This window comes from Oryctolagus cuniculus, chromosome 9 (assembly GCF_964237555.1).
Source record: "Oryctolagus cuniculus chromosome 9, mOryCun1.1, whole genome shotgun sequence".
NCBI lineage: Eukaryota > Metazoa > Chordata > Mammalia > Lagomorpha > Leporidae > Oryctolagus > Oryctolagus cuniculus.
Window position 1 is genome coordinate 102,334,458 of NC_091440.1, and position 70,922 is coordinate 102,405,379.

The 70,922-nt window shown below is 49.3% G+C and overlaps 1 protein-coding gene across 12 annotated transcripts; it reads right to left on the reverse strand.

The window, feature by feature from the left end:
- Positions 1-20,730: 20,730 nt before the first annotated feature.
- PEX5 (peroxisomal biogenesis factor 5) lies at positions 20,731-42,676 on the reverse strand. Of its 12 annotated transcripts, XM_070049302.1 has the most exons (17): positions 41,687-41,822; positions 40,938-41,097; positions 40,646-40,681; positions 40,239-40,371; positions 39,963-40,094; positions 31,717-31,822; positions 31,128-31,218; positions 30,647-30,757; positions 30,299-30,391; positions 29,841-29,960; positions 24,045-24,188; positions 23,831-23,901; positions 23,272-23,484; positions 22,803-22,968; positions 22,310-22,467; positions 21,923-22,143; positions 20,731-20,988 (listed from the first exon to the last, which is right to left on the reverse strand). In XM_070049302.1, the coding sequence occupies exons 2-16, from the start codon at positions 41,079-41,081 to the stop codon at positions 21,942-21,944; spliced, it is 1,920 nt and encodes a 639-aa protein (XP_069905403.1). In that variant the 5' UTR covers positions 41,082-41,097; positions 41,687-41,822; the 3' UTR covers positions 20,731-20,988; positions 21,923-21,941. The 12 variants fall into 12 exon arrangements, with proteins under 12 accessions (XP_069905403.1, XP_069905404.1, XP_008257997.2 ...); XM_070049303.1 differs by having other exon boundaries at positions 20,731-22,143; positions 29,841-29,936; XM_008259775.4 differs by having other exon boundaries at positions 20,731-22,143.
- Between the last annotated feature and the right edge of the window lie 28,246 nt (positions 42,677-70,922).

A 70,922-nucleotide genomic window follows, 5' to 3' on the forward strand; every position in this document is an offset into this window, starting at 1 on the left:
AACGTCACCCTGTCGTTAATGATTACGGGGTCATGCGAGGTAGGGGCAAAGGAGACACAGCATCTCAGTGATCGCCCTTGGCATGGACTCAGCGGAGGAGAGGAGTTAGAGACCCTTCCAGTAAAAGGCGAAGAGGTAAGTTGGATGTGGTTCAGACCACATTCAGTTTCTGCACGAATCTGCACCTCAGACGTCTCTCCAAGACTGCATTGGAGGATGTGGCATTGATGGTAACACTCATCAAATATTTATTTTCCTTTTCTTCAAACTTCAAACACTTGTTCTGACCAATGAAATGCAAGTGGCTGTCTCCTGTGTTACTTGCAGGTGGAGGCAGAGGAACGCAAGCATGATTCTCTCGGCTCCCTTTCCTCCTGCCCTACATGGGGCATCTACAAGGTGGTGGAGACCCCCTGGATCCCATGACCCACAGCAGAATAGTATGGTGATAAATAAGCTGCGTGTGTGTGAGCTACAGAGCTGGATGGGTTAACTTGTTCCTATCCTGTTCTGAATGATATAAAGAGAAACAAAACTTAAAAAGAAGATGGAATCTTCCATATTAGGAAGATTTTTTTCCTCAGTAGTTTCCCTTCTTGTTTTCTTTTTCCTTGTTTTTAAAGATTTATTTATCTCTTTGAAAAGCAGAGTTACAGAGAGGCAGAGGCAGAGGGACAGAGACAGAGAGGTCTTCCATCTGCTGGTTCACTCCCCAGATGGCCACAATGACTAGGGCTGGGTCAGGCCAAAGCCAGGAGCTTCTTCTTGGTCTCCCATGCAGGTGCAGGGGCCTAAGGACCAGGGCCATCTTCTACTGCTTTTCCAGTCCAAGCAGAGAGCTGGATTGGAAGAGTCGCAGCCAGGACTTGAACCAGTGTCCACATGGGATGCTGGAAAAGCAGAAGATGGCCCAAGTCATTGGGCCCCTGCACCCGCATGGGAGACCCAGAGGAAGCACCTGGCTCCTGGCTTCAGGTCAGTCCAGCTCCAGCGCTTGTGGCCATTTGGGAAGTGAGCCCAATAGATATAAAATCTCTCTCTCTCTCTCTCTCTCTCTCTCTCTCTCTCTGTAACTCTGGCTTTCAAATAAATAAATAAATCTTAAAAAAAAAAAAAAGTCCTGGCTGTGGCCCCTCTGCTTCCCATCCAGCTTCCAGCAAATGCATGCTGGGAGTCAGCAGAGGATTGCTCAAGTGCTCGGGCCCCACCACCCGTACAGAAGACCAAGAGGGGGTCCTGGGCTCCTGGCTCAACTCAGCCTGTCCAGCCCTGGCCCTTGCAGGCATTTGGGGAATGAGCCAGCAGATGGGAGCTAGCTTGCACTCTGTGTGTGGGTGGGTGGGTGGGTGTGGGGTGTGTGTGTGTGTGTGTGTGTCATTTTGACTTTCATGGAAATAAGTAAATAAACATTTTTAAGTAGCTGACTTTTGCAAAGTTTTCAAAACCACAAGTGCTTGTGAATGCAGTCCTAGGACCCCTTCTGGGGTCTTGGAACCATCTGGTACAATGAGAGGCTAAGAAGGTGAAGGTTCCCTATCTTCGTGATTAAGTCACCACCAGTCAGAAGCGTCTTGTTTCTGTGCAAACTTCAGAAATGTACAGAAGGTGCCAGCATTGTGGCGTAGCAGGTAAAGCTTCCGCCTGCAGTTGCCAGCATCCCATATGGGCACCGGTTCAAGTCCCGACTGCTCCACTTCTGACGCAGCTCTCTGCTGTGGCCTGGGATAGCAGTAGAAGATGGCCCAAGTCTTGGGCCCCTGCACCCACGTGGGAGACTCAGAAGAAGCTCCTTGCTCCTGACTTCAGATCAGCACAACTCCAGGCGTTGCAGCCATCTGGGGAGTGAACCAGTGGATGGAAGACCTGTGTGTGTGTGTGTGTGTGTGTGTGTGTGTGTAACTCTGACTTTCAAATAAAATAAATAAATCTTTAAAAAAAAAAAAAAAGAAATGTAGACACAAACCGCAGGAGAAGTCTCGTGCCGCTGTATTTCACACACCTAAGGCTGCTTCTCAGCACAGCCCAGGCAGCTTGTGTTCAGAGTGAGCACCTGAGCACCTGAGGACGGGAGGTGAACGGCCTCGCTCCCTCACTCCTGTCAAACTCCTCTGCTCCCATCTTTAAGCACAAGCAGAGCCTTCACCTGACCCGCCACCTGCTGGCCGCTCAGCTCCTCCGCCACGGCCACCGCGAACTCAAAGCTGCTCTCCGGACCGCGGCTGGTGAGAATCAGGCCACGCCTCTCCGCGCGGCTCAAGGAGTAGCTGTCCACGACTCCCATGCATCATTTCGTCTGTAACGAGTGCGTGTGTGATAGCTTTGCTTCCAAAACCTATCTGTGAGCCAATAGTGCCCTTGGACCTGCGCAGACGGCTGCTCTGAGGCCCTTCCTGTCTGCTCGTTCCGCCAGCACCTCCTGCACGGCGGCACGCTCAGGTAAATTCTGTGCGCACAGATTACTCCTGGGAGGAGGCCGCATCATCCGGGCCCTCCCTGCAGCTTCCAGACCGGCATCAGCACACATGACGGTATCACAGCTGCACTGTACAGGGTCCTTCCCAGCCAGTCCCGGCTACCCCACTTCCCATCCGGCTCCCTGCTAAGGGCCTGGGAAAGCAGCAGAAGATGGTCCAAGCGCTTGGGCCCTGCACCCACAGGGGAGACCCGGAGGAAGCTCTTGGCTCCTGGCTTCAGCCTGGCTCAGCTCTGGCCATTGTGGCCATTGGGGAGTGAACCAGCAAATGTAAGATCTCTCTCTCCCTCTCTCCCTCTCTCCCTCTCTCCCTCTCTCCCTCTCCCTCTCTCCCACCCTCTCTCTCTCTCTAGCTCTTTCAAGTAAATAAATCTTTTTTTTTTAATTATACTAACAAGTTCATCTCCTTAGTGAATATCTCCATAAGATAAGAGAAAAAAGAAGACTTTCTGTCCACGAAGTCTCCTAACTTAGAATAGTTTCTCCTTTCGCTCCTCAGTCCTCCCTTTGCAGTAAAACCCCAGTGCTCCCGCGCTCCTGGCTCGCCGGTCATCCGCTTCCCATCTCTCACTCTCCTTCTAGGCTTCTAGGATTCTTCTTCTTTGAGAACTCACGCACTCACGTGTGAGGACCCTACACCCCACCGTGTCATACTCATGTGTGAGGACCCTGCACCCACCGTGTCTGATACGTGTGAGGACCCCACGCCCCACCATGTCTGAGACGCTCACGTGTGAGGACCCTACACCCCGCCATGTCTGATACTCGTGTGAGGACCCTACACCCCACTGTGTCTGAGATGCTCACGTGTGAGGACCCTACCCCCACCCTGTCTGAGACGCTCACGTTGAGGACCCTGCACCCCACCCTGTCTGAGACGCTCACGTGTGAGGACCCTGCACCCCACCCTGTCTGAGACGCTCACGTTGAGGACCCTGCACCCCACCGTGTCTGAGACGCTCACGTGTGAGGACCCTACCCCCACCCTGTCTGAGACGCTCCAATCTGCTCTTTGTGTATCACTCCTGCAGGCTGCCCCTGGCCGCTAGGATTCAGAAATCCACTCCTGTCTGCAGTTACGTCCACAGCCCTTTGTATTTCTCCCCATCTCGCTGCTATTTGCTTAGTGTTTCCTAGATTATGAACTCAAAGGACCAAAGATTAGGTCTTTCCTCTTTGCCATTTTCTTGCCTTCAAATAAGGGGCATTTAGGGAGTGAACCAGCAGATGGAAGATCTCTCTCTCTCTCTCTCTCTCTCTTTCTCTCTCTAACTTTCTAATTGATGAAAATAAACAAACATTTTTTAAATTGGCCAATTTTAAAATTCTTAAAAAGTCTCCAAAACATGATACATATAGAACTTACATATTTTGTCTTAATTTACAATATATGTACATACAAATTTTATATGCTTATGTTGGACACATATTTGCATACTTCAAACTGAGGTAAACGGAGTTTAAAAATAAGTTAATTTTGGTGCAAAAATAATTTTAAAATCTGTATGTAAAAGAAATCTCCAAAAAGTTCATGAAAAATGCTTATAAAAAGTATGCACAGATAATCGTTTTCACCAAAATAACATTTTTTAAAGATTTTTTATTTATTTGAGAGAGTCTAGTCACTCCCCAAATGGCTGCAACAGCCAGAGCTGAGCTGAGCTGAAGCCAGGAGCCAGGAACCAGGAGCTTCTTTCAGTTCTCCCACACAGGTGCAGGGGCCCAAGCACTTGGGGCATCTTCTACTGCTTTCCCAGGCCACAGCAGAGAGCTGGACTGGAAGAGGAGCAGCCGGGACTCAAACCGGCACCCACATGGGATGCCAGCACTGTTTAACCCACTGCACCACAGCACCAGCCTCATCACCAAAACAAATTAATCTGTTTGGGTTTTGGTTTGTTTTTGTTTTTTTTTTTTCCATTTTATTTGAAAGGCAGAGACAGCGTTTGAATAGATATTTCTCAAAAGAAAAGACAAGGTATGAAAAAACCTTCAACACCTCTAATCACCAGGGAAATGCAGATTAAAAGCACAATGAGACATCACCTCACTCCTGTTAGAACGGCTAGTATCAAAAAGGCAAAAATTGCAAGGTTGTTGAGAACGTGGAAGGGGAACCCAATGGCGCTCCTGGTTCCAGCCTAGTCTACTGATGGCTTCTGCGGGCATGTGGGGAGAGAGACAGCAGGTAGCAGATCCGTCTCTCTCCCCTGTATCTCAGTCTCTCTGCTTTACAATAAGCAAACTTTTTTTCTAAAGTTTGATATAAAAGATTTATTTTGGTGCACAAAAACTTTTGAAATCCACCCATCGTTTTTCCATGATACACATTTTCCATGAATTTTTGGAAGAATCCTCTTATGCATGAATTTCAAAAGTTTTCACACCACAATAAACATCTTTTATGTCAATTTTTCTGTGAACTTTTTCAGGTACCCTCAGACACAGCCCTGACTCCTCACAGGCCATCATTCAGCTGAAGCTGTAATTGAGTTTACAGTAAACCATTTCACAATTCCACCAGGCTGGCTACTTTCATGTGATAAAATGATACATGGTAAGATTGATGTATACAATCCGTGTGTGCACACTGCCTGATTTCTTTTTGCCACACTCTAAGTTTCTGGTGCAGACCCAACTTTGCATGGGACACCATCATGGTGAATAAGAATTGAATAAAAGGCCGGCGTGGTGGCTCAGTAGGTTAATTCTCCACCCGCAGTGCCAGCAACCCATATGGGCACTGGTTCGAGTCCCAGCTGCTCCTCTTCTGATCCAGCTCTCTGCTGTGGCCTGGGAAAGAAGTGGGAGATGGCCCAAGTCCTTGGTCCCCCAGCCCCTACATGGGAGACCCGGAGAAAGTCCTTGGCTTCTGGCTTTGGATCAGCACCGCTCCAGCCATTGAGGCCATTTGAAGCAGAAGATGAAAGATCTTTCTCTGACTCTCATTGTCCTTAACTCTCTCTCTCTCTCAAATAAATAAATAAAATCTTTCAAAACAAAAAAGAATTCAATAAATCCAAGAATGACAGTGCCAACGGAATTTTTGCATGCAAGGATGACAAATCTGTATCTAGATTAAGTACGGATTCTGGGGGAAAGATAATCACATCCAAAGAGATCTCACATAATCAGCCTGTAACATTGAGAATGAAGCTGTGGGCTCCACAACTGTACTTACCGAAACTGTATCCACACTAGCCCTGACGAGAGAGCGGCCAGCGGCCCACAAGCCACGGAGCAGCAGTGAAGCAGCCGGGGGAGCAGCCCCAGGGGGCTCACAGAGGAGGTCGTCTTATCAAGCTGGTTTTCAAGGGCCACCTCTACCGTGGGGGCCACGTGGTAAGTGTCCATGCAGGACACAGCTATCTCCACACCTACACCCTGGACGAAAGGTGCGTGCACGTGCCTCTTCTCTGATTCCTTGTCAATGCCTGCATCTGGTTATTGCTGAGTCGCTGAGCACCCAAACTGTTACCCACTACTCACGAATCAGTATAGACCCATAACCCCCCACAGTATCTCCTGCTAGGCAAAGTGGGCCACTCAAATGCACTGCTCAGAACTCTGTCCATTACAAAGGTGTTTCCTCCTAACTGCCCTTAAGAATTGCCCCCAAGGGATTCCATGACACTGCTGTGTTCATCCCCCTTCGGTTGGGCTTACCATATTTAAATAAAAGCTGAAATTGTTTTTCCAGTCAAATGGTCATAGGCAGTTTCCCACGGAGCCTGGATGTGGACTAGATGAGAGGTGGAAATGTAACAGGATCATGGCCAGCATTGTAGCATAGCAGGTTAAGCCTCGGCCTGTGATGCTAACATCCTCTATGGGCACTGTTTCAAGTCCCAGCTGCTTCACTTTCAATCCAGCTCCCTGCTAATGCACATGGAAAAGCAGCAGAGGATGGCCCAGGTGCTTGGGCCCCTGCACCCACATGGGAAACCTGGAAGAAGCTCCTGGGTCCTGGCTTCAGCCTTGGCCAGCCCCAGCCATTGCTGCCTTTGGTGAGTGAACCAGTGGTTGGAAGATCTCTCTGTCTCTCTCCCCCTCTCTGTAACTCGGCCTTTCAAATAAAGAAATAAATACATCATTTTTAAAAATCTCAAAAAAATGCAACAGGATTAGATGACATTGGAGATGTTAAAATATAGAGGCGGAAATATGTTTCAGAAAGTAATAACCGGGCCCAGCACTGTGGCTCACTTGCTTAATCCTCTGCCTGTGGCACCAGCATCCCATATGGGCGCCGGGTTCTAGTCCCGGTTGCTCCTCTTCCAGTCCAGCTCTCTGCTGTTGCCCGGGAGGGCAGTGGAAGATGGCCCAAGTGCTTGGGCCCTGCATCCACATGGGAGACCAGGAGGAAGCTCCCGGCTCCTGGTTTCAGATTGGCACAGCGCCAGCTGTAGCAGCCATTTGGGGAGTGAACCAACGGAAGGAAGACCTTTCTCTCTGTCTCTCTCTCTCACTGTCTATAACTCTACCTGTCCAAAAAAAAAAAAAAAAAGAAAAAGAAAAGAAAGTAATAGCCAACACTTGGAAAACTTGTCACGTACCAGGAATTATTCCTTGTGATACTGGGATTTTGTCTAAGTTTAACAATCCTAGAAGATAGACTTGCTAACATTTCTGTTCTGCAAAGAGGAACATCAAGTTAAGTAATTCATGTAGGATCACCCAATCAGCAATTATGGCATTCGTAAAATGGGCAATTTGACTCCTGCGTCTACAGGACTAAACACCACTCCAAATCCAAAACCCTTTCCCCTCTTGGAAGGTTAGAGAAGAGAGCAGAAGGTGACAAGGTGGAGAACAGCCAATCTGTTGGTTGCTACTAAGGTCATTTGGCGCCACCTGCTGTTGGTCCACAGTACTCCTACAGCTGCTTTCTTCCTCTTACGGGAGTATCTGCGTATTTTTCTTCTACTGGTGGACCATTTATTCCAATACATTAAGGTTGTTCATCTCACTTAACCTAAAAAATTATGCACTGGGGCGGGTGTTTAGTAGTTAAGACATCAATCGGAATGTCCTTCCCTTCCCCACATCCAGAATCAGAGTGTTTGGGTTTGAATCCCTGCTCCTCTCTGTTTGTTTCCTGCTAATTCACATCCTGGGAAGACACCGGTGGTGGCCCAAGTCCCTGGGTTCCTGCCACGCATTTGGGAGACCCAGCTGAGGCAGGCGTTGTGGTACATCAAGCCACAGCTTGGCATGTCCACACCCCATTTCAGAGCACCTGCGATCAAGTCCTTCCTCCACTTTTTTTAAAGATTTATTTTTTTTTTGAAAGGCATAGTTACAGAGAGGTAGAGGCAGAGAGAGAGAGAAGTCTTCCATCTGCTGGTTCACTCCCCAGATGGCCGCCACAGCTAGAGCTGAGCCAAGCCAGAAGCTTCTACTGGGTCTCCCAAGCAGGTGCAGGGGCCCAAGGACTTGGGCCATCTTCCACTGCTTTCATAGGCCATAGTAGAGAGCTGGATCAGAAGTGGAGCAGCCGGGGCCAGGGATGTGGCGCAGTGGGTTAACATCCTGGCCTGAAGTGCCAGCATCCCATATGGGTGCTGGTTCTAGTCCCAGCTGCTTCTCTTCTGATCCAGCTCTCTGTTATGGCCTGGGAAAGCAGTAGAAGACAGCCCCAGTCCTTGGGCCCCTGCACCCGTGTGGAGACCCAGAGTAAGCTCCTGGCTCCTGGCTCCTGGCTTCAGATCAGCACAGTTCTCCCTGTTGCAGCCATCTGGGGAGTGAACCAGTGGATGGAAGGCCTCTCTCTCTGTCTCTACCTCTCTCTGTAACTCTGCCTTTCAAATAAATAAAATTTAAAAAAAGAAGAAGAAGCAAAGCCGGCCACCTTCCTCCACTTCTCATCCAGCTTCCTTAAAATGCACGTGGGAGGCAACAGGTAATGGCCCAACTATGTGAGTTCCTGCCACCCACGTTGGAGATCAGAATGATGTGTGTATGTATGTATATGTATATACATGCATGTATGTTTATACATATATACATATATATTTCTCCTTCCTTTCTTTCTTACTGTCACTTGCTTTTTAAATATATAAATAAAAAATTTTAAATAAAATTTAAAACAGGTGATGAAATTCCAAATAGGTCCAGAAGAGGGAGCTCTAGTTGTGCGCGTCCACGTGAGTGTTGGAGACTGCTTGCTTCCAAGCAATTTAGGATTCTTCCAATTAGAGAATCATCAAAAAATAAGAGAGCTGCGACTACAATTACGTAATAGTAGTGGCAGTGGTCGTTTTTGCCGCCTCGTAGCAGCTGCCAGATGTTGTTAGTAGAAGACTTTTAAGAATTTTTTTAATTGATGAAGCCTACGTGGCCAAACTTTTAGGACCTGGGAATTAAGCTCTTTGCTTTTGGAATGAGTGTTTCTTTATTTGAAAATTGATTTAAGTTAAATGGATACAGTAACTAAACTTGAGACCAAGAGTTCCTTTCTTTGGGACATTTTAGATTAAATCATTCTGCAAGAATCAGGGAAAGGGGTTTCCAGAACGCTGATCATCTACGGGGTAAGAGCTCAGAGGAGACGTGACCTGAGGGGGCAGCCCTTTCTGGAGATAAAAGGACTTGTTGCTTGAGTGAGTAGAATGAACGCGTAGCTCTCTGGAAACCTAGGACAAGCTGTCTGCGTGTCTCACCCTGAGATTGTGCACGGGCTTTGTTTTCCCCTGATTCAGCAACTTCCTTTGACAAACGAGGCCGCCGTGCTACGTGTAGGATGTCCAAACTTGAATATTCCCTCTGTGGTTTGAACAAAGGAGGGTTTGTTCTTCCTACATGAGAGCCCAGAACATTGTAACTGAAAGTGAACAAACTAGGGGAGAATACTAGGGTGCTGCAAGAAGTTCATGAAAAATGAAATTAGAAGATGACTCTGGGGACCAGCGTTACGGTGCAGTGAGCTGAACTTCCTCCTGCAACACTGCCATCCCACTTGGGAACACCAGATCTACACCGCTGCTCTGCTTCTGATCCAGCTCCCTGCTCATGCGCCTGGGACAGCCACAGAGGAGACCCAGTACGTAGACCCCTGCCACCCTCCTGGGAGACCCAGATGGAGTTCCAGCCTCCTGGCTTCATGCTGGCCCAGCCTATCATTGTGGCCATTTGGGGAATGAACTAGTCAATGAAAGATTCCTTCTCCCTCTCTCTCCCTTTCAAATAAATAAATAAATCTTTTTTAAAAATAAAAAATGACATATATTTTGGCACAAAAAATTCCTTAACTCCTTGCATACAGAGGTCTTCAAAAATTTCATAGAGAATATTTATTATGAAAAAACTACACAGATTTCAAAGTTTTTGCAATGTGACACAATTTTTAAAGCCTTTTTTTTAAGATTTTATTTATTTATTTATTTATTTGAGAGTTACAGTTACAGACAGAGAGAAAGGTCTTCCTTCTGTTGGTTCACTCCCCAGATGGCCGCAATGGCTGGAGCTGCGCCAATCCGAAGCTAGGAGCCAGGAGCTTCTTCTGGGTTTCCCACATGGGTGCAGGGGCCCAGGCGTCTGTGCCATCTTCTACTGCTTTCCCAGGCCATAGCAGAGAGCTGGATGGGAAGAGGAGCAGCCAGGACTAGAACCAGCACCCACATGGGATGCCAGCACCGCAGGCAGAGGATTAACCTACTGCGCCATGGCTCCGGCCCCAACATGATACACTTTTTTAATTTCTATTTATTTATTTCAGAGGCACAGAGACATTGTGGAAATGGAAATTGTGGCACCCACTTGGAAATGGTTCAACAAACCTTGTAAATCAAACATCCCAAACAATTCTACCCTTGGTATATACACAAAAATCTCTTGCATATGTGCCCCAGGAGACCCCTACAAGAATATTCATAGCAATGATATGTTCATTATAACCAACTTAAGTGGAAACAACTTAAGTGGCAATCAACAGCAAAATAGACAAGGTGTGGTTTATTTATGAACAGCAACTGTACACCAGGATATCAGTCTTTGAAATATAATGTTCAGGGGCTGGCGCTGTGGCATAGCGGGTAAAACCGCCGCTTGCAGTGCCGACATCCCAAATGGGTGCCAGTTCTAGTCCCTGCTGCTCCTCTTCCAATCCAGCTCTCTGCTGTGGCCTGGGAAAGCAGTAGAAGATGGCCCAAGTCCTTGGGCCCCTGCACCCGTGTGGGAGACCCAGAAGAAGCTCCTGGCTCCTGGCTTCAGATCAGTGCAGCTCTGACCATTGCATTTGGGGAGTGAACCAGTGGATGGAAGACTGACCGACCGACCGACCGACCTCTCTCTCTGCCTCTCTGTAACTCTGCCTTTCAAAAAAAATAAATAAATAAATCTTTTTTTAAAAAAAGACATATAATGTTAAATAAATAAAAGCAAACCTCAGGAAACAGAATGACACCATTTTTAGATGACTCAAAATTGAAGACACTACCGTTTAGGGAGGCATACACGTGTGATCAACAGTGTTTTATGAAAAAGCAGGACTTGGTGACTTCTGGGGAAATGAGCGGAGATAAATCTGACAGGAAGCACACAGTTTCAGTGTTATGGATAATATTCCGCCCGTGAAAGGAACTAATCTCATTACCATGCCTTCTAAGTTACATAGTAAATTAAATGTCTTCCTGACATGTATCAGATGTTACATAATAAATAATTTTCAACCATGAATAAAAAGAGCTTTGTTATAATTTGGTAGCCGATAGGGAGTGGGGAAGCTGACAGGGGGCGGCCCCTTTAGGAATAATAATTGGTCAAATTCTTCAGAGAAGGCAAAGTGTTTCAAGAAGTGACCGCCGGGCTGGTGCTGTGGCATAGCAGGTAAAGTTGCCGCCTGCAGTGCTGGCATCCCGTATGGGTGCTGGTTCAAATCCCAGCTGCTTCATTTCCCATCCAGCTCTCTGCTGTGGCCTGGGAAAGCAGTAGAAGATGGCCCATGTCGTTGGGCCCCTGAACCTGTGTGGGAGACCCAGAGGAAGCTCCTGGCTCCTGGCTTCGGATCGGCGCAGATCCGGCTGTTACAGCCAATTGGTGAGTGACCCAGCGGATGGAAGACTGACTCTCTCTCTCTCTCTCTCCTCTGCTCTGTGTAACTCTTTCAAGTAACTAAATAAATCTTTACAAAAAAAAAAAAAAAAAGACCCGGCTCTTCCCTGGTCCTTAGCACAGGGCTGTTCTGGAACATTTGGAGAGTGTGTGTTGAATATGCTGGTGTCGGCACCACAGTGTTCTTTCCAGAGACTCAGCCTCCCTTCAGTCAACGGCTGGCCGGGATCGCGACCCGGGGCCTGGAGAGGGGCTGCGGCCACCAGCCCCTGCAGCCCGCCTTTCCTGCTCTCGGGGATGCCATGGTCTGTCGACCACCATGGAAGTTTCTCACGGTCAAGGTCCCCCTGCCCCTGTCCCAGCCTTGCCTCCCACGGGCACGACGCCCACCTGGCTGTGGCGGTGAAGTGCTTCCATCAGCCCCTGCTGTTCCAGAATCCAGCGCTCTGACCCGTGCCAGGGTCACTGTTTCTAACTGGGCTGGTTCCGGACTTGGCAAAGCTTTGCCGTGAAGCCTTGAGCTCGGGAGCATTTTCTAGTTTCCATTTCATTGTCTTGCTTGCATGCTTTCTGGGAATGTTTTGTGTGTGAGGTGTACCACACCTATATTTTTCCCTGATTTTTTCCCTCACCGTTATCATTTTGTTCTACATGTCTGTACCTTTTGCTTGACTTTTTTCAGACCATCAATTTGGTTCCCAGTAGTGATCATCCCCTTTTTCTGATTACTTACTGCATTTTTATTAGGGAAGCATGTTTATTCATTCTGGAGTGTCCTGTGTCCCAGGATTCCTTGAGAACGCTTGTATGTGTGCGTGCACTAGTTTGCTTCTTTTAGTGTTTATTTTTATCTACTTGAAGGGCAGAGCATGAGAGAGAAAGAGAGGGAGGCAGGCAGGGGGCGAGACGGAGCAAGCACATCCACCCACTGGTGCACACCCTCGATGCCCTCGACAGCCAGGCCTGTGCCAGGCTAAAGCCAGTTGCCAGGAACTCCAGCTGGGGCTTCCGCATGGATGGCAGGGACCCAAGCTGCCTCATTTGCTGCCTCCCCGAGTGCCAGGGTGCATTATCAGAAAACCAGATCAGAAGTAGAGGTGCCAGGACTCAAACCAGAACTCCAGTAACCCACAGCACCACAAGCACACACACACACACACACACCCATTCTATCAACTGGCCAAGGGCCACAGCTGAGTCCGCCTTCCCAGCCTGTGTAAATGAACACACATACAGTGCCCCGGGCACTGGAGGCAGTGTGTCCACGAGTCTGTGGCCTCCGCAAAGCAGTCACGATCAGCCCCACTTACCCCACTGTGCTGCTGTGTGTAACTTATTTCACAAGTTTTAAATCTACAAAACAAAAACCGTGAGTTGTTCAAAGCGCTCTCTACCCCACAGCCAGCTTCCCGTTACTGGCATCTTGCATATTTGGGTTTTTTTGTTTGTTTGTTTTTGACAGGCAGAGTTAGACAGTGAGAGAGAGAGAGAGAGAGAGAGAGAGAGAGAAAGGTCTTCCTTTCCGTTGGTTCACCCTCCAATGGCCGCTACTGCGCCGGTGCTGCACCAATCTGAAGCCTGGAGCCAGGTGCTTCCTCCTGGTCTCCCATGCGGGTGCAGGGCCCAAGCTGTTGGGCCATCCTCCACTGCCCTCCTGGGCCACAGCAGAGAGCTGGACTGGAAGAGGAGCAACCAGGACAGAATCCGGCGCCCCAACAGGGTGCCGGCGCCGCAGGTAGAGGATTAGCCTAGTGAGCCGCAGCGCCAGCCACATCTTGTATATATGTGACAATCTATAAACTATACCCAACTTCCCCTATATTTTATTCAAACTCCCAGCCCCTAAGAATTACCACTGTGTTCATTTTGAGGTTTTGCTTTTCAGCCTCCACACACGAGGGAGGACACGTACTGTCTTTCCGTACCTGACTGACTTCACATGATGCCCTGTGGTCCATCCGTTTCCCTGCACGTGACAGAATTTCACTCTTCTATGACGGAATAATATTCCATTGTGCTTATTTCTATCCCACCTTTTCTTTAGCCATTCATCAGATGGACACCTTGGTTGATTACATAGGTTGGCTGCTATGAGGATGGAGGTGTAGGTATCTCCTCCATACAGTGTGTCCAAGACTTTTGGGTTTATACCCAGTAGGGGAATTGCTGGATAGTACATCAAATCTATTTCTGGTTTTTAAAGAACTCTCTCTGCCTACTGTTTTCCACAGCGATGGCACTAACTCACATTCCCACCAACAGTGTGTAAGTGGATTTGTTACTATGCTTTATGACAGTCACTCTAACAGGGGTGAGGTTATATCAATTACAGTTTTTATTTCCATTTCCCTGACAGTGATATTATTTTTTCATATATTTGTTGACCATTTGTAATTCTTTGACAATTGTCTTTTACCCATTTTCTTAACTGGATTGCTCATCTGTTTTGGTTTTTTGTTGTTGTTGTTGTTGTTCAGTTTTTTGAGTTCCTAACGTATTCTGGATATTTATCCTTTGTAAAATAAGTGGCTCTCAAATACTTTGTCCCATTGTGTTGGCCGTCTCCTCACCATACTGACTTGCTTCCTTTGCTGTACTGAGCTGCAAGTTTGCTGCAATCCCACCTGTCTGTTTTCACTGCGGTTGCCTGCACTTTGGACCAGTGCAAGCACCAGTGTCTTGTGGAACCTCATCCTGCTCTCCTCAGATGCCAGCTTTCGGGTCCCTTCGCTAAGCCCGCAGGCCACAGCTCCCCTGCACAGCACCTGCACAGCTGCCACAGGACTCCCTGCCAGGCTAAGGCTGGATCAACAGGTTTCTGGCTCATTCCTTGGCTTTGCCCTGAAGGAAGCGTGTCCTTGAGTGTGCCCTCCTCCACCAGGCTCTTTCTCGTCCTGTACCTTTGCCTTGGGAGAGGAAGGCACAGGGACCAAGAATTTCAGTTCATTTTCTCTAACTAAATCAGAGTTCAAAACATTATCTTGGGGTCAGCACCATGGCATAATGGGTAAAGCCATTACCTGCAGCATCCCATATGGGCACCAGTTCGAGTCCCGGCTGCTCCACTTTCCATCCAGCTCCCTGCTAATGGCCCAGGAAAGCAGCAGCAGACGGCCCAAGTGCTTGAGCCTCTGCACCCACGTGGGAGACTGGGAAGAAGCTCCTGGCTCCTGACCAACACAGCTCCAGCCATTGTGGCCATTTGGGGAGTGAACCAGGAGATGGAGGATCTTTCTCTCCCTTTCTCTCTGCTGTAAACTCTGCTTGTCAAACAAATAATCTTTTAATAAAAGATTTATGTATTTAAGACTTATGTATTTATTTGACAGACTTATTGAGAGAGGGAGAGACAGGGAGAGTGGTCTTCCATCCACTGGTTCAACTCCCCAAATGGCTACAACGGCCAGAGCCGAGCTGATCCAAAGCCAGGAGCTAGAAGCTTCTTCCGGGTCTCCCACACTGGTGCAGGGGTCCAAGCACTTGGGCCATCTTCTGATGCTTTCCAAGGCACATTAGCAGGGAGCTGGATTGGAAATGGAGTAGCCGGGACTTGAACCAGTGTCCATATGGGATGCTGGTGCCATAGGCAGAGACTTAACCTACTATGCCACAGAGCATAAACAGTCTTTTATGTAAATATATCTGCACACATAGCCCAGCTCCTTTGGCACTTTGATGCTTCACCCCTCATCTCCAGTATGCATTCAGTTCACTGACCAGGCCTTCCGGTCATGCAGGTCACACACCATTGTGAGAAGCCCGAGGGAGGCACATGGCAGCAAGCCAGGTCTAAAACACAGGCTTCAGCAAGTGGGGCGGGGATCAGATGAGAAATAAACAACACTATCAGAGTAATCCAAGAGATGACGCGCCCCTAAACAAAATAACACCAAAGCTGAGCAGAGGAACTGTGTGAGCCCCACGGGAGAGGCGCACCCTACAGGACTGGGTGCATTAAGAACCAGGACAGGTTCTTCTATGCTGTGGCATAGTGGGTAAGGCTGCTATCTACAGTGCCGGCATCCCATATGTCACCAGTTCGAGTCCCAGCCGCTCCACTTCCAATCCAGCTCTCTGCTGTGGCCTGGGAAAGCAGGAGGATGGCCTAAGTCACTGGGACCCTGCACCCACGTGGGAGACCCGGGGGAGGCTCCTGGATCCTGATCAGCGCAACTCCAGCCATTAGGGCCAATTGGGGAGTGAACCAGCAGATGGAAGACCTCTCTCTCTCTCTCTCTCTCTCTGCCTCTCCTCTTTGTGTAACTCCTTCAAATAAATTTTTTTTTTCATAAAAAGACAGCTGTATTTGATTTACAATGAACAAGATTTACAAAAAAGGGGTGGGTGGGTGGTCCTGGTGGGGCTGCTCCCAGCCCCCCAGACGCAGGTGGGGCCTCCAGGGCAGCCTGACAGGTCGGCTGGGCTCCTCCTGGCTGCCTGGCCCTGACGTCTGACGTCCAGCGTGACCTTTGAGGTGGGGCCCAGCAAACGTGGGTGCCCCCTGGGGAGGCAGGGTGAGGTCAGGAAGTGTCCTACCGCTTGTCCTCCTGTCCGTGGACAGTGGGCAGTGGGCAGACACGTCCGGGCGCTCGCCCCAGGGCTGCAGGGACTCAGATCCAACCCAGAGGCCAGGCCCTGGGTATTGGAGGCGGCTGCTGGTGCGAGGGGAAGCGAAGGCCCGACAGTCCCAGGGGCCTGACACGGCATAAGGCACGTTTGGGAATCACTCGGTCTTCACACGGAGACCCCGTGCTGGCTCCGTGGGTGGGGGCTGGTACAGGCTCCGGCGCCGAATTGCACAGGCAGATGCTAGGTCTACTGCACAGAGGGCCCCTGGGGTCCTCCTCCAAGGCGTTGATGATCTCATCTTAGTACATGTGCGTGTACTGGTAGAGCTGGTGCAGCGCCACCCGGGTGTTCAGCGAGTCCGTGCGGGCCCGGGAGATCTCCGCCAGGTGTGTGTTCACGTCCTGGTGGCTGACGTGCACCATCTGCCGGATCCCCTCGTAGTAACCCTCCACCATCTTCTTGTAGGTGATTTCCTTGGCGTAGAGCGGCTTACTGCTGGGAGTCGCGGCTCAGCTTGTGCTCTGTGCATGTGCAGGCATCCATGAAGGTCCGCGCGATGACCGACAGCGAGGCGTCCACCACCTCATGGACGTGCACGCAAAGATGAAGTGCGGGTTCTTGAGGATGTTCACCCAAAACCGGAATGGCAAGCTGTTGGTCTTCCGGATGGGGATGGTGCCCTCGTCCTTGATGTCGTGCTTTGCCTGCTCGTCCAGGAAGTCGAAGCACTTGACGGCGGGGGGTGGGGGTGGGGGGGTACCGAGTGCCGGGGCGCCAGCACGCTCTGAAAGAAGTTGTCCACGAACTGCTGCAGCGTGCCCTTCACCGACAGCCGCTGCGTCAGGTAGATCCCGGTGATGGCCTCGGTAGGCTCCTTCTTCACGCTGCTGCGCTTGCCCTCGCCCACCTCCTCCGCCGGCACCAGGTGCCACACGCGGTTCTCCTCCTCCAGGAGGGCGTGGCGTTCCCCCGAGGGGGAGGGGGGTCCTGCTGGCTGTCCTCTGGCTGCTGGGAGGATGGCCTAAGTCACTGGGCCCCTGCAACGACGTGGGAGACCCGGGGGCGGCTCCTGGCTCCTGATTGGTGCAGCTCCAGCTGTGGGGCCAACTGGGGAGTGACCCAGCGGATGGAAGACCTGTCTGTCTGTCTGTCTCTCTCTCTCCCTCTCTCTCTCTCTCTGCGTAACTGACTTTCAAATAAAAAAATTTTTGAAAAAAAAAAAAAAAAAAAGAACCAGGACAGGAATCTAGACCCCCTGGCTGTTCCCTTGTATCTCCAACAGTATACAAATGAGGACTGGGTTTTTGGAAGGAAATTGCTACTGTGAATTTGCTCGGCACCCAGGGAACTAGCACATGGAGAGGGCAGAATATAGTAAGTGGGCCAAGGATCCAGGGCCTGCAGTGCCAGCAGCATGCAAAAGGGAGTCATGGCCACGGGCAAGGACGAAGCTGCGGAAGGACCCCGCGGAGCAAGGAAAGGAGAGAGAGAACAGTCCAAGGAGCATCCACACAGAGGGAGCGAAGAGACACAAAGGACCAAGCAGAACCTTCAGAGCGAACACGTCAGGGCCGGCGCTGTGGCACAGCGAGTTAAGCTGTCACCTTGTCGCCAACATCCCCGGTTGGAGCGCTGGTTCAAGTCCCAGCTGCTTCACTTCCAATCCAGCTTCTGGCTAACGGGCCCGGGAAAGGGGCAAAAGAGGGCACATAAGTGCTTGGGCCCCTGCCCCAATGAAGGGAGACCCAGAAAGTCCCGGTCTTCTGGCCTGACTCAGCCCCAGCCATCACAGCCATCTGGAGAGTAAACCAGCAGATGAAGATCTCGTTCTTTCTCCCTCAATCTCTGTAATTCTGCCTTTCAAATAAATAAATCTTTTTTAAAAAGTGAAGAAATCTCAGAAAAAGGGCAAAGGTTTAAGACAGTGGCCATCCCTGCAGGGCCAGGGTACAATCACACAGGCCGTGCACGGCACAGCATCACTCCCCTAGACTATGGTAACAACCCCTCCCCCCATCACACACACACAACCTGCCCAACCCCGTGCCGCAAAGCTGCCCCAAGTTCAAATCTTGTCAGGTCAAGATCAGGAATGAATGAGTCTGTTGGCTATGGTGGTAAGTGGCGTCATCAGAGACCTCGGCCAGGCAGCCTCAGTGACAATACCACGAAACGTGAATGGAATGGCCTTGACGGGAGGCAGGGAGCGCAGCCCACTTCCAGAAGAGCGAGGCTGGGAGGGGAGGGCTCAGGCCTGTTACTTCTCTTACCCTGTCCCCCACTGCGGCCTCTTCTCTTAGAGCGCACAGGGCTCTTAGAATCTCAGCTCAGAGCGTTTGCACTTGCTCCCCAGGCACTTGGACAGCCCTCCCGCTCAACTCCTCGTGGCCAGCTCCAGTCACGCAGGTCACCTCCTGAGAAAGGCCCAGCCCCTTCCTTCATCTCCAGCACACACAGCCTTCCATCTCTTCATAGCATTCGAAACTGAACACTTCTGGCTGATGCATTCTCTTCCCCAGCTAGCATGTAAGCCAAGAGAGCAGGGCACTCTGCTTGCCTTGTGACGTGCACCCCTGGTGTCTGGAAATGCTTGGGACACAGCCGGGGCTTCATAAACATTGGCTGAGGAGCTGGTACTGTGGCCTAGTGGGCTAAGCCTCTGCCTGCAGTGCTGGCATCCCAAATGGGCACTGGTTCTAGTCCTGGCTGCTCCTCTTCCAATCTAGCTCTCTGCTATGGCCTGGAAAGGATTAGATGGCCCAAGTCCTTGGGCCCCTGCACCTGCATGGGAGACCAGGAAGAAGCTCCTGGCTTCAAATCAGCCCAGCTCCAACCATTGTGGCCATTTGGGTAGTGAACCATTTATGAAGATCTCTCTGTAACCCAACTTCTCAAGTAAGTAAATCTTTAAAATATAAAACTCCAAGAATAAAAAATAAACATTGGCTGAATCTGAGTTGGGTTCCAAATATGTACCAGGCACTGGTTGTGCAAAAAAAGCATCCTCCTGGGCACTTTCATGCTACCGAGAGCAGGTGAGGCATGTGAACCCGGAGCTGTGCCTTAAACCAGGTGCAAACTCGGTTCTTACGCATTTTTTTTTAAAACATTTATTTATTTATTTGAAAGTCAGAGTTACACGGAGAGAGGAAAGGCAGAGGGAGGGAAAGAGGGAGGGAGGAGTCTTCCATCTGATGGTTCATTACCCAACTGGCCGCAACGGTCAGCACTGCACGGATCTGAAGCCAGGAGCCGTGAGCGTCTTCCCAGTATCCCACGTGGATGCAGGGGCCCAAGGGCTTGGGCCATCTTCTACTGCTTTCCCAGGCCATAGCAGAGAGCTGGATGGAAGTGGAGCAGCCCTTGAACCACACCCATATGGGATGCCAGTGCTTCAGGCTAGTGTGTTAACTCGCTGTGCCCCCCCCCCCTTTTTTTAAGATTTAATTTACTTACTTGAAAGAGTTACAGAGTGAGACAGCTTCCATCTACTGGTTCACTCCCTCAAATGGTCCCAACATTGGAGCTGGGCTGGGCCAGGAGCCAGGAGCTTCATTCAGGTCTTCCTTGTGGGTACAGGGGCCCAAGGTCTTAGTCTCTTCCAATGTGATGCTCTTCCCAGGCCATTAGTATGGACTTCGATCAGATGTGGAGCAGCTTGAACCGAAGCCCACATGGGACGCCGGCACTGCAGGCAGCAGATCTACCCACCATGCCACGCAGGCCCTCATAAGCCATTTATTCAGCCAGACTTCGCCCCTTCCTGTGTGTGTGGCGTGGAGCCCACGCCCTGCGCCTGCTGCCTCACTCCCAGGCCAGTGGCCATGCTCCACCACTCTGCGGAGCCCAGGACCCCACTGCCCTGGGGTCACGGCCGCCACGAAACCACTACACATGCGCTAAGAAAACTCGGAAATTACCCAGAACTATGACGGGAAATTCACACCTAACTGTCACACGCTTACTATACCAGGAATACTCCTTCTGCCTTTTCAACACATGGTTTGCAAGGTAACCTTAAGCAGTTTGCTAACCTTTTCCCCTCATTGAAGTTAGCATCTACTGTCACTGGGAACTGTCCCCTAAATATCAGCAGCTATTTTATCTGCTATCTGGATAATTTGCTGACCCAGTTCTGAGTTTTCTTTTTTTCCTATTCTGATGTGGCCATGGACACCTATCTCCAAAATATTCATACTGATAAACACATAAATATTTGCTTGCAGTTTAAATGTTTTCCTTGGAATAGATTTCCATGTTGCGAAGGCTCTTTATATAATTCCTGACAAGACAGGCAAAGCCCAGTGAAACCTTTAGAAGCCTGAACACTGGAAACAAACTATCAAAACCAACGCACATAATCATAACAGAAAACAACCCAATGATGAGACAGCTCTGTGGAGTCTCCTTTGCAGGGGGAACTCAAGTGTAAAACTTCACCATCCGCAAACATCTGTGTCTCCTGCCAAGCCCGAGGCTCCAGGAGCACAGTGTCCTTGTCCGTCTTACCCGTCGTACCCGCACACGTTAGGTGCTCAGTAATTGCTGGGTAGATGGATGGGTGATCAACATGCCAATGAGAACTGGAAAGATGAAGACCAACCCACTTCCCACCACCAACTTCAGCAGAATTCATATCCACATTAGTTCCATTTATTCTTCATACAAATATTTTACAGTTTTATTTTTAAATCATTTACACATATTCATACAAAGAAAAATAAATTTCAGATGGAACCTGGGGCCCATGGTAGTTTAAAAAAAATCTCTCTGATCATTAGCTACTGAAGACAAGGCGGCAGGAGGCTTCGCAGTCACTGCCAGTGGTCATGCGTCTCCCCACGCAGGGCCGGGTGACAAGAATCCAGGCTACCTCGGCTTCCCTCCATCTTCACCTTGTGGAGGTAACATGAGGGGAGGGGGCTTGTCAACCCTCTCCCCCTGGAAATATTTCAAGAAGTATAGCAAAGGCTTATGGTAATACTGAACCCCCTCTCTGCTAGGAATTTGGCAAGATTACAATTTCTGAACCAACTTTCTAGAAGAGTTGGCCTGATTCCTACTCACAGTTCTTCCTAAGAGGGACTGCTGCATTCACCACGCTCCTCATCCCACTCGCTCCGTCCTCCCACCAAAGGCTCCAGGACGGAGTCCCTGATCTGATCCCATCAGTCCCCTATAGGCTCGTCCCCAAAATGAGCCTTCCTCCTATCCCACACCCAAACGCTCTCTGTAGCAACTGACCCAGCAGCTCCAGAGGAGCCCACGGGAACTCCCCCAGCATTACTGCAGCAGCATCCTATCAGGCGATCTAACTCACAGCCATGAGGTCCAAGAATGACAGAACTCTGTGTGCCCCTAACACAACTCCACTCTCCTCAGCCAGCTGCTAACATCCCATCCCGGAGTCGACGTCAGAGATGCACGATGAAGAACTGCCCACACACAATTGCCCAGGAAGGCTGGACTGTTACCAACTTCCAACAAAGCGGGGGAAAGGACAGACATGACAAATGTGGTGGACCCCACAGACACGGTGGCTGGTGACAGCCATCGGGTCCTACCCAAAAAGCAGCACCAGGAGAGGGCACGGTGAGCAGAGAGAGACCTGGGGCTGAACGTGCAGTCCCTGAATCACCAAAGGACTCAGAGACAACACAGTTCCTTTTCCCACGATTACGCAGGAACGACACGTGGACTCTGCACCCCTGCTCTGAGGCAGCTCCTGAGAGGCTGTCCCGCCAGCGATCATCAGCCCACCCCCTCGGTAGGCCCATTTGGGGGGAGGGAGTCACATCCCGAGCGGGGACCCCTCCAGCAGACACTCACAGGGCAGCCCATCCCACTGTCACTGGGGCAGGCCAAACATAGCTAGGAGGGCAGGCAGGTCCCGGGCATCAGCCGCCCCGTAGGCGTCACTCTGGCCCAACATGGACAACGCCAAACGCAGGGTGCTCCAGATGTTCTCGGACATGGCACCCCCTTCACCTCGAGGGCCTCGGCTTTTCCTCTGCATGTTCAGGGCCTCCAGAAAGTGTTCCACTGCCTCCCTGTGGGGAAAGGAGGAATGACCGCTTGTGAGCACAATGGAAGCAGGCAGGTCAGGTAGTCTTGGGAGACAGAAGGCTGCGAGGCTAGTTAGGATCAGAGGACGAGGGGCTAGGGCCAAGGCAGGAGAAACAGTGCGTTCATCCATTACTCCAGAGGTACTCTCACCGGTGAGCCCCAAGATTGATGCAGCTGATGCCCAGGTTATAGCGGGACCGGATATAGCCCGGCTGCAGTTCCAGGGCACGGCGGTACGCAGCCACGGCTTCTTCACTCTGGTTCCCATTGGCCAGGGTGGCCCCTAGCTTATTCCACAGCAAGTAGTCCTGGGAAAGGAGGGAGAAGGGGTTGGGAACATACAACTAGTGTGAGATCAAATTCTGCCCATTCCTCCACCTGCTCTGTTTAGCTAGCACATGTGACTATCCCATCGTGCTTCCTCACTGTGGCCACAGTGTAACCTCGTAACCTCTCCCTCCCCAGGCAGACTCCCTATGCCCAGATGACTCTGCACCCCCACCCTTCCTTCCGAACCCTCCCAAGGCAGGCAGTGCATGCAATGCTGGCCCATAATTATCTTGTGACTCCAAAATGCACAACAAATGGTCCTCCAGTAAGATACAGGGTCACATCCCATCCCCACCCCTGGCCTGAGGCTCACATCAGGACGCACGCTGAGGGCGGCTGTGAAGCAGTCCACGGCCTTGTCATACTCCCCACTCAGGTTGAAGAGGACTCCCAGGCCACACTGCACGTCAGGGTCGATGGACGTCGGGTCCAGGCGCACAGCTGCCAGGAAGAGCTCTTTCACTTCAAGAAATAGGGAGCTAGATGAGGAAGCACACACACCCCAAAACAATGTCAGTCCCCAAACAGCTCCTAAAAATTAGTCAATCACAGCCCCAGAATTCATCAACGTATCAGCCCTCCCTGCTACTCACAAACCCCAACTTAGAAGCCCATCTTCCTGTTTCATCCCAGCAGTGCACTGGGTACACGCAGACCTGGGCCTCCCTTCCCCCTCCTAGACCCTTGAGTCCCAGTCTGTCCAAACTTCCAAAATCAAGGCCACCTTCCTCCTGAGGCCCAGTTTCCAGTAATTAACCGTGCCAGGAAGCCCTCACACTCACTCAGACAACAGAGATCCCAGGAGGCGCTTGCTGGGACCCAGTCCTGCCCCGCCAGCCCCTTCTTCACCAGGCGCTACCAGATGTGCATAGGCTGGGGTGTAGCGCAGCCAGTCCCGCAGGGTCTCACAGGCCTGGCGCTGGAGGGACTCGTTGGTGAAGCTCACGGCTAGCGCCATCAGTGCTGTCCGGTTGTCTGGCTTTAGCTCCAGGCACCTGTTGGGCAGAGATGAGCACACTTGGTACCTGCAATGACACCGGCACCCAGCAGCAGTCTGGGATCCAAGCCAGATTTCGAAATGCAGTCACGACGGCTTCACCTGCCCAGGCTCCTCAGATTAAGACACAGAAACCTTCCGCCGTGAGAGCTAGTCACTTACAGGTCTAAGAAACGCAGCGCTCTAGCAGCGAGGGAACCCCAGAAGCCGCACTCTGGGCCTCAGTGCTGAGGAAACACTCTCGCCATCAGCCAGGGACACAGGGGCCAGGCCTGCGCTCCCGGCACCTTGGAGACCACCTGCAGAGCCCAGAACCACCTCGCTCCCACCCTCTGCGCACTCACCTCCGCAGCGCGCTGATGGCGAGGAGTTCTTGCTCGTTCTCTGCCTGGGTGGTGCCCAGATACTGCCACGCCTGCAGGGAAGTTGTCAGCTCCATCACCCTTCTGGTCTGCTGTCCCTCGTCCCTCCCCATCTCCCCCTAACCCCCATCCTGCCCCATGTGCACTCTGGGGCCGCCCTGAGAAGTCCTGTCTGAACTCGGGGTGAGCCACCCACTTCCATGTGCTTAGGGTCCTGCTGCACAGCGGCCTCGAAGAGCAGCACGGCATTCGGCAGGTCCCCTTCCTGAAGCCGCCGCAGCCCTTCTTCAAAAGGCTGAGGGTGGTCGCGCAGGGGGTTCTCTTCCTCAAACTGGTACCCCTGCAGGGAAGCAAGCACATGGGAAATGGTCTGAGAGGGAGCCACCCGGACCACGGCAGCAGGCACGCAAGGACGACAACCAGGGCAGAGCTGGAAAAGGCGGAGGCTTCCACGCAGGGACCAGAACCAAAGGCTGGCAGAGTCTCTGTGCTGGTCTCACAAAGACCACCCAGGACGACAGAAAGACCACTCAGCCTCACACCCGGGCTGCCAACTCCCGCTCACAGTAACCGGCTGCCAGGCAAGCCTACAGACTGCTCCACACTGGCAGCAGGCCTGTCATTAGGAAGTCCTCAGGCGCCCACAGTGCTACCTCGTTCGCTGACTTTTTACTCTACGGCAGAACAGGTTTCTTAGTAGGACCTGTTGAAAGGAATGAGATAAACCCTCCTTAGCTGTTCTAAGCGCACTTCTCGTTATTCCTAAATAATGCGATAACATAAAAAGGAAATGAAATTTGGAGTCAGAAGCTCTGAAATTCAAATGCAACTCTACCTGGCTCCCTGGGGTCACTGTGTGCACTAAGATGCATACAAGCACTTCAAAAACCTTAACTTATTCCAATTGCATTCTTTTCTCCCGCCAATTTCATTTTTAATAATTCTGAATATTAATCTGTGACCTGAACAGAAGTCAGAACTCGCTCCCAAAACACGTCTACAAGACACTGTCCTCTCCCAGCTGAGGATCTGTCATTCAAGAGAAGAGTTATGACGCCAAGAGTTTCGTCGGCTGGCACTTCAGCAAGGGGGGTAATAAGGTAAGACGCAAATCACTAGGAAGCCCTATGTCTTGGGACAAGTAAATAAAATGTTCCTTTTGCAATGAGTAAATAAATTCCATCACAAAGCAATATACCACAAGATATAAAATATTTCTAAGTCTGGTAAGGACAAATTAGAATAAACGAGGCCTGGGGCCAGGGCTGTGGCGCAGTGGGTAAAGCCGCCATCTGCAGTGCCAGCATCCCATGTGGGCACCAATTTGAGTCCTGGCTGGTCCACTTCTGATCCAGCTCTCTGTTATGGCCTGGGAAAGCAGCAGAAGATGGCCCTAGTCCCTGGGACCCTGTACCTAAAGAAGCTCCTGGTTCCTGGCTTCGGATTGGCGCAGCTCCGGCCGTTGCAGCCATTTGAGGAGTGAACCAGCAGATGGAAGACCTCTCTCTATCTCTGCCTCTGCCTCTCTGTCACCCTGCCTTTCAAATAAATAAATAAACCTTAAAAAAAAAGAATAAACAAGGCCTTTTTCATTTTTATTGTGAAATGTAAAGAATCAGAAACACACCCCATCAGCAACACTCTAAACTCTCAGAAGTAAATTGTTTGTCACAAAGGAAAACTGGACAGCTACCCTGGGAGTATAGGAAGGGAGAGAGATACATTATAGGAGACAGATCTGAGCTAAGCATTTTATAAACAGTATACTCGTGAAAAACAGTCAGGTTCTTGAGACATCTCTGTGCAGTTTAAAAACTCGGAAGGCAGAAAACGAACCTACTCCACGGATCAGCAAACTTTTTCTATAAAAAGACCTGCTTCGCAGGTCTGCCGCAACTACTCAACTCAAGCGTCACAGCACGCGTGCACCAGACAGCACGTAACCAAATAAGCATGGCTGCGTTCCAACCAAACTTTATGGACACTGAAATGTGAATTTCATAATTTTCATGTGACACAAAATATTGCTTTTTTCAACCATTTAAAATCATTCTCAGCTAATGGCCATACAGAATGAAGTATCAAGCAGATTTACTCCAAAGGCCAAAGACTGCCAACCCTTTATGAGAATCAGTAACATCAATCCTGGGGCAGCACTGTGGCTCAGTGGGTAAAACCGCCGCCTGCGATGCTGGCATCTCATAAGGGTGCCGGTTCTTGTCCCGGCTGCTCCACTTCTGATAGAGCTCCCCACTAATGACCTGAGAAAAGCAACAGAAGATGGCCCAAGTGTTTGGGTCCCTGCCACCCACTTGGGAGACCTAGGTGAAGCTCCTGGCTCCTGCTTTTGGTCTGGCCCAGCCCTGCCACTGCATCCAGGGAGTAAACCACCAGATAGAAGATCTCTCCCTCTCTGTAACTCTTTCAAATAAATAAAGAAATCTTAATAAAAAGTAAATAAAATAAATAGATCATTCTACCTCATCTACTGCCCAGCATTAATCCATGCATTAAACCACGCTGAAAGAGACAGATTACTGTCATCTACAACATAATTTCCTAAGGAACGTAATTCCTGCCTTTCAGAGCTACTAACATGATCAAGTATGAGATCCACACTTTTTGAAAGTATTGACATATAACTAGTATTATTTAGTGTAAAGCCAATAGAAAGGATAGCATTTTTTATGGAAAATTAATGCAATTAATGTTTCTAATCCTAACTATTCTAAGGCATAACCTCAAACAGGGTTTAAGAATCTACAAACATAATTTTTAACTAAAAATTATTCTGCATGTCATAAATGTAACTGTAATACCAGTAAATAACAGGAAATGCTGTGTATACGAAATTAACATTTTGTCTACGTTTATCAACAGCATGGACATTTTTATGTAAAAGGTACAACTTGCCACAAAGTCAATGAGCTCTATGAAGCTTACCAAACTGTCAGTAAATGAAGACTGGATAAAGAAATCATGGGATATGTCACTATGGAATACTACACAGTGGTTAAAAAAATGAAAAATAAAAAAAAATGAAAATCAGACATCTACAATAAAGTGGATGAATCTGGAAAACATCATGCTTAGTGAAATAAGCCAGGGACAAAGATCACATGTTCTCTCTGACCTGTGGTAACTAATAGAGCACCTAAAAGGCAAACTGTATACATGAAATTGACACTTTGAGAAGCAATAGCTAGAACAGCCATTTTGTTTTGACTGTTGAGGAACAATTTTGGGTTTTTTTATACTATTTGTTGAACTCTTTAATTAAAGTTAAACGTGTGTATAAAGTCAATTGAAAATAGATCTCAGTAAAAAATAAGAGTGGGAATAAGAGAGAGAGGAGGAGGAGGGTTTGGGAGTATGGGTGAGAGGGTGGGCATGGTGGGAAGAATCACCATGTTCCTAAAGTTGTAATTAGGAAGTGTATGAAGTTTGCAACTGTAAAGCTGTATAGTTCTGCATGCATTCCTAAGGACTTACTTCTAAAGGTACAATTTAAAAACTTGCCATGGAACCCCAAAGACCCTTAAGCTGGGTGGTAAAAATACCATCTTAATTGTTAAAATGATCATATGGATAAGATTAAGGGTCTGGTAAAAATAATAGATAGAATTAAAAAGGAGTGAATGCTACAAAGTTAACTGAAAATGAATCTTAGTGGAGAATGGGACCGGGAAGGGGAGGGGGAGGAGGAAGAAGGGTGGGAGGACGGGTATGGTGGGAAGAATAACTATATTCCTTGGGCCGGCGCTGTGGTGTAGTGGGTAAAGCTGCCACCTGCAGTGCCAGCATCCCATATGGGTGCCAGTTCAAGTTCCAGCTGTTCCACTTCTGATCCAGCTCTCTGCTATGGCCTGGGAGAGCAGTGGAAGATGGCCCAAGTCTTTGGGTCCCTGCACCCGCGTGGGAGACATGGAAGAAGCTCCTGGCTTTGGATAGGCAAAGCTTCAGCCATTGCAGCCAATTGGGGAGTGAACCAACAGATGGAAGACACCTCTCTCTCCCTCTCTGCCTCTCCTTCTCTATATAACTCTGACTTTCAAATAAATACATCTTTTTTTTAAAAAAGAGCCTCGGGTGATCACTGACATCATATATAAGAGAGTTAAATGTTAAATTAACAACAACAAGTCACTGTGCACTAACTTCCCATGCAGGACCTCTGTCCTCAAGGAGTTGTATTATAACTATAGTTAAGTGCTCCCAAAAGATGTATCATTCTTGGGTGCTTCATTAAAGTTAATTAAGTTTGTAAGAAAAAAAAAAAAGTGAAATTAACTTCAAGAAACAACGATTTTAAACAGCCCTTGTCTGGACTGTTGAAGAACAGTTTTGGTTTGGTTTGGATTGGTTTTGGGTTTTTTTTGTGCAAATTGTTGAATTCTTCACTTAGTATGGAGTTGGTCTTCTGTGTATAGTTAATCAAAAATGGATCTTAGTGGAGAATGGGACTGAGAATAATAGGAGAGGGAGAAGGGGTGGGAGGGCAGGTATGGTGGGAAGAATCATTATATTCCTAATGTTGTACTTAGGAAATGCATGAAGTCTGTATTCCTTAAATAAAAGGTTTCTTTGTTGGGGGGGGGGGGGGGGATTAAAAATTTTTTAAATTGTTCAGTATAAAATAATGAAAGCATTATCTCTATCTTTCAGGCTTTCCTTATTGGTATTCTATCTTTCACACATCCATTTGTTCACTTACTCATCTGAAATGTAGAGCAACAGAGAAAGCCAGAGATCTTCCATCCGCTGTTCACTCCCCAAAGGGCAAAGCCAGCCAGGGGTGGGCCAGGCTGAAGCCAGCGGGCACGAACTCCATCACGGTCTCTCACATGGGCGCAGGGGCCCAAGCACCTGGGCTGTACTCTGCTGCCCTTCCAGGCACAATAACAGAAGATGGATTGGAAGCAGAGCAGCTGGGACTTGAACCAGCACTCGGATAAGGGATACAGTGCTGTAAGCAGTGACTTAATCCGCTGTGCCACAGTACTGCCCTTCTCCCTCCTAACCACAGGGCAAAACCTCCAGAAATAACCTTTTCTATTGTATAAGATGAAACGGTCTTCAGAAAAGCCCAGAGGATCAGCAGGAATACAAGCAAAATCCTATTTTTCCTAAAACAGTTTTTCATTGACTACCAAATCCTAGCTTTTCAAAATCATCCTGCCTCTAATGGCCTTTAATGTTTTGCAGAGCTCGCTCACTCTGCCCACAGGTATCCCCAGCACCCTGTTTTGTATCTCGGGCTGTTTCAAGCCCCAGAATCTTTCCCCAACCACATCTGAGCTGAGAAAAAGACATTACTACTCCTTCCCCACTTCCTGTTTGGCCATTTTGCGAAACCCAGCAATTCTTTCCCTTCCCCCTTATGCTTCAATTCAGGAGCTCAATTAGGAATCACAACCTCAAGTACCCCGCAACCCACAAGATTTGGTTGTCGCAGGAGACTCCTGAAGCAACAGAAACTTCTAATTCTACAGCACATGCGGGATGCAGAATTCAATCGTGCTCCATCACCAACTGCTAGGAAATGTTCCTAATATATTAAAGTATTTAAAATGTTTCATAGATGACCCTACACCGGGGTAAGGGGCTAGCACATACCAGAAGAGATTAGACCTTAAAATGAATGTGTGATTTAAGAAAGTCAATAACTCTGAGGGGTGGTGGCAGAGGATAAACTGTCAACTGGCACTCTCCACCGAAGAGGAGCGCGAGCAATCCTCTGAAAATGTTTCCAGCGCCACCTCCAAAACAGAGCTGCCCCCTCTGTGTCCTTAATGACCACAAGCAAACCTCCCTCACAGCTGCTGTCACCATACTGCCATTATCTTACCAACCTTTCTAGCCAAGAAGACAGTGTATGATCAATGACCTTTGCATACACAGGACATTACTTGAAAGTGAGTCTCCTTCAAATTCAGTATTAAAGGGAAGGTATTAGAGGCGGATTCTGAAACCTGAAAAACCAGGTTCTCACCTTATCATAGGAAGCAGATGTGAGATCATCGTAGTCAGAAAGCCAGGGGTGAGCCTCAGCATCCCGCTTAGCCATCTCCTCCAACTCTGCCTGCAACTTGTCCCAGAAATCGACATCAGACTGTAAGGAAGGGAAGGCAGATAGAAAAGGAGATCCTTCACAGCCACCCCATCCCACCCTCAGCTCACTGGAATGGACTCCCTAAGACAACAATCGTGAAATTTCAGCGTTTTAAGAGTCATCTGAAGAGCTTTATAAAACTACAGATCTCCAGATCCTACCCAGAGATTCTGACTCAGCGGTCTGGGTGACACCCAAGAATCTGCATTTCTGAGCGGCACAGCTGACCCAGGTACCCTAGGAGACGAAACCTTCGCCATCTTTGACACTAATACACCCAACTCCCGGAGGGAAGGTTTTCTCCTGGGGTGAGTCTACTCCTGCCCATCTGCTCTCACCTCTATAGCTGACTTTGCTCGTTCAAACTCCATATCGAGGGCAGATGTGTTTACTGGTCTCGTGAACTGGTCAACCCAGGCATCTGATGCACCCTGTGACAAAGGAAGAAGGTCACTACCAACAACAGCTTTCTACCACTAAACATAAACTCAATACCCATTGAACACCACCAGCCTGGGCACTTCTGAGAAGAACATCCTCAGAATCTCCCTCCCACTCAGGACCTGATGCTACCAAGACAAGCTGGCAATAAAATCCCTTCCCCCTCAGGGACCACTGAACACTCAACCCAAGGCCTGGGGCACCAGCTGGCTCCGAAGTGGGACTGGAAAGTGACAATGGCCTACCTGCTGCTGTATAAACTCTGCTGCCCACTGTTCTGCCTGAGCTCGGCCCGACCCTGCAGCGGACTCCAGGGACACCTGCCCCTCGCCAATCTGTCGCACGAATTTCAGGAACTGGGGCACAGAGACACACACAGCCACTTGGGAGAGGACTTTCAGGGGTGCACTCTAAACCACGCCCAACAGGATCCTGCACTTGCCCCTCCCACTGACCAGCTCTAGCTGCACACAAGGTATGTGCTAAAGACCCTGGAAAAAGACGAGAGCAAAAAGAAAGGGATTTCTGGCTCTGAAGATTGGAGATGGCACCAGAATACAGAAAGGGTGATCAGGCAAGAAACGAAGAGTATTAGAAGAGGTTAGATCAAGGCTGCAAGGAATAGACCCACGTTCTCATCTCCTTTTCTTTAAACAAGGCAACAGAAGCAAGACGCTTGCCTTCAAGACCAGCTCCTGGGCACAGCAACAGAGGGATATGGCTCACCTCAGAGTTAGCCAATTTGGGGTCATCCACCTTGGCCACAAAGTCACTGGCCGTGTGCTGCAGATCCTCCTCGGGATGGTACTCATCATACCTGGGACAGAAAGGGATAAATTAACTTCACACATTAGTCTGCCACCACTTCCCCATGCAATTCTCCGGACCAAGTCCATAGCAGTAACAGCTCCCCTTGGGGAAAGAGAGGGTAGCACCACTCTACTCTTGTTGAGGACCTACCTAAGCCAACTGACACTGAAGTACAATATTTGTGCAGAAGTCAGAAAGTATACCAACATCCTTTTCCTGTCCCTGTCCCAAACCTATCTTTCAAAAAGAATGAATAAACAGTAGCAGGCTCGAATGTTTAAAAGGAACAAAGCACATAAAAGTACAAACTTCGCAGGGTTGCTCAGATTCTTTCAAACATGAATTATAGTGGTAATAACACAAATGGAAACCTTAAAAAATAAAGTACGAAAAGAAGGGACCACAGGTTGGTTTGAGAATGTGGATGGAGAGGCAGAGAGGCTGGGAAAGCCGTCCAGTACTGGCCTCCTTTTACAGGGCTCCGGAAAGGAGTGGGTGGGCTCACCAACGGTCAGTAGCAGCTGTTCCCTCGGGCTCTCCCAGCCACAGCTTCTCCTCTGACTGCTCCAGATACTCCTCAGCCCAGCGGGCAGGCGACACGGACAAGGGGTCTACCAGGAACAGAAAGTTGTGGAAGTCACCCAGCACTCAGTGAGGAACAGGGAAAGCAATACAAATACTCAAACAAACCTCTTCAGCAAGCTGAAACAGATGGAACTCTATTATTTCCTCAGTGCCCACCAGCCAAAAAAAAAAAAATACCAATTTTTCACATTCTTTTCAATATCCAACTCAACACCTAGGGATCTGGGGTAGAAGTGTACAAACACATGGGAACAGGAGACCAAACAGGGCAATTTGGGAAAGAATTCAGAGCCGCACTCTTCTGAAGTACAGGCGGCCTTGATGAGAAACAGCAAGCACATGGGCTTCTCCCTTTCTCAAGGGTATCCTAGGCAGCCAGCAAGGAGCTAAGGGAGAACAGAGAGCTCCTGTTCCTTAACTAAACCTCTGGTCTTCTACCTGCAGTTCACACCACCCCAGCAACAGGAGCCACTTCATCCCAGCGTGTCTTCCACGAGAAGCTGAGAAATAAACGCCAGGCCAGAATTAAAGACACACGGGCCTGCTATTTAGACGCAATGTTTTGTTTTTCATTTTTTTAATTGAGATATAACATACAAACCCGAAAGCACATAATGTGTAGCCAGCCCAAGTATATGCGTGTACTCGCATCACCCAGCCCCGCACAGAGTCTTTACAGCTGCCTCATGGGTTCCCAGCTGTCCCCAGACCCCAGACGTAAACACTATTCTGACTTTTGTTGCTTTGGGTTAGTTTTGAGCAGCCGTGTTTTTCATTCGAATGCAACAAATTATCTTAGAAGCTCTGGTGGCCGGTGCCGCAGCTCATTAGGCTAATCCTCCGCCTACGGCGCCGGCACACCGGGTTCTAGTCCCGGTCGAGGTGCCGGTTTCTGTCCCGGTTGCCCCTCTTCCAGGCCAGCTCTCTGCTGTGGCCAGGGAGTGCAGTGGAGGATGGCCCAAGTGCTTGGGCCCTGCACCCGCATGGGAGACCAGGAGGAAGCACCTGGCTCCTGGCTTTGGATTGGCGCAGCGCGCCGGCCATAGCAGCCATTTGGGGGGTGAACCAATGGAAGAAAGACCTTTCTGTCTCTCTAACTCTGCCTATCAAAAAAAAAAAAAAAAAAAAAGCAGCAGCTCTGGTAACAAAGGGCACTTGCTATAACATCGAAACAACAACATATCAAGGCAACAAGCTGTTTCTCAACCTCCAGGACTTTGCCCTTTAGTATCCTGGGGCCACGAGGTGGGGGAAAAAAAAAGCAGGGAGACCAGGCCCTCAAGAACGAGTAGTGCAGGGAGCAGAAACGAGCCTACAGTGTTCTTTCTGTCTGCTCCGTGTCCACCTTTACAAACCAGACGCTGAAGTGCCTGCCCAGTCTGGCCCCAGTCTGAAATTCTATAACTGTTTTTAAGCAGACTTATCCCTATTCCATTTTAGGTGAGAGGCTGCCCAAACAATTTCAAAGTGACCTCAAAATCTGGGAAAATATCAAAATTTGAAAAAAGCAAAAAACCAAGGGTCTCAGAATATACACATCTAGTTATAAACAAGTAATCTATAACTAATAAAAAACATGGCTGACAATTGTTTTTTGGTCATAGACCCTCACTTGTAGTTCCAAGGACTCTGAACAATTATATCCAGATCCTGCTCTCTGGTTCCCACAGACAACACTTCCTCTTGGTTGTCTCAAGTGTGGAGACTGACAAGGAGATGCTTAGCACTTCAACAGGCTTTACAACACCTCCAGTGCCTTAGTCCACGTCCCTTAGAAGGCAACAAGTCCCTCCTCCTCACGCTCCAGTCACTCCTGACACTCCTGACACGTGATTTGCAAATCTCATATTCTGTTGCTTTGCAAGAGCATATTCGGGCCACAGGTGCTCAAATTCACAAGACAAGAAGCAACAGAAATAATACAAAGCACCTAGACTTTACAACAAACATGAAACATTAATCAAAGTCATTTGCAAATAGCTGGCAATTTGGCTTTTGGCCACATTAGCCACAAGATCCAGAATCTTCCAGCACTGGGATCCAACTCTAACAAAGGAGTCAGACGAAACAACCAGAAGACTAACACTTGGCTTTCCTAATCTTTTTTGAGCAATTCTTACAGAAAATCAGCCTAAGGGGTCACAAGATTCCTAGAGTTAGAACCATCAACCTAGATGTCCAATTCACAATGTTCGCCTTGGGGCGGGCACTGGCACAGGGGGCTAAGCTGCCAGCACCCCCTGAGTGCCAGTTAGAGCCCTGGACACTCTGCTTCCAATCTAGCTCCCTGCTAATATGCCACCCACCTGGCTTTGGCCTGGCCCAGCACTGGCTGTTGAGGGCATTTGAGAAGTCAGTCAATGGATGGAAAATCTCTATGTCTCTCTCTGCCTTTCAAATAAATATTTTAAAGTGGAAGGGGAGGGCGGTTTTGCACTGTGGCATAGTGGGTAAAGCCGCCACCTGCAGTGCTGGCATCCCATATGGGCGCCTGGTCAGCCCAGCTGCTCCACTTCTGATCCAACTCTCTGCTATGGCCTAGGAAAGCAGAAGAAGATGGCCCAACTCCTTGGGCCCTGCACCACCGCAGGAAGACCAGAGGAAGCTCCTGCTCCTGGCTTCAGATTGGTACAGCTCCAACCGCAACTGGGGAGTGAACCAAAGGATGGAAGACTTCTCTCTCTCTCTCTCTCTCTCTCTGTAACTCTGACATTCAAATAAATAAGTAAATCTTTAAAAAAAAACAAACAATATTCACCTTGTTGCATATTCATTCTATCGATGCCATCTACTCCAAGCTCAAAACTCACAACTTCCTACCCTTATCCATCCAAGTCACTGTGTTTGCCAAATGGCACTGTGGGAAAGAATACAGGCTCTAGAATCCGCTTAACCACGTTCAGATCCCAACTCCACTGCTTATTCCCTGCGCATCTTCAGGCAAGTCATTGAACCCTCCAAGTTTCTATTTCCTTATCTATAAAACAGATAGCAACAGCCACCTCACAGGGTCGCTGTTGAAGACCACAGCACACAGGAACAAATGCCAGCTATTATTACTGTCTGCTCACAGCAAACCCGCACCAATAAGAACACATCACAATAGGCTCTTATTCCTCTTATCCTACCCCACCCCAGCCTTCTGGGGACATCTGCTGCCAGCCATCCTCTGCTGCCGTCCACTGCTTTTCCTGTGAAAGCACTACTCTATCTAATCTCCCATGATTACTGTTTGAACCTCACAGGCCATTGTCAACAGCAGCTGTCGAAATTCAAGAACCTTGAGCAGGCACCAGATAGAGAATTATTCAGCCCAGAAAACTTGGGGTGGGGGTTATATCAGCAAATGTGGTAGACAGAAAAGTGACCTTCGTGTGGTGATGGAATAGCTCTTTCTCGATTGCGGTGATGCCTGTACAAATCTGCACAGCTGGGGCCAGCATTGTGGCACAGTGGGTAAAGCCTGCAACGCTGGCATCCCAAATGGGCACCGGTTCAAGTCCCAGCCACTCCACTTCTGATCCAGCTCTTTGCTAATGCACCTGGGAAAGCAGCAGAAGATGGCCCAAGTGTTTGGACCCCTGCACCCAAAGTGGGAGACCTGGAAGAAGTTCCGGGCTCCTGGCTTCACCCTGGCATAGCCCTGGCTGTTGTGGCCATTTGGGAAGTAAACAGGGGATGGAAGTTTTCTCTTTTGGGGCCAGCATTGTGGGGTAGTGGATAAAGCCACCACCTAAAGTGCTGACATCCCATATGGGTGCCAGTTCAAGTCCCAGCTGCTCCACTTCTAACCCAACTTTCTGCTATGGCCTGAGAAAGAAGCAAAAAACCAGCCCAAGTCCGTGGGTCCCCACACCCACATGGGAGACTTGGAAGAAGCTCCTGGAACCTGGCTTCAGATCAGCCCAGCTCCAGCCACTGTGGCCATCTGGGGAGTGAACCAGTGGATGGAAGACTTCTCTCTCTAAATAAAAATCTTTAAAAATTTTTCTCTGTCTCTCCCTCCCTCTCTGTGGCTCTGACTTCCAAATAAATAAATCTTTAAAAAAAAAAAACCTGCACATCTGATAAAACTGCCTAAAACTATTCAGACATATATAAGTAAGGGCATGTAAATCTAGTTGAATCTAGTAAACTGGATTTTATCAGTAGCAATTCCTTGGTTTTGGTATAAACATAACTAAAGGTTATACAAAGAGTTACCATTGGAGGAAACTGGATGAAACAGTACATTTTCTTTGCCACTTCCAGTGAAATGGTAATTATTTCTAAATAAAATTAAAATTAAGACCTTCAAGGCCAGCATTGTGGCACATCAGGTTAAGCTGTCACTTGTAACATCAGCACCGTACATCACCAGCATCCCATATCACACTGCTGGTTCGAGTCTGAGCTACTCCACCTGTGACCCAGTTTCCTGCTGCTAACACACCTAGGAAGGCAGAAGAAGATGGCCCAAGAACTTGGCCTGCCAGGAATTCCATGCTGGCTTTCGCCTGGCCCAGCCCCAGCTGTTGCAGCCATTTGGGAAGTAAACAAGTAGACAGATCTCTCTCTCTCCCCCCTTCCCCCCACCCCGCCCCGTCACTCTGCCTTTCAAATAAATAAATACATCTTTTTAAAAAATCGACCTTTAGTTTCATTTTAAGATTGATTCCACGGGGGCTGGTGCTATAAGGTAGCCAGCCACCTGCAGGGCCAGCATCCCAAATGGGTGCCAGTTTAAGTCCCTGCTAACTCCACTTCAATCCAGCTCTATACTGTAGACTGGGAAAGCAGAAGAAAATGGCCCAAGTCCTTGGGCCCCTGCACCCACATGGAGACCTGGGGGAGATCTTGGCTCCTGGCTTCAGATCCACTCAGCTCCAGCCATTGTGGCCATCTGGGGAGTAGGCCAGCGGATGGAAGACCTCTCTCTGTCTCTGCCTCTCTGTAACTCTGTCTTTAAAATAAATAAGTAGGATGGCGCCATGGCTCACTAGGCTAATCCTCCACCTACGGCACCAGCACCCCGGGTTCTAGTCCTGGTTGGGGCGCCGGATTCTGTCCCGGTTGCGCCTCTTCTAGTCCAGCTCTCTGCTGTAGCCCAGGAGTGCAGTGGAGGACGGCCCAAGTCCTTGGGCCCTGCACCCGCATGGGAGACCAGGAGAAGCACCTGGCTCCTGGCTTCGGATCAGGGCGGTGCGCCGGCTGCAGCACACCGGCCGTGGTGGCCATTGGAGGGTGAACCAATGGCAAAGGAAGACCTTTCTGTCTCTCTCTCTCACTGTCCACTCTGTCAAAAAATAAATAAATAAATAGTTCTTAAGGAGAGAAAAAAAACTTGATTCTATGATCTTAATGAGGATTTTAAGATAGTAAGAAAATATAACCTTCTCTTGCCCAAAAATCTACTTACTCACAAAGCAGTAGTTAACCTCTGTCGTTGATATATCAGCCACAAATGATAATACAAATTGAAGAACTAGAAAATCACTTCCTTTAGCTTCTTCTCCCAAATCTCAATTCATTAATTCAGCACCAAAGGCCTACTACATGCAAAGCAACAGACTCCTTTCAAGAAGGCAGACTCCAAACTCAAGTTCCCTTCCCAGCTCCTCAATGTCCCTTCCTCTACCAAGCAGGCACAGTTCCAAAAGAATACACAAAACCCAAGAAGAGCTCTCCAAAAAGTACCTAACAGGTGAGACAGGTCTGACATGTTTTTCTAAAACGGTCTCTTCATTTACTGATGAAAGAAGGTTTACTGGGTAATTTTAACAAAAATCTCACCTACCTCAATGCTATGGTGCAATGACTTTTTTTCCTGAAAATGACTAATGGCCGCACACAACAGACAGCACTGATGTCTAAAGTTTATGCGAAAAATGTAAAGTTTCCATTTGGCAGAGGCCTCTGCTACAGCTCAGATTTTACCTGGAGGCAATCCCAGAGAAGACTCTCAGCTCTAACACGACGGCTATAAATATGGGGCCTAGAGCCACACAGGCAGGAATTTAAGTAGCATCTTGTCACGGAATGACTCTGGACAAAGACTGTGTAACTTTCCCAAATCCCAGTCTACTCATCCATAAAAGGTGACTTTAACTTAAGGTGGTCAACACCTACAGGCATCAGGTAAAGATCAAATGAGTTTAAGAATATAAAGTGCTGAACACTAACAATGACCACAAAAGTACCTACAATTCCACCTAACTCCAGCTTATGGCTGCAAAAGGAAGTCTTGATCTAAGGGACTGAGAGCTTCCACTAAAAGGATTTTTTTATTTCTAGTGAGATTTTTGAGTTTTTCTCCTCTGTGTAGAGCAAGCCCCATCTTTAGAATAAAAATGGTGAGAGGAAAGCCAATTAAATCCTATTAATCATCTAAGAAAAATTCAAGAACTATGATAATGGGACCACCCTGAGAGTCTAGAATTTTTTAAACTTTTTCCATTTGTATCTGCTGCTATTCCCGATTTCTTAAATTGGGGAGAGGTGAACAATGTTTCACTTTGGGAGCAACAAGGAAGAGGAAAGCTGCAGACGGCCCTTCCCCCACGACTCTATTCAAACAGCAGAAGGGCAGAAGAATTAATCCCAAGGGGTGCAACGAGCAATGGACGCTCTCAAATAGGGAGACTCAGGCTGAGACCCCAATGTCTGTGCCGAGCAGGACGACAGCTAAATTGCGGGCCTGGCAGTACAGCTTAACAGTTACACTCACGGGGCCTGGAATCATTCAAAGTCAGAGTCAAATCCCAACTCCACTACAAACAAAGCTGCGTCACCCTGAGCAAGCTACTTAACAGATAAATCAGTTTTCTCATCCACAAACTAGAGCCAAAAACACTTAACTACTTCCAGGGTTCTCACAGGGATTAAGTAGCTAATGCACTCAAAGCACTTCACACGAAGTCTTGAAGGTGGTAAATAAATGTTAGCTAGTATTACTAATTCTCACCAGCCTGGTATGCTCTGTGCCCTCCAAGACCACATACAGTAGATATCACATGGAAGACTGGTTCTAGGACCACCTGTGGATACCAAACTCTGCACATACTCAGGTCCCTTACACAAAATAGCAAAGTTTTTGTATAAATATGGTCTCCAAAAAGTTCATGGAAAACATGTATTATGAAAAAACTATGGGGGCTGGTGCTGTGGTGTAGCAGGTAAAGCTGCCGCCTGCAGTGCCGGCATCCCATGTGGGCGCCAGTTCACATCCTGGCTGCTCCTCTTCCAATCCAGCTCTCTGCTACGGCCTGGGAGAGCAGTAGAAAACAGCTCAACTCCTTGGGCCCCTGCACCCACATGGGAGACGCAGAAGAAGCTCCTGGCTCCAGATGGGTTCGGCTCCGGCAGTTGTGGCCATCTGGGGAGTGAACCAGCGGATGGAAGACCTCTCTCTCCACCCACCTCTCCCCTCCACCCTCTGCATCTTTCTAACTCTGCCTTTCAAATAAATAAATCTTAAAAAATATATATATGAATTTCAAAATTTTTAGTACCAAAATGAACATACCTTTTAATTCTATTTTTCCATGAACTTCTGAGGTACCACTGTATAACCTATTCACATGCTCCCATATACCTGAAGTTCTCTGTAGAGTACTTGTAATACCTAATGCGATATAAATGCTGTATACACAGTCGCTATACTGCATTGTTTAGAAAACAATGACAAGAAAAAATAAACCTGTACATGTCCAGCACAGGTGCAATATCTTCCAGCTACTTTCAATGCATAATTGGTTAAACCCATGGATGCGCGATGCAGACGCAGTGGGCTGCCTGTACTTCAGGCCTCTGAACGCCACAATCACACTTCCCAAGGCCCCAGCTCTGTTCAAGCTGAGTTCATGTCAGAGATCCAGGTGCTGTGCTAAATATTTCTTTCCTGGGCAACACTTCCATCCACCCAGTCTATGGGTCTCCTCCACTAGACTACAGCAGTAAAATTTCAGGTAACAAAGAGGTAGCCCTAACTCCCTGTTCTCTCCAGTTCAAACCTAGTCCTCTGTAATGTAAGTTTCAATTTCCTATCATCATCCAGCGTCCTGCAAAAACTAGCAAGAGACCAGAAAATCCTGGGCGACCAGAATAACCCTATATGCCACGATTAGGGAAACGCTACAGAACTCTGCCCCACAGGAGCTACTGTAGATTGTCCATGACAAGCCTCACCTGTGACTTCAGCGATGAATTCCTGCGACCAGTCGGTCTCATTATAATCCTGAGTTACGTCCACAGCATCTCCTGCTGCCAGAAACTCCTGGGCCCAGTTCTCAGATAACGCCAAGTCTGCCACACCAGGGGCTGAAAAGACAGAGACACAGGCCCTAAGGAAGGAAAATAACTCACTACACTTCACGTCATCCCACCTAAGAGGAAAACCGGCTTCCTCCGACTCCTCCTGCATCGCAGGTCCCCAGGCACGAGCTCCGGGGACGCTGCACCCACCTCTCTGGGGAGCCTGGCGGAAGCTGGACTGTTCAATCTCCTGCATCTCGGCCAGGAGGTCGTCCATCTTGAAGGTCTGAGGCGCGCGGGACACAAGCGGCGCATGCTGGTCATGCAGGAATTCGGCCACCAGCTATCAAGAAAGATGGGGACACGCACCCAAAGAGTCAGGGGGCCCCCGACAACCAGCAGGGCCCGCTGGGAAGGGACACTGATGTCGGACAGCAGACAAGGGAAGCAAACCGCACATCCAATAAAGAGAAACGTTCTTTCATTAGCTTTAAGAAACACAAAGAATGAAAAAGCAGACAAATGTCACGCGATCAGTAGAGTCCAAAGACCAAAACACGGGTGAAGTTTAAAGGTAAGAAAAAAAAATAGGATAGAAAAAAAACTAATACGTGTACCTCATCTTCAGAGGCTACTCCTAAAGGTTTGGAGACCTAAGACAAGGAGAGAGAAAAGCGTTAGGATTCAGACGAAGGCCACAGCCATTTACATGACCTTGGGCAAGTCCAGAGCCTTCCCAGGGACTCAGTTTCTTCATCCATAAAATGGTCGCCTTTATCTACATAAAGATGCACGGCGCTTAGTCAGCGCTCATTAACTGCTAACTACTACTATCTGCAACACAATAGAGAAAGCAGCTCTCCCAAGGGGGCCCCAACAGGAACCTCCCGCTCGTCCGCGGCCACGCACCTCTGCGGCGGGGGCTCCCGGGGGCCAGGGCCCAGGCCTCAGGCCCTCCTGCCGAAGGGCCTTGTCCTGCGTGAAGTGCCCGGCCAGCTTCATGAGCGGGTTGGCACCCCCGCACTCGGCCTCCACCAGCTCCCGCATCGCCATGGTGACCGCCAGCCCCCTGATGGACACAGGTCTGGAAGTGAGGTCCCGAAGCCAGCCCCTTCCCCAGCCCGGTGCTGAGGGAGGTGACGGACATCTGTCCCACCCGGGCCAGGCTGCCGGCCGCTGGCCACCCTCTGCCCCTGTGCCGGCCGCTGGGCCCCCCACCTCTGCCGGCCGTCCGAGCAGAGCCGGCACCCGCCAGCGGCTCCCGCGGCTGTGGTCTCAGCTGCGGAGCCGGCCAACAGCCGCCCCCCACAAAGGGGCGCGGACCCCAGGGGGATACGAGGCACGCCTCACTGAGCGGGCTAGACAGGGACACTGGCGGGGCAAGCAGCAGGGAGGGCGCCGCCGGGCCGTCCACCCCGACCCCCGCGCCCCCAGCGTCCCGTGAGCGCTGCGGGGCGCCATCCAGTTCCCCCAAATCACCTGAGCCCCTCCCCCCGCTCGGCCCGGTCCCAGCCCACCTCGCTCGCGCCCCCGACCACCCCGTCTCCCACTCCGCGGTGGCTGCTCCAGCCCCTCCCCCGGGACCCGCGAGGCCACCGCAGGAACCGGGGAGAAGCTGGGGCACTTGTCCTCGCGACCCTTTGGGGCCAAGAGCTCACCGCCGCGCGCCGCGCCGCACGACCCGCCGGGGCACCTGGTGCGGACTTGGGGGAGGGGAGCGGAGGGGGCGGAGAGTCGGAGGCGGGGCTCAGTCTTAAAGGGGACGTGACCGCCGCGCTCCCGTCGAGGCCCTGCGGAAGCCGATAGAGGAGGCGTGGCCTTAAGACTGCGACGCCGCGTGACGGGAGGAGCCGTGAGTCTTAAAGGGGTAGGAGCGCCTTAAAGGGGAAGTCTTGGCGAGTAGGCTCCGCGAGCGTTCCAAGGGGTCGCGGACGCTAGGAATTTTTTAGAAGGAATGCTCAAAGAGAACTGAGAGGTCTCCTGGGCTTAGGGGGCAAGCCGACGGCGCGGAATCCCGGGCTTAGCTCTTCTCTGAGGGCGCATCGTGATTCTAAGCCTCAGTTTCCCCCGCTAAAATGGGGCTGGCTCATCTTCCCGAGCCCAAGTGAGAAAAAGGTCCTAACACCAGGGGCTTTGGGGGTCAGATCTAGGGCCTTCTTCAGACTCCTAGCCCTGCCTTCCTTCCAAATTGTCCCCTTAGGGGCAGCGTCACTGAGACCTAGCCCACCCACCCACCCACCCCCCGCCACGGGAAACAGCCCTGGATGATGACGAATTCCCGAGACTAAAATAGGGTGCAGCGCATCCCGAGCCCTCCGGCTGGGCGCGTCCTGGGAAGGCGCGGCGGGTTGCTCCTCTCCCCGCCTTCCTCCCTCATCGTTGGTCAAGGTCACCAAGGTGGCCGGACCCCCTCTGCACCAACGTGTGCAAGAGAAGCTTTTAACCACGGAATACGAACCCCGCCTCAGGCTTCACCGTCTGCCGGAGATTCTGCTCTGGTGTCAATGTCAAGGTTGCTTCCTGGGAAACAAGCCCTGCTGTCCCCCCTGACTCCAAGACCAGGAAGGTGAGGGACACGAGGGGTTCAGGGTTGCGGGGAGAAGATGAGCAAGGGCGGGTTAGTGCCCGCGAGACCCAAGTACCAGCCCAGCCCGGGGACCCCGAGAGGAGGCAGGTGGACAGCAGGTGGCGTCCTGGGCCAGGCTTGTGTGCCTCAGAGCCCCCCGCCTTTCCCCAGCCCGAGAGCCTGGAGTGTAACTTCATACCCGGGATAATAGACGCTCTGGTGCCTCGAGGGAGAGAGCCCGCAACATTTCTCCTTACCTTCTCTCCCTGACTTCCCCGTGCCCTGATCCCGCTCCCCCATTCTCCGGGAGACAAGGAGCCCTAGCCCTTGTGTGTCAGGTTGCCCTCACTGGGAAGATCCCGAGTGTCTTATAAACTGACATTTGTTTTTAAAATAGACTTTAAAAAGGGGGATCTCCTGCAGAGACCAAAGCTGAAAGCACATGATATGGTAAAATGTCAGAACATCGAGGCGACCGGAGAGGGTTTATGGAATGCTTGCTAACAGGCAGGTGTAAACACTGTATAAAGCAGGTATTAACAAACCCACTCACAGATAAGACTTGCCCAAAATCAGACATCTAGAAAATCAAAATTCAATCCACTCATAACTCCAGCTACCTACCCATTATACAACACTGTTTCCAAATTTTAGGGGAGCCTTGTTGCATAAATTCTAGAGAGTTTTTTTTTTTTTTTTTATATGAGAGGCAGAAAGACGAACAGAACTCCCATCGGCTAGTTCACTCCCCCAGATGCCTGGCTGAAGCCTGGGACTGAAGCCCAGAACCAGGACCCAATCCAGATCTCCCACTTAGACAGCAACCACTGGAGCCATCACCACTGCCTCCTGGGGTCCTCATCAGCAGGAAGCTGGAGTCAGGAGCCAGAATCAAAAATAGAGCCCAGGCACTCTGATGGGGACACAGGCATCTTAACCTGGGCCAAATGCTCATCCCATACTCTGAAGTGCTCTGGTCTGCGAGACCAGAGAATTCCCAGAACCTGGTCCGCACTCCCAGACTTGCTGGGAACAGTGGTTAGGGTTACTTGACTGTTTAGTGTTTGTTTATTTTACTGAAGTTCTAGATTTGTTAATTCAAGCTCATCTTTACGTTCTTATTCATAAAAGTAGTAATTTTTCTTATTTTTTATTTATTTATTTGAGAGGCAGAATTACAGAGAGAGGAAGAGACAAAGATAAAGGTCTTCCATCTGCTGGTTCACTCCCCAAGTGGCCTCTGCGCTGATCCAAAGCCAGAAGCCAGGAGCTTCTTCCAGGTCTCCCACGCAGGTGCAGTGGCCCAAGCACTCAAGCCATCTTCTGCTGCTTTCCCAAGGCATAAGCAGAGAACTGGGTTGGAAAGGAGCAACCAGGATATGAACCGGCACCCATGGGATGCTGGCACTGCGGATGGAGGCTTAGCTTATTACGCCACAGTGCTAGCTCCATAAGTAGTAATTTTTATGAAATAAAAATAATTTTTAATTCTTCTTTAATGTTTGATTCAAGCATAACAGGTTAAATTCCTCCAATTTTTAGACACTTATGTTGTATTTACCATGTGCCAGACATTGCAAACATGGATTTTTTTAGTCCTCATAAATTGGAAGTGTTGATTTATTTAGTCCTCGTAATAACTACTAGTAATAACAATAATTGTGGTCTCTGTGTTACAGATGTGGAAACTGAGAGGTTCAGTGACTTACCCCCGGTTATACTAATAAATCACAAAGCTGGGATCTGAAGTTAGATTACAGGGCCTGTAGGGAACCAACAGTAAGTACTTTTGGTTTTGCATCCACACAGTATCACCCTTCTCTACTCTGTTGTAGCATGAAAGCAGCCATCAAACAGGCATGTCTGTGTTCCGATAAAACTTTTGGTAGGCCCTGAAATTTTAAATCTATATTATTTTCATATGTCACTGAATATTCTTCTTTTGATTTTTTTCAACTATTTAACAATGTCAAAATCATTCTTAGCTTGCTGACTATGCACAAACAGGCGGCAGGCTGAGTGACCTCTGGCCTAGTTGGTCTGGTTCCAGAGTCCAGGCTCCTAAACAATACACTGCATTTTCCCTGTTTTAGAAATAAACATTAAATGTCCTAATATTTTAAACTCTGTGGCACTTAATAAACATATGTTAAAGCATCTGAATATCTGACAGGGCAAACAACCTGAGTAGGCAAGACCTTTCTATATTCTTTAACTCACTAAGTCTAATAAATCAAGCTTATAAATATTTAGCAACTTCTCATCCAGCTTTTTGCTAATGCGCCTGGGGAGGCAGCAGCAGATGACCCAAGTACTTGGGCCTGTGCCACCCATGTGGGAGATCAGGATGGAGTGCCTAGCTCCTAGCTTCAGCCTGGCCTAGAACTGACTGCTGCAGTCATTTGGAGAGTGAACCAGTGGATGGAAAATTTTCTCTCTCTCTCTCTCTCTCTCTCTCCCTCTCCTTCTATCTCTATTGCTCTGCTTTTCAAATAAATAAGTCTCTTTTTAAAACTTGTCAAATTCTTAATCTTCATGGGGCAGGTGCTTGGCACAGTAAATAAGATTCCAACATCCCTAGGCAGTTAATGTCAAGAGCTTTGAGTGATCACTGATGTCCTACAGAAGAGTGTTAAACTTTTAAATTAATAACAGGAGTCACTGTGCACTAACTTCCCATACAGGACCTCTGACCTCAAAGAGTTGTATTATAGCTATGTCTAAGTGCTCCCAAAAGTTATATCATTCTTGGGTGCTTCTTTAAAATTAATTGAGTTTCTAAAAAACAAAAAGAAATGAAATTAACTTCAAGATGCAATGACTTTGAACAGCCCTTGTCTCAACTGTTAAGGAACAGCTTTTTTGTTTGGTTGGTTTTGTTTTCATGCAAATTGTTGGACTCTTTACTTAGCATAGAGTTGGTCTTCTGTGTATAAAGTTCTGTGTATAAAGTTAATTGAAAATGGATCTTGGCCGGAGCTGCGGCTCAACAAGCTAATCCTCCACCTGCAGCACTGGCACACGGGGTTCTAGTCCCGGTCGGGGCGCCGGATTCTCTCCCAGTTGCCCCTCTTCCAGGCCAGCTCTCTGCTGTGGCCTGGGAGTGCAGTGGAGGATGGCCCAAGTACTTGGGCCCTGCACCCGCATGGGAGACCAGGAGAAGCACCTGGCTCCTGGCTTCAGATCAGCGCGGTGCGCCGGCCACAGCGCACCGGCCGTGGCGGCCATTGCAGGGTGAACCAACGGCAAAGGAAAGGAAGACCTTTCTCTCTGTCTCTCTCTCACTGTCCACTCTGCCTGTGAAAGAAAGAAAGAAAGAAAGAAAGAAAGAAAGAAAGAAAGAAAGAAAGAAAGAAAGAAAGAAAGAAAGAAAGAAAGAAAGAAAGAAAGAAAGAAAGAAAGAAAGAAAGAAAGAAAGAAAGAAAGAAAGAAAGAAAGAAAGAAAGAAAGAAAGAAAGAAAGAAAGAAAGAAAGAAAGAAAGAAAGAAAGAAAGAAAGAAAGAAAGAAAGAAAGAAAGAAAGAAAGAAAGAAAGAAAGAAAGAGGATCTTAGTGGAGAATGGGACTGGGAATGGGAGAGGGAAGAAGAGGAGGGGTGGGAGTGTGGATGGGAGAGCAGGTAAGGTGGGAAGAATCGCTATATTCCTAAAGTTGTACATATGAAATGCATGAAGTTTGTATTCCATAAATAAAAGGTTTCTTTGGGGAAAAAAAAAGAAAAAAAACAGTTCAAAGGAAAAAATTTAAAAAGAGATCCCTGCATCTCATATTGAACTGCCGGGGTTCGAGTCCCAGCTCTGTTTCCCATCCAGCCCCTGCTAATGCACAGCCTGAAAGGCAGTGCTGACAACTCAGGTACTTGGGTCCCTGCCATCCATGTGGGAGACCTGGATGGAATTCTCGGCTTTAGTTGATTTGGTTTTAGCCTGGCCCAGCCCTTACTGTTTGGGGTATCTGGGGAGTCAACCAACAGATGGAAAATTGATCTGTCTCTCCCTCGTTCTCTCTCTCTGGCTGCCTGACAAATAATATTTTTTATTTCAGTGTTAATCCTCTTAAGTCACAAATATAAACATTTACTTCCCAAATTGGAGACTAATCTACCAAATTCCCTTCAACATCAAACATTTTAACTCATGAAGTCACACACCTCTGCAAAGCAAATTTATTGACAGGTAGGTCAGGTTTACTGTGTTAAATTTACAACCAAAGCACAGATACTTAAAGGTCGGAAATTTAATACTAAGATGCAAGACAGGGAGGAGACATATTCCCACACCGTGCTGTCAGTCTCAAGTGAGCCCACCCACCCTTTTCCAGAGGTGAGTTCTGGGTACTGTGCTATGAATACCAAAGGTCATTTCCTTCAACTCATGAGTTACAACTTTACCTAGTTTTTATCATCCTTTAGGTGCAAATTTTTTTCACAGCTTCACTTGAGTAAAAGAATCTCTTTACTCTTGTAAGTGTTTGATTCTACATTCCTTTCTATTGGGGAGGAGTGGAAATGGGAGACACTCAAATGATCAGAGTCTTTAGTTAGATTCTTTAGCTTTTTAATGATATTAGATGCATTAAAAATTGCTCCGGATGAAAGGGAGTATTGTGTCTCAGGGGATTAGACCTCCAACTGGGACACCTGTATCCCTTACCAGAATGCTGGTTCAAGTCCAGTTCCAGTGCCAGCACTGTGGCATAGCAGGTAAAGCCACCGCCTGCAGTGCCAGCATCCCATATGGGCGCCCGTTCGAGTCCCGGCTGCTCCACTTCCGATCCAACTCTCTACTATGGCCTGGGAGAGCAGTGGAAGATGGCCCAAGTCCTTGGACCCTATAGCTGTGTGGGAGACCTGGAAGAAGCTTCTGGCTCCTAGCTTGGGATCGGCACAACTCTGGCTGTTGTGACCATCTGGGGAGTGAACTGGCGGAAGGAAGACTCTCTCTCTCTCTCTCTCTCTCTCTCTCTCCTCCTCTCTGTAACTCTGCCTTTCAAATAAATAAATAAATCTTTAAAAAAAAAAAAGTTCCAGTTTCTCCACCTCAAATCCCACTTCCTGTTATTGCATCCTGGGAATCAGCAAATGATGGCTCGAGTACTTGGGACCTTGCTGCCTGCATGAGAGATACAGGTGGAGTTTTGGGCTCCTGACTTCAGCTTGGCCTGGCCATGGCTATTGCAGACATCTGGGGAATAAACCGACAGATAGATGCAAGATTCTCTTGTCTCTCTCTCGCTCTGACTGTGTGTTTATGTAACTCTGCCTCTCAAGTAGATAAAAATAAATAAACATTTGTTTAAATTGCTCTGGAAATTGCAAATCAAGGTGCAGTCTTCACACATGGGAATTTAGAAAGGTTTGTTGGTTATGATCACCCACCCTTCCTTTCAGCCTCAGTAGTTGTAATTGGCAGAAGCGAATTGGCAAAGGAAGAAAATTGTATGTGTAGTGACACAGCCAATCCCAAACAAGGCTCATCTAGATATATGTGGACAAATCCCAATTTGCTTTCAAGAGTTTATGGAATAGTTCTTTTGTTGTTGTTGTTGTTGTTGTTGTTGACAGGCAGAGTGGACAGTGAGAGAGAGAGAGAGACAGAAAGGTCTTCCTTTGCCGTTGGTTCACCCTCCAATGGCCGCCGCGGCCAGCATACCACGCTGATCCGAAGGCGTGAGCCAGGTACTTATCCTGGTCTCCCATGGGGTGCAGGGCCCAAGCACTTGGGCCATCCTCCACTGCACTCCCTGGCTACAGCAGAGAGCTGGCCTGGAAGAGGGGCAACCAGGACAGAATCCGGCGCCCTGACCGGGACTGGAACCCGGTGTGCCGGCACCGCAAGGCGGAGGATTAGCCTAGTGAGCCGCGGCGCCGGCCGGAATAGTTCTATCTACATATACCCAACACTACACACCTACATTTGCATACAAAGCACCTACTCTCCCTCCACCGTTCATCAGATATAGGAACCAGGACTGTAATAATCCTCCCCTTGCCCCCGTCTCACTCTGTTCAGGCCGCCATAACAAACTACCTTACACAGGGAGGGTCGTGAACAACAAATACTTATTGCTCACAGTTCTAGAAGCTGAAAAGTCCAACATCAAGGCAACAGCAAATTTGGTGTCTAGTGCGGTCCTTGCTTCCTCGATTGGTGGAAGGGGCTAGCTGCCGCTCTAGGATTCTTTTCATAAGGCCACTAACCCCATCCATGAGGCCAGAATCCTCATAACCCATCACTTCCCAAAGCCCCCCACTTCCTAGTCTGACCACATTGGGCGTTAGGTTCCTACAGATGATTTATGGGAGGACAGAAACATTCTGACCAACACGCTCTGCTTTTAGCAGAATCATACCACCTTAGAAATCCAGAGGAGTTTCAGAAATGAAGGTACTTCTTGTGTTTAAATGTGTATTTACTTTTTCATTGTATTTGAAAGGCAGAAAGAGAAAGGCAGAGATCTTTCATCCCCTGGTTCATTCCCTCAAATGCCTGCAATAGTCGGGGTTGGTGAGTCCAGAACCAGGAGCCTGGTATCCGCCTGGCTCTCCTATGTGGTGTCAGGGACTCAGGTACTTGAAACATCATCTGCTGCCTCTCAGGGTCCCACTGTCGGGGAGATGGAGCAGAAGCAGAGGAGCAAACAAGTCACTCTAATGTGGGATGCGGGCGCCCGCCCCATGTGGCATCTTAACCACTGCTCCAGACACTCACCCACATGCAGCTACTTCGGAAGGCTCACGGAAAACTGAAAAGATAAGGGTTTTGTTGTTGTTGTTGTTTGTTTGGTGCAGAAATTTTTTGAAATCCATGTATAGTTTTGTTTTGTTTTGTTTTTGTTTTTGTTTTTGTTTTTGTTTTTTGACAGGCAGAGTGGACAGTGAGAGAGAGAGAGAGAAAGGTCTTCCTTTTTCCATTGGTTCACCCCCTAAGTGACCACTACGGCCGGCGTGTTGCAGCCGGCGCGCTGCGCTGATCTGAAGGCAGGAGCCAGGTGCTTCCACCTGGTCTCCCATGTGGGTGCAGGGCCCAAGCAGCTGGGCCATCCTCCACTGCCTTCCTGGGCCACAGCAGAGAGCTGGACTAGAAGAGGAGCAACCGGGACAGGACCAGCGCCCCAACCGGGACTAAAACCCAGGGTGCCAGCACTGCAGACGGAGGATTAGCCTAGTGAGCCGCGGCACTGGCCCATGTATAGTTTTTTCATAATACACATTTCCCAATAACTTTTTGAAGGTCACCCTTGCCAAAATCCAATTGTAAATCCTTAATTCTACCCCACCCCACAAAGAACAGAAGGAAGAAAGAAATCAATATTTTTGACTTGGGAATATCTCTCCCCAATGAGTGATTTTGCTTTCTTTTCACAATTTTTCACCAAATAGGTGTGGGTTTGGGGGAAGGTTTCCACTTTTGGAAAGATGGGGTTATCATACTTTTCTCTATTCCTCCCATTAAATACAAATCCCTGATTAGCTGTACAGGAAACATAAGGAGATCTGAATGGTAGAGAAAGGGCATACTGACTTGGGACCCTAGCATCTGATAAAGCTGGCGATGAGTTCCCTGGGTTCTTTCATATGTCCCCGCCTAGGCTGCATACTAGGAAAGGGAGAAGAGAGCAGCCCAGCAACCAAACCGCACAGACAAAATAAAATGAGTCCCAATGAAAGTTTGGTCTCTCTAGCCAAAGGCCCAGGAAAGGAACAGCCCAACAAAACAGAAACTTCTAGACAATAACCACGCTGCTCCAGCCAAACACCGAATACCAAACTATGCACAGAAAAGGCCAAGAGGGAATCATAGATTTCCAGCCTCACAAAGCTGCCCCAAGACACCCCAACACCCGCCCTGCGGACTTTCATCCCCACAGGGCCACCACGAGGCTCCGCAAACCCCTGTAGTGTCAGTAGAGACCATGCTGGGGTCTGGAACCAACACCTTGGGCAGCCAACAAAAGTCAGAAACCCCCTCGGAAACAGCGCCGTGGTGTAGTAGGTGGTATAGTAGGCTGCCTGTGGTGCCTGCATCCCATATTGGCTCCAGTTCAAGTCCTGGCTGCTCCTCTTTTGGTCCAGCTCTCTGCTGTGGCCGTTGTGGCCATTTGGGGAGTGAGCCAGCAGATGGAAGACCTTTCTCTCTGTCTCTCCCTCTCTCTGTCTGTAACTCCACCTCTCAAATAAATAAATAAAATCTTTTAAAAAAGCAAACCCCCTCATCCTTGGGTGTCTTTGGAGACCAAGTAGGAAACCTGTGCCTCAGCCTCCACCTGGTAATAAAGAGGCAGCATCCTCTGTGTTCCTGTCAAGTGGTTTTTTTTTTTTTTTTTAAGCCAATTAAAACAGAGGTCTTAAACATGATCCAGAGTTTCATAACATAGTGCACAAATGTTCAGGCTTCTATCAAAAATCATTCATCTTACCAAGAACCAAGAACATCTCAAAACTGAATGAAAGGCCGGCGCCGTGGCTCACTAGGCTAATCCTCCACCTTGCGGCACCGGCACACCGGGTTCTAGTCCCAGTCGAGGTGCCGGATTCTGTCCCGGTTGCCCCTCTTCCAGGCCAGCTCTCTGCTGTGGCCAGGGAGTGCAGTGGAGGATGCTGTGGCCAGGGAGTGCAGTGGAGGATGCTTGGGCCCTGCACCCCATGGGAGACCAGGATAAGTACCTGGCTCATGCCATCGGATTGGCGCGGTACGCTGGCTGCAGCGCGCCAGCTGCGGCGGCCATTGGAGGGTGAACCAACAGCAAAAGAAGACCTTTCTCTCTGTCTCTCTCTCACTATCCACTCTGCCTGTCAAAAAATAAAAAAAATAAAAAAATAAAATAAAAAAAAAAACCTGAATGAAAGAATGCCAAACAATGATGCCAATTCCTAGATGAAAGAGATATTAGAATTATTTTAAGGCACCCAAAATAAAAATGCTTCATTAAGCAATTTCAAACACACTTGATCAAATAGAAGTACAGAGAACCTCAGCAGAGAAATGGAAGATATAAGAAGAACCAGGAGCTGACGCTGTGGCCAGTGGGTTAAAGCCCTGGTCTGCAGTGCTTGCATCCATATGGGCACCGGTTCGAGTCCAGCTGCTCCACTTCCAATCCAGCTCCCTGTTAATGTGCCTAGGAAAGCAGAATAAGATGGCCCAAGTCCTTGAGCCCCTGCACTCACATGGGAGACCCAGAAGAAGCTCCTGGCTCCTGGCTTCAGATCGGCGCAGCTCCAGCCACTGAGACCGTTTGGAGAGTGAACCAGCGGATGGAAGACCTCTCTCTCTCTCTCTGTGTCTCTGCCTCTCTCTGTAACTCTGTCTTTCAAATAAATAAAATAAATCTTAAAAACAGAAAGAAGTTGCCTCCAAACTAGTTTTTTTAAAAAAATAATAAGAGCCAAAGGAAATTTGAGAACTGAAAAAATAAAAAGGTCAGTAGATGGGCTCAAGAGCAGAATGGATGAGAAAGAGGAAAGAATCCATGAACAACAGAAGTTACCCAATCTGGGGCAGGTATCTGGCACAGCAGTTAAAACTCTCCTTGGCACAGCCACATCCCATTTCAGAGTCCCTGGGTTCAAGTCCCAGCTCTGCTTCTGACTCCAGCTTCTTGCTACTGTGCACCCTGGGAGGCAGTGGGTGCCACCCACATGAGAGACCTGGATTAAGTTCTGGGCTCCTGGTTCAGGGCTGGCCCAACTGTTGAGGGGTTTTGGGGATAGTGAATGAAAATTCTCTCAATCTCTCTCATTCCCCACCACACACTTTCAAATAAAATGAAAATAAATAAGTAAAACAGTTTAAAAGATTACCCAATCCAAACATACTAAAAAGAAATAGAAGGGCCGGTGCTGTGGTGTAGCAGGTAAAGCTGTAGCCTGCAATGCTGGCATCCTATATGGGCGCCAGTTCGAGTCCTCGCTTCTCCTCTTCCCATCCAGCTCTCTGCTGTGGCCTGGGAAAGCAGTAGAAGATGGCCCAACTGCTTGGGCCCCAGCACCCACATCGGGGACCCAGAAAAAGCTTCTGGCTCCCGCTATGCCAGAGCACCAGCCCCAGGGTCCTATTTTTCAAACTTTCAAAGAAAACAACTATCAACCCAGGAACCTGTATTATTGGGAGAGTTGGTTTTCTATTATCATTATTTAAAAGCACACACACACAAATTTGATCACTTAATACAATTTTATTGTTTTACAAGTCTGGAGGTCAGAATCTGAAACGGATCTCACCAGGCTGAAGTTACGGCGTCAGCAGTTGTATTCCTTCTGAGAGACCTCGGGGGACATCTGCTAGAGACCGGCTGCTTTCCTTGGCTCGCAACCCCCTTCCTCTGCCTTCAGCCAGCAACGTCGGCCAACTCCTCACACCATCATCTCTCTGTCTTCCCTTTCTGCCTGCCTCCTCTTTTCTAAGGACCTTTGTGTTGACATTGGGAATATTCAGATAGTCCAGAATAATCGCCCCCATCTTAGGATCAGCTGATCAGTATCTTTAATTCTACCTGCAATCTTAATTTCTGCCTGCCATGTGACCAAACTTATCCACAAGCTTCAGAGATTGGGACCTGGCATCTTTGTGAGGGACATCATCCCACCACACCCAGTGAAAACACCTTTCAGGAATAAAAGAGAAACCAAGACATTCTCAGTGATGCAAAACTAAGAGGATGTGTACCCTAAATGAATGGTGAAAGGAAGTTCTTAAAGTAGAAAAAGAAAAAGAGGCCGGCACCATGGCTCAACAGGCTAATCCTCTGCCTGCGGCACCGGCACACCGGGTTCTAGTCCCGGTCGGGGTGCCGGATTCTGTCCCGGTTGCCCCTCTTCCAGGCCAGCTCTCTGCTGTGGCCCGGGAGTGCAGTGGAGGATGGCCCAAGTGCTTGGGCCCTGCACCCCATGGGAGACCAGGATGGGTACCTGGCTCCTGCCATCAGATCAGCGCGGTGCGCCGGCCGCAGTGCGCCGGCCACAGCGGCCATTGGAGGGTGAACCAACGGCAAAAAAAAAAAGGAAGACCTTTCTCTCTGTCTCTCTCTCTCACTGTCCACTCTGCCTGTCAAAAAAAAAAAAAAAAAAAAAAAAAAAAAAAAAAAAAAAGAAAGAAAAGAAAAAGAAAAAGAAAAAAGAAAAAGAAAAAGTAAGGAAGAACTTTGGATCATCACAAAAGAAGAAAGCAGTAAGTAAAACTGTGGGTAAATGCAGTAGGCTCGAGTGTCCTGAAATATGTTTCACAGTTGAAGCAACATTATTCCGCTGTTTTTAAGAACAGCATTGGCTAACGACCTGAAACTTAAACCTGAATCACACAGCTCTCCGACCATGTAGTTATATTCATTGTCTATGAGTAGCAGTAATTTGGGGATGACACTCACCTAAACTAAGCTAATCCCAAACAGGAGTAACACAGAGAAATCCACACCAAGACACATAGGAAAGTGGAGTACATTTCCTACTGCCTGTTGGTACAGCTTTTAACCAGCTCAGTACCCTTCCTCCCACACTATTTCTCTGCAGTCAAGGGAGATGGCACGTCACCACTGGCACAACACAGCCTGGTTTCCAGACCCTGCCCAACAAGAGGGAAGGGAAAGCCCTACTATGTATCTACTTACAGGGGCATGGCATCAGTAGGTGGGATACCTGATATACTCCCATAATGTGTAATATAATTCTAGGTGTGAGTACCAAGGACACAAGTCCTCTTCCTCCCCCCACCATGTATCTTGGGTGTAGGTGCCCTCTCCTGCTGTAGATGAAATGGCAATAGGTGAAATTCTAGCGGCTCAATAGGCTAATCCTTCACCTGCGGCGCCAGCACACCAGGTAGTCCCGGTTGGGGCGCCAGATTCTGTCCCGGTCACTCCTCTTCCTGTCCAGCTCTCTGCTGTGGCCCGGGAGTGCAATGGAGGATGGCCCAAGTGCTTGGGCCCTGCACCCCATGGGAGACCAGGAGAAGCACCTGGCTCCTGCTTTCGGATCAGCATGGTGCGCCGGCCGCAGCGCACCAGCCGCGGCAGCCATTGGAGGGTGAACCAACGGCAAAAGGAAGACCTTTCTCTCTGTCTCTCTCTCTCACTGTCCATTCTGCCTGTCAAAAAAAAAAAAAAAAAAAAAAAAAAAAAGCTAAAAAAAACAACTAACGTTTCTGTGGGGCGCTCTGTCCCAGTCGCTGTGCCACACATTTTACATGCGTTCTCAATGTGTTTCAGAGTGGGTGAGGAGGAACACACTGGCTGTGAGTTAGTGCCGGAGCTCTTTCCAGACTGCCTCACAACAACCGAGTTTGGAAGGGCAGAAAGATGAGCATCTTTTTTCTCCCAGCAAGACAGGCTGCTTGGGAATTCAACATCCCAGGTTACCGATGGCTTCCCAACCACCGCTCCAGGTGAGAGAAGCTGTGCCTGACCACAGTATGTCCCAAAGTGTCCAGGTGCTGGGCTCCTGGCTTTCCCAGCCATTGATCTAAACAATAAGACTCAGTGACTTGAACCACAAGGCACACAGACTCGCCTGATCAAAGTTAGAGCAATAGGAAAAGGGAGTCCCTCCACACGCACCCTCCAAGATCTCCAAGATGCCGAGAGAACAGGGGGCCCATTCACCCACTGACTCTTCTGCCTGCAACTTTCATTACATAAGCAAGCGACCCACTGAGGGCCTTTTGCAAGAAAGAATATGAGCTCCATAATGGGCAGACATCAACCTGCTCAGAGCTGGATTCCCAGGATGTAGACTGTGCCTGACACCGGTGAATAATGTTTTGTTTTGTTTTTAATATATTTATCTATTTATTTGAAAGGCAGAGAGAGAGGGAAGTCTTCCATCCATTGGTTCACTCCCCAAATGGCTGGCAACAACTGGAGCTGTGCCAATCCGAAGCCAGGAGCCAGGAGCCAGGAGCCAGGAGCTTCTCTGAGTCTCCCATGTGAGTGCAGGAGCCCAAGGACTTGGGCCATCTTCTGCTGTCCAGGCCATAGCAGAGAGCTGGATCAGAAGAGGAGTAGCTGGGACTCAAACCGATGCCCACATGGGATGCACCACAGTGCTAGTCCCAGTAATTGTTTCTTCATGTAGAAGGCAGAAGGGCTAAGAATGTCAAGTGCCCACATGGAAAAATCATTATTTTCTTAATCCATCAGCCTTAGGTACCTAGTAAGTCTGTTGTCAGCCAAGGTGTGACTCTTCCTGTGAGGACAAACTTCTCCCCAATAACGTCCATGGCTCCTTTGCAAATCAGCCTTGAACTAGGGTGTACAACTTTGCTTTTTCTCCCAGGAGGCTCAGAAGTGGGTTAAAAACTTTGGATTCAGGGTGAGCATTTAGCTTAACGCTTGAGGCGCTGGTGAAGATGCCCACGTTCCATATCTGGGTATCTGGGTTCGATTCCTGACTGCAGCTCCCGATTCCAATGCAGACGCTGGGAAGCAGCACAGATGGTTCAAGTAACTGGGTTCCTGGGAGACCTGGATTGAGTTCCCAGTTCCCGTTCCTGTCTCAGACAGTCCCAGTTGTTGCAGGCATTTTGGGAGTGAACCAACAAATGGGAGTGTGTGCTCTTGCTCTCTCCCTCTCTGCCTCTCGAATAATTTTGAAACTTTAGATCCTATTCCATAGTTTATTCCTCATTACACATACACTCAGCCACAGGACCCAGGAGCACTCTCCATGCAGTAAGATCAAATGAAATAACAGCACGCCAGTAATACGAGGCAGACATTAAAAAAAAAAAAAAAAGTACAGGTTTTCAGGTTCCCTTGCAGCAAAAAAACTAATGTCAAGAATATACTCAACCATAAAACTGAGAATAACACAAAACTGTGAATAAGGGTGACAACAGGTGATGCAAACGTAATACAACAAATGCAGAGGGAAGAAAAAAGAACAGGAGAATAATCTCACTGATCAATTTGTATTTTTTAAGACTTATTTATTTATTTGAGAGGTAGAGATACAGAGAGAGGGAAAGAGAGAGAGGTTATCCATCTGCTCCTTTGCTCCCCAAATGGCCTCAATGGCCAGAGCTGGATGGATCCCAAGCTAGGAGCCAGGAGCTTCTTCCAGGTCTCCTACATGGGTGCAGGACCCAAGCACTTGGGCCATCTTCTACTGCTTTCCCAGGCTATTAGCAGGGAGCTGGATCTGAAGTGAAGCATCTAGGACAGGAACTGGCACCCCTATGGGATGCCGGTGCTGCAGGAAGAAGCTTAACCTTCTATGCCGCAGGGCCGGCCTGATCAATTTGTATTTAGTAGTTCCCAGTAAAAAACATACGTAAGGCTGTGCGCGCCAGAGTTGGTCAACCAGCTCTGTGAATTTATTTTCTCTGAATAAATTCAGTCTGGCTGTTCACTGCCTCCTCTCTATTCTGCGCCTCTTTCCCTAACATTTATTGTGTCCCAAGTGAAGAGGCACCAATCTGTAACTCTTTCCCTAACAGTAAAGAAAACCAGTGGAACAAAAATCTTGAATTTTGAACAAGTAATAGTTTTGTTTTGTTTTGTGTTGTTTTTTTTTTGGTTTTTTTTTTTTTTTTTTTGACAGGCAGAGTGGACAGTGAGAGAGAGAGACAGAGAGAAACGTCTTCCTTTGCCATTGGTTCACCCTCCATTGGCCGCCGCGGCCAGCGCGCTGCGGCCGGCGCACCGCGCTGATCCGAAGCCAGGAGCCAGGTACTTCTCTTGGTCTCCCATGCGGGTGCAGGGCCCAAGCAGCTGGGCCATCCTCCACTGCCTTCCTGGGCCACAGCAGAGAGCTGAACTAGAGAGGAGCAACCGGGACAGGACCGGCGCCCCGACCGGGACTAGAACCGGTGTGCCAGCGCCGCAAGGCGGAGGATTAGCCTGTTGAGCCGCGGCGTAGTAATAGTTTTCTTTTAAAGAGTCGGGGCGGGGGGCCCTGGGGCACAGTGGCCCAGTGGGTTAAAGCCATGGGCTGAAGCGCCACCAGCATTCCATATGGGCGCCGGTTCGAATCCCAGCTGCTCCTCTTCTTATCCAGCTCTCTGCTATGGCCTGGAATAGCAGTAGAAAATGGTCCAAGTCCTTGGGCCCCTGCACCTGTGTGGGAGACCTAGAAGAAGCTCCTGGCTCCTGGCTTCAGAACAGTGCAGCTCCGGCCATTGCAGCCATCTGAGGAGTGAACCAACGGATGGAAGACCTCTCTCTCTCTCTCTCTCTGCCTCTCCTCTCTGTGTAATTCTGACTTTCAAGTAAATAAATAAATCTTGAAAAAAAAAGTCAGTGGGGGTGAGCATTTGGCACAGAGGTTAGGGTGCCCTTTGGGGCACCCACATCTCATATTGGGGTGCCTGGGTCAAGTCCTGACTCTGCTCCTGATTCCAGGTTCTTGCCAATGTACTCCCTGGGAGGCAGCAAACGATGGCTCCAGTGCTTGGGTCCTGCCATCCATGCGGGAGAGCCAGCTGGAGTTGAGCTCCCAGCTGCTGCCTGTCCCAGCCCCAGCTGTTAGGGCATTTAGAGAGCAAACCAACAGATGCTCCCCCTTCAAATGAAAACAAAAAATAATTAATTTTTAAAAATTTTAGGCTGGCGCCGCAGCTCACTTGGCTAATCCTCTGCCTGCGGCACTGGCACCCCAGGTTTGAGTCCCGGTCTGGGTGCCAGATTCTGTCCCAGTTGCCCCTCTTCCAGTCCAGCTCTCTGCTGTGGCCCGGGAGTGCGGTGGAGGATGGCCCAAGTGCTTGGGCCCTGCACCCCATGGGAGACCAGGAAGAAGCACCTGGCTCCTGGCTTTGGATCGATGCAGCACACCGGCCATGGCAGCCATTTGGGGGCTGAACCAACGGCAAAAAGGAAGACCTTTCTCTGTCTCTCTCTCTCACTGTCTACTCTGCCTGTCAAAAAAAAAATTTTTAAAACACACTTAAAGTAATCCTGAAAGGTTAGAAATGAATAGTTATACACAAAGGGAATCAAGAAAATTCAGAGAAAACAGGAGTCATGATCTGAACATGAAACAAGATGAATTCAGGGCAGAGAGTGTTAAATGAGAAAAAGGACGCTTCGTAACACCTAATGGACACAATTCCCAGTGGAGCTATAAAAAAATTGCTTCCAAAACATTTTAATACTAGAGGTCTTCATATTCTTTTTCAATCTAAGATCAAATAGACAAAAAAAAAACAAAACAAAAAAAAAAAAACACCTGGAGCCGGCATTGTGGCACGGGGGGTTAAGCCACCGCCTGCGATACCAGCACCCCAGATTGGAGCACCAGTTCAAGACCCAGCTGCTCTGCTTCTGATCCAGCTCCCTGCTAACGTGCCAGGAAGCATTTCAGAAGATGGCCCAATACTTGGGTCCCTGACACTCACGTGGGAGACCCAGATGGAGTTCAGTCTCCTGGTGGACACCTGGCCCAGCCCCAGCCATTGTGGCCACCTGGGGAGTAAGCCAACAGGTCTATCTCGCTCTGTAACTCTACCTTTCAAAATAATAAATAAACACATCTTCAGAAAAAAAAATAGACCCAAAAAGGGCAGCAAAACAGTAAGACACAACTTATTACTGTGAATCAGATTCTGTGTTAAGGCCTGCGTTGTGACGCAGCCTGCTTCCCATATTAAATCTCCAATTTGAGTCTCTGCTATTCTGCTTTCACCCACAAAAGATATACAGATGACAAATAAGCCTATGAAAAGGCATTCAGTATCCTAGCCATTAGGAATTTGCAAGTTAAAACAGCAGTAAGACCACTCCTCTTGATATGCTTTGTTACTAATACAACAATTCCAAGACTGGGTGAGTTAGAAAGGAAAGGGGTTTCTTGAGTTCCTACTCAAGGTCAAGAGCCTGGCAGAGTCCTAAGGAGGTGCAGGGCTTTACAGGGTAAGAGGCCAGGCCAAACTGGCTTTTGTAGCAAACCCACGCTCAATGTAATCCCTCAATCAATTAATCAAATGATTAATCCATTCATGAAGGCAGTGCTCATATTATCTCTTAAAAGTCCCCGCTCCCACCTCTTAATATCTCATAATGGGGATTACATTCTCACTTGGGTTTCGGGGGGACAAGCCAGATTCCACCACGACACACCTGTTAGAACGGCCAAAACCCCAGATCCTGAGACGGTCAGATGCTGGTGAAGACGGGAGCAGCGGGGACTCTCACTGGTTGCTGGTGGGAATACAAAGTGTTACATCCTTTGAAAGACAGTTTGAAGGCTGTGTACAAAGCTCAACATACTCTTACCATAAAAGTCCAGCAGTCTTGCTCTGGGGTATTTAACCAATGACTCAAAACTTTTGTCCCTACAAAACCTTGCATGCGAATGTTTATAGCAGCTTCCTGGGACTGCCAAAACTTGGAAGCAGCCAGAATGTCTTCCAAGAGGTGAAGAGATAAACAAATTGTAGTGCAGCCACACAACGGAATATTGCTCAGAAATGCGAAGAAATGAGCAGAAGAAAGCAAGGAAGAAAACTATGAAATGACAGGGAAAGTAGAAGAACCTTAAAATGCACATGCCTGGGGCCAGGGCTGTGGTGTAGCGGGTTAAGCTGCCTCCTACAGTGCTGGCATCCCATATGGGCTCTGGTTCTAGTCCCGGCTGCCCCTCTTCCAATCCAGCTCTCTGCTATGGCCTGGGAAAGCAGTAGAAGATGGCCCAAGTCCTTGGGCCCCTGCACCCATGTGAGAGACCTGGAAGAAGCTCCTGGCTCCTGACTTCGAATTGGCGCAGCTCCGGCCATTGCGGCCATCTGGGGAGTGAACCAGCAGGTGGAAGATCTCTCTGCCTGCCTCTGCCTCTCTCTGTAATTCTGTCTTTCAAATAAATAAAGTAAATCTTTTTTAAAAAAATGTGCATGCTTAAGTGAACAAAGGCTATACAGGCTGCATGATTCCAGCTGTTTGGCATCCTGGAAGAGGAAAAAATGAAGAGGGAGGCAAAACTTCCAGGGTTCCAGGAGCTGAAGGGGGAGGCGGAAGGGATGAGTAGGTGAGCACAGAGCACCTTCAGGGCAACGCAAGTCTTTTCTATGATTCTGTCACGGTAGGCCTGTGTCATTACACACTTGCCAACCCACTGGAAGTGCAAAGAGTGGACACAAATGAAAACTACGGACTTCGGGCGATGATGATGAGTCACAGGAAGTTCATCAAATACAAGAAATACCACACTGGAGCGAGATGTTAGTCATGGTGGGGAAGGAGGAAGGGAGTACGTGTGGACTCTGTTCATTTTTTTGTAAATTTAGAACTGCTTTAAAAACTTTTAAAAATTTTTAAAAATTAATGAATAGGGGCCGACGCTGTGCATGCGTAGCAGGTAAAGCCTCCGCCTGCAGTGCCAGCATCCCATATGGGCGCTGATTCGAGTTCTGGCTGCTCCACTTCTGATCCAGCTCTCTGCTGTGGCCTGGGAAAGCAGTAGAAGATGGCCCAAGTGCTTGGGGCCCTGCACCCACATGGGAAGAGGCTCCTGGCTCCTGGCTTCGAATCGGCGCAACCGTGGGCCTTGCTGCCAATTCGGGAGTGAACCGGCAGATGGAAGACCTCTCTCCCTCTCTCCCTCTCTCCCTCTCTTTGTACCTCTCCTTCTCTCCGTGTGTAACTCTGACTTTCAAATAAATAAATAAATCTTTTTTAAAAAGTGATTATTATCCCAAGAAAAATAATCTTCCCAGAACCCAGGGTATATATTATGCAATCCAGACCCTTTCCTCAGGCCCACAAGCCCTTATCTGAAACTCTTGAGGCCAAGTGTGTTTTTATACTCAGAACTTTGAAGATTTTATTAGGATTTTATAGGTATATGTTAATTGCATATCTTCTCCGGAGAGGTTTGGGGCAGCAGCCTAGAACCGTACTTCTCAGCAGATGCGAATGCGTGTGCAGTCACCTGAGGCAGACTCAGAAATAGCTGCCCCTATTCGGGGAAGGTTTTTGCCACTATTAATTTTGACACCAAAATTCATTTAAGTATTTTTTTAAATTTATTTCTTTATTTATATGAAAGGCAGAGTTACAGAGAGGCAGAGGCAGAGAGAGAGAGGTCTTCCGTCCACTGGTTCACTCCCCAGATGGCTGCAACGGCTGGAGCTGTTGCTGATCCAAAGCCAGGAGCCAGGAGTTTCTTCCGGGTCTCCCACGCAGGTGCAGGGGCCCAAGGACTTGGCCATCTTGCACTGCTTTCTCAGGCCTTAGCAGAGAGCTGCATCAGACGTGGAGCAGCCGGGACTGGAATCGGCGCCCATATGGTATGCTGGCACTGCAGGCAGTGGTTTTACCCACTACGCCACAGTGCTGACCCCTCAAGTACTTATGAGTGTGTTTACTTCAAGCATTTTTGGTTTTGATTGTTGGAGCTTTGTGGGTCTCAGAATACAAGTGAAAGATGATGTAAGGGTGGGCGTTGCGTCAGGACACCCACATTCTGTATTAGATACCTGGCTGCAGTCCTCACACCCTCTGCTTGCCAGCCAGTTTCTTACTGAACCCACGCACTTGGGCTCCTGCCACCCACATGGGAGAACCGGGCTCGTCGCTTCAGCCTCCCCTGGTCCTGGCTGTTGTGAGTATTTGGGAAGTGAACCAGCAGATGGAGGATCTTCTCTCTCTCTCACTCGTGTGTGTGTGTGTGTGTGTGTGTGTGTATTTGTCACTCTCTGTCTGCCTTTCAAGTAAATCAATCCTAAAAAACAAAAAAGATTATGTAACTGTGCAGCCAAATGCACAGTAAAGACCCAGGATTATCTAGAGAAGTGGAGGAAATTCTGGTTGCAGGGTCAGGATGTGCCCATCAGGAGGCTGGCGGGCTGAACACTCGCCTTCCATCAGCATGCCAGTCACGTGGCCACCTTGGCAGCACAGGAGGCTGGGAAACGTGGTTGAGTTGGGTGTCCAGGATGGGCTGCAACGTGGTTTGGTGACGGCTGACAGTGTCCGTGTCAGCTCACACCTGCAGTCACCGTGTAGGCCACGCCAGTGAATCACCTTTACCCATCAACGGCGGGCTCCAATCGGGAGGCGGCAGCGGCCGATTGTCTTCCAGTCTCTGATTGCTCCAGGATGGACTCCGCTGCAGCTTGGAAGACCTGCCTTTCAGCTGCGTCCTGGACCTGAGCTCCCTCCAGGTGGCTCCTGCCTTCTCTGGGCCATCTCTTCTCTGCCTCTCAGATTGCTTTAGGTCTCATCTTTTTCTGATCCAACAATGGATACAAGCTACACTCACACACAGATACACATTCTTCATTATGAATATTTTTATCTAGTATGTATGGAAAAGGTTATTTCCAGTTACTTGGGTTTTAAATTGTTATTTAGTTTATCAAAATTTTAAGTAGAAAATGTCATTTTGCTTAAATACTTAAATTCAACTTCTAAATCTTAAAATTTCTATGCATAATATACTATGTGTCTTTTTTAACCAAATCAAATGGTTCTTTGATTGATGTTTAACATAATTTGAACAGGTTAAAATTCCTTTAACAATGAGTCCTGTTTACATACTTGGTACTATTTCCTTAGCAGCTTTCTAGCATACTCATATGCTTAACACATCTGTTTTTCTTTTTTTCATGCCTTTCCATTGCCTATCAAGGTAGATTAGAACACTAAAATCTTTCTTATGACTTGCTGCTTTTATCTAATTATTTGATTTGCCCTGTTCAGATGTTTGATTTCTCTCTCTCTCTCTCTCTCTTTAAAAGATTTATTTATTTATTTGCAAGAGTTTCATAGAGAGAGGAAAAGCAGAGAAAGAGAGAGAGAGAGGTCTTCCATCTGCTGGTTTACTTCCCAATTGGCTGCAATGACTGGAGCTGTGCCTATCCAAAGCCAGGAGCCAGGAGCTTCCTCTGGGTCTCCCACATGGGTGGGGGGGCCCAAGGACTTGGGCCATCTTCTACTGCTTTTCCAGGTCATAGTAGAGGGCTGGATTGGAAGAGGAACAGCCGGGACTCAAACCGGCGCTCATATGGGATGCCGGCCCTGCAGGTGGTGGCTTCACCTGCTACGCCACAGCGCTGGCCCCGATTTCTCTGAAATGTTCTACTCTTGTTTATAAGCTGGCACAGCACATACTATAGGAAGAGACACGAGAGTTTGCCCTCACTATCTCTGCTGTCTTCCGTGCATAGACACAGGAAGAAGATGGCTGTCTACAAACCAGGAAGGCAGTCCTCACCAGACAGGTGTCCTGGCATCTGGCTCTTGGACTTCCAGCCTCCAGGACTGTGAGAAATAAGTGTTGTTGTTTAAGCCACCCAGGTATTCCATTACAGCAGTCTCAGCTAAGTCAGTGTGGAAAGACAGTTCCTTGTCAGGCGAAGGAGCAGGACGGGGAGCTCAGAACTACCCCCCGCCAAGGAAGTTCTCATGTAGTCTCCTGGTGGGAGTCAGTCCAGGCTGTCAGCTGCTGGACTGTTTCACAGTTCACACCGGCGGAGGATCTCCACACACTGGACTTCATCCCAACTCCAGTAGTTGGACAGCTACTGTACCCTGCCCAGAACGCAGCAAACTTGCCACACCTGATGGGTTTTACATTCCTTTTGTCATTTTCTTGTCTTGTTAGATTTATAGCCCCATCAATGACCTCTCTTTTCAAGTCCTCTAATTAAACAGCATCAGGCCCATATACACCTACTTTTCCCTTTCATCCTGACCTGGCCTGGCTTCTAAGACTTCACACTCATTGCAAGTGCTTAGCTTAACTTCAAACACCCTAACGCTTTCTTCCAATGAACTCTCTGTCTTCCTCCATCTTAATCAGCCCTCTGTTTTTCTTCCACTTTCCACTGTTCATATTCCAGAGTAAGACCCTGGTTGTTTTGTTAACTAGTTCTTGTTTGATGAGCAGAGAAAGAGAGACAGAGAGTGCTCCCATCTTCTGATTCACTCCCCAAAGTCACAATTGCCAGAGTTGAGCCAGGAGAAAGCTGGGAGTCAGGAACTCAATTCGGGTTTCGCACACAGGTGGCAGGATTCTAATTACTTGAGCCACCACGCTGCCTCTCAGGATCTGCATTGGTGGGAAGTTGGGATCAAAGCCAGAGCTGAAAATTAAAGTCAGGTTCTCCAATGTAGGACATGGGCATCTTAACAGCTAAGCTAAATGCTCGTTCCTCAATCACTTTCTCTATATTTTAAAATTTGTCGACTGTTGCTTTTTTTTTTTTTTTTTTTTTTTTAAATTTTTGACAGGCAGAGTGGACAGTGAGAGAGAGAGACAGAGAGGAAGGTCTTCCTTTTGCCGTTGGTTCACCCTCCAATGGCCGCCACCGCCGGCGCACCGCGCTGATCCGATGGCAGGAGCCAGGAGCCAGGTGCTTTTCCTGGTCTCCCATGGGGTGCAGGGCCCAAGCACCTGGGCCATCCTCCACTGCACTCCCTGGCCATAGCAGAGAGCTGGCCTGGAAGAGGGGCAACCGGGACAGAATCCGGCGCCCCAACCGGGACTAGAACCCGGTGTGCCGGCGCCGCAAGGTGGAGGATTAGCCTATTGAGCCACGGCGCCGGCTCGACTGTTGCTTTTTAATTGAAAGACAGAGAGACAGACAGACAGAAGAATAAAAATCTACCATTGACTGGTTCACACCCCAAATGCCTGCAACGGCCAGTCTGGAACTCAATCCAGGTCTCCCATGTAGATGGTGGTGACTCAAGAACTGGAACCATCAGCCGCTGGCTCCCAGGACGCACAATAGCAGGAACATGGAATCAGAAGCACCACCAGGACTGGCGCACAGGCGCTCCAGTGTGCAAGCAGGTGACCCAAGCAGCATCTTCACTGCTGTGCCACGTGCCCACCTTAAAGGGATTCCCCACTCCTTTGATACCAGGACTGAAAAAGATACAACACCCTTGGCAGCTCAGTTCACAATCTGAGTCTCCAAACTGCAGCTTCACAGATAGTGTAACCGACCGAAGGATTGTAAAGGCTGTAACTCCAGAGCCACCTTGAGGTGACTGGGGATAACTCTTGAGGACAGGCTCACCATCTGAGATACAAGCCCCTCCATGCTCCACTCCCTTATTCCACACTACAGTTTTTTTGTTTTTGTTAGTTTGTTTAAATATTTATTTATTTGAAAGGCAGAGTTACAGAGAAGCTGAGGCAGACAAAGAGAGAAAAAGTCCTCCATCCACTGGTTCACTCCCCAAATGGGTGCAACGGCTGAAGCTATGCCAACCTAAAACCAGGAGCCAGGAGCATCCTCCAGGCCTCCCACACAGGCGCAGAGGCCCAAGTACCCGGGCCACCTTCCACTGCCCTCCCAGGCACATTAGGAGGGAGCTGAATCAGAAGTGGAACAGCTGGGACTCGAACCGGTGTCCACAGGGAATGCCAGCACTGCAGGTGGCAGCTCCACCCCCTACACCGCAGCGCCAGCCCCATACTGCAGTTTATAACAATGGTAACAGGCTGCACACGTTTCCCAAACAGGATTGGGATTAGCTCCTTTTGAGATCTGAGACTCCAGTGGAAAACCTGGCTGAAAAACTGCAGCACTAAACGTATCCCATCCACCAGCACCTCACCTTTCACCCTTCAGGCTCTGAGATTCTGACCATTTTAAGACAAGACCAAGAGGCTGGCGCCGCAGCTCACTAGGCTAATCCTCCGCCTTGCGGCGCCGGCACACCAAGTTCTAGTCCCGGTCGGAGCGCCGGATTCTGTCCCGGTTGCCCCTCTTCCAGGCCAGCTCTCTGCTGTGGTCCAGGAGTGCAGTGGAGGATGGCCCAAGTACTTGGGCCCTGCACCCCATGGGAGACCAGGAGAAGCACCTGGCTCCTGCCATCGGATCAGCGCGGTGTGCCAGCTGCAGCGCGCCAGCCACGCCGACCATTGGAGGGTGAACCAACGGCAAAGGAAGACCTTTCTCTCTGTCTCTCTCTCTCACTGTCCACTCTGCCTGTCAAAAAATTAAAAAAAAAAAAACCTGTGTCCACGTAAATCACACTGGCAACTGTAAAAATAATCACTCTCTCTGGACATTGGCCACAATTAGCTCTGTGAGCCACCCTGGTACAAAAAACCAAGGTGCCTGTGTTATAGCACAGCAGGTTGAGTTGTCGCCTGGAATGCCAGCATCTCATACAGCACTGGTTCGAGTCTCAGCTGCTCTGCTTCCCAGTCAGCTGCCTGCTAATGTGCCTGAGAAAGCAGAGGAAGATGACCCAAGCACTTGGACCCCTGCCAGCCACTTGGGAAACCCAGTTGGAGTTCCAGGCTCCTGGCTTCTGGCTGGCCCAGCCCCAGTTTTTGTGCCATTTAGGGAGTGAACAAGTGAATGGAAAAAATCTCTCTCTCTCTCTCTCTCTCTCTCTCTCTCTCTCTCTATCTCTGTCTCTTTCTGTGTGTGTGTGTGTGTGTGTCTCCTTAACTCTTTCAAACACATAATTTGTTCCAAAAGCTAGCAAGCAAGCAAGCAAGCAAGCAACAACTAAGCAAGGCACAGCTGCCTCCAAAGCATGTGTTCAACACCAAAACTCTACACTGCCAGAGCTTTGGAGGAAAAGAACTTTGGGAGTCCAGCCATCCCCAGTACTTCACACTTTTAAAGACCAGACCCCATCATCACCGCGGCAGGGTTTGTCCCTCTCCTGGTGACTGATGCCGACGGCCATGATACCTGGCACGCATCGTACGCGTTACAGTGTGCTGCTCACTGAGTGACTTCAGGGTGGTTATTCCACTGAAGCCTCAGTAAACCCCTTGAGTGGGCAAGCCCCCCTTGCTACAACTTGAATGCCCCCAGTAAAACTCATCTTAAGGTGCAGTTACCATCGCAATGGCATTAAGTAGTGGAACCTTTAAGAGACGATTGTATTGTGTCGGCTTCACCCTCATGAATGGATTAGCGCCACTACGGGGGGTGGGGAGGAGGAGGAGGATTTCCTGTGGGAAGTGTGACTTTGGGCCCACTTCCCTCTCTTGCTCACTTGCACTTGGTCTCGCTCTGTCTCGCCCTTCTGCCTTTCACCATGGGCTGGCTCTGCACAAAGGCCCTCGCCAGATGCCGGCACCATGTTCTCGAACTTCTCAACCTCCAGGACCATGAGCAAATACATTTCTGACCATGATAAATTATCCAGTCTCAGGCGTTTTGTTATAGGAACAGAACACTCCTTTTAGATGAGAAACATAGCTTAGGGAAGTTGAAGAGCAAGACTCAACGCTAAGGTGCTGAGACTGGATCCCAGACTACCAACAGCGAAGTCCAACTCCTCAACCCCTCCTGTCCACCACCTCACCTGACGGGAGGGCCCCTCTCTGTTTTGGTATCTCTCCAAAGTGGCAGAAGGGCGTATCCAGAGTGGATCCGGGGCAGGCGTTCGGCACAGCGGTTAAGATGCAGCTTGGAAAGCCCACGTTCCATACCAGACTCCTTGAGTTTGAGTCCAAGCTCTGCTTCCTGTCCAGCTTCCTGCTAATGCACATCCCGGGAGGCAGCAGATGATGAAGTGAGCAGCTGTGTCCCCGCTACCCACATGGGAGATCTAGGTTGACTTCCATGCTCTTGGCTTCAACCTGGCCCATTCCTGCTATTGTGAGCATTTGAGGAGTGAAACAGTGGGTCTCTACGTGTCTATCTGTCTGTCTCTCTCTCTCCCTCTCTGCCCTTCAAATAAATACATTTTTAAAAATTTAATAGAGTGAAGGGCCAGCTCTGTGGCACAGTAGGCTAAACCTCCAGCTGCTGTGCCGGTATCCCATATGGGTGCCAGTCCATGTCCCAGCTGCCCCATTTCCGATTAAGCTCTCTGCTATGGCCTGGGAAAGCAGCAGAGGATGGCCCAAGCCCTTGGGCTTCTGGCTTTGGATAGGCTCAGCTTTGGCTGTTGTAGCCATCTGGGGAGTGAACCAGTGGATGGAGGACCTCTCTCTCTTTCTCTTTGCCTTTGCTTCTCTGTGTCTCTGCCTTTCAAATAAATAATAAATAAATCTGTAAAAAAGTTTAACAGACTGAGTCTTTAGGGTAAACAGTCATTGGCCCAGCCGTCTTGAAGAGACTGGTTAGTTTTCAGGGCAACAGGTTGTGTGAACACCTGAGTCTCTCTGGGGCCTGTTACTCGGGGGCTTTGCCCAGCAGTCATCTGTCTCCTTTCAGTGACCTAGAAAAATGAGAAGTCTTCTCACGTGGTGCTTTTGCCCTTGTTAACAGCGCCTTCCCGCTAGGACCTGTCACACTGAGACCCACGAGCAAGGGGTAGCAGGACGCCAGTCTGCTGGTGTGTGAGGGGAACGCACTGTCAGTGCACCTGCTGAGGCGCCAGGAAGGGTGTTGCAGACACAGGACTCCAGAAATCCCAGTCAGCCTCTGAGATGGGCTCTGCGGACAGAGACACCCTAGGACCCCTACACAGGAAACAGAGGGTCCCTATTCCCTTCCTGACAAAGCCAGCCCTACCATCCCCCACAGTCTCCATCCCCTGTCCCCCGACCACTCTCACTAAATGAGGCCCTCATCTGTCCTCTTCCTGGAGGACACGGGCATTTTAAGTGCTCCATGGTGTGGTGCCTGCCCGGGGAGAGGCAGTGACACCAGTAGCGTGGAGGTAGATGCGCCAGCCCCTCCCCTCTGTCAGATGCCCACCCACCGGGGGCTCACGCATCTCTCTCCACACCTGTTTTCCCTTCCCCTCCCAGGGGGCAGCCAGAGGGAGTGCAACCTGCACCGCAGGTGCACAGAGGAACCTCAAGGATGCAAACTCATCCTTGGCTCGCCCTCACCCACACCCGCAGGAGGCACCCCGGCGTCTGAAGCAGCCACCGCACCAACACACAGTGCAGGGAAGCCCAGCGTGCTGGTGTGTCTTGGGGATCCACTTGGGGAACCCCTAATGCGATGCTAACATCTGAAGGGGACGTGAGATCTCCCACAGCTTCTAGAGGGTTGGGAGCAGACTTGTTCCTGACCTGCCCTACACAAAGCCCCAGGAAGGGACCCCTGGGTGAGGCTTCAGAGTCGGCCTGGAGGCTGCCGGGTGCATTCCAGACTCCCAGGTGGGCAGATGTGCACATCTGTGCACCCACTCCCAGGGTGCTTGTGTCCACTGCTCCAGGCACATCTGGTGGGTTTTTGAGCCTCAAATCTGGTAACGGAAAGAGCACGCTTCGTTTCTGAGCTGTTGGTGAGCGGATCTGTGTCCAGGGCACCTCGCCGCGCACCTTTCGAGGAGCTAATTCATTCTGCTGCGAGAGTGGACTTTGCTGCAGAAAAGATCTGCAGAGGCCCAGGGACAAGCATTTGCTGTTGCAAATTAAACTGAGAACAGGTGATTCAGAAACCTGCCCGCGGCCTGACACCCAGTTTCTCTGAAGGGGATTAGAGAAGCTCCTTCCTGATCTTGAGCAACAGCATAAAAACCCATTTGGACACCTGCCTGCTGCCCTTCCCTGCATCACTGGGGCCGGCACCCTGATTCCTATCTCCAATGGGTGTGTGGCAGAAGGGGAGACGGACCCCGACAGATTGACAGAGGGAGGGTGGGTCAGAGATTGAGAGCGGATGTTCGGGGCGCGTAGCAGCACAAGGTCTTCCCCAGACTTGCACTTGCCCAGCCGCCCCACCGTGCATCTCCACCTGCTCAACTCCTATACACACAACGGGGCCCCTGGGCCATCAGACACTGGGGACAAAGAGGATGGACAGGAATTGTGGCTCGTGTAAGAAATCAGCAGTGCCCGGCGGTTCTGACGCTGGAGAGTCTCCAGGGAGCTGCTGTAGAAAGTCACCTTTCAGAAGAAACCCACCCCCGGCCCCAGGGACAGATGACCAGGCAGGCAAGAGTCAGGCTGCAGTTGGGCAGATGGTGAGAGATCTGCTCCCATGGCTGCCTGCAGGGGTGAGGACCTCCCTAGAGCGAGCACAGCTCAGACAGGCTCACCCCTCCCCACCGTGCTCTGGCCCTGAAGCATGGTGCATACAGACCCCAGTCCCGAGTCTCAGAGCGTGTGGGTTCCAGGGGCAAACAGGAACAATGGCTTCCACTCCTCTGCATGGGAAGCTGTGTTCCCTGAGACCAGGGATGAGTGAGGATTAGCAGGGTGAAGAGACGGATGAGAGGGGGCTGAGCTCACTGCAGTTCTGAACAATGAGCTAAAACCTCTTTTACCCCTTTAAGAGCCAAAGCTGATCCTTGAAGCCTGCACCCTGAGCCTCTGGGGAACTCCAGGATGATGGGGAGGGCTGCCTCCCATACGGGTTTGCCGCAGACATGTCAGCGTGCATCGAGGCAGAGCACCATGGGAGAAGCTGATGCAGAGCGTCGGCTCCACCACCCTCTGACCTCCACCTTCCTGAGCCCTACTGTGTGCCAGGCCCTATGCCAGTAGCTGAGGAAGCAGAGAATCTGGTAGACAGCCAG

Bases quoted from the DNA above. Each gene is read 5' to 3' on its own strand.
- PEX5 (XM_070049302.1), bottom strand. From the start codon at position 41,081: ATGGCGATGCGGGAGCTGGTGGAGGCCGAGTGCGGGGGTGCCAACCCG. The intron at 40,682-40,937 runs GTGCGTGGCCGC...TCCTTGTCTTAG, and splicing joins CGGGAGCCCCCGCCGCAGAG to GTCTCCAAACCTTTAGGAGT. The intron at 23,485-23,830 runs GTGAGTGCGCAG...TCTGCCCAACAG, and splicing joins GCCATCAGCGCGCTGCGGAG to GTGCCTGGAGCTAAAGCCAG.